Genomic DNA, 72,089 nt, shown 5'->3' with positions numbered 1-72,089 from the left:
AAAAAAAAAAGCAAAAAGAAGTTCAAGAGGGGACCAAAGCAGAACAATTTTGTTACTCCTGATTAAATAAATAAATAAATATATATATTTATATACACATACATATTATATATAATGTATACTTATAGCTAAAGTTCATGATTTAATATAAAACCCTACTATTTTCTTTGCATATTGAAATAAAAATATTAATGTTAGATAAATTCATGATAAAATCATTTTTAAAGGAATCATTGACTGAACTTGTTAGTCACCAAATAACATCAGAATATTGTTTTAGGAAATCTCTTCTGTCTAGTCATTGAATGGAACTGTAGAAGGCATTTGTGCTTTTTATGAAAGGATGGACTGACTAGATGACCATAACTATCCTTTTCACCTCTAAGATTCTTGGATATTTGTGTCCCATGTTGATAGCCTGGTGCTAAATTTACCATCAAGCCTCCTTAATTATCCCTGTGCCTGAGGTACGTTGACAAGTGGGGTGCTGCTCAGCAGTGAGAAATTTTTATGGCAATGTTAGTTAGCAATTCCAGCATGATATGTTTTCATCAACCTCATCATGGCCCCAGGCTAGGAAATTTTTAAAATTCCATTTACTGGCATAAAATAACTCTTCTTCAGTTTCCATACATCACCATTCCGTAGTCCTCCCACCCATCAGTTTCCAATATTTTTTTCCCTCCAAATTAACAAACATATGGGAAAACAATAAAAAAGAATTCTTGTCATCCCATCATTACAGAATCAGCCATTAAGTTACAGAGGCTTCGCTAGATGTTAATAATGCTCAAGCTATGTCTCAGTATAGGACAGCTCAAATCCTGATAAATTTTTGTTTGTTTGTTTGTTTTGTTTTTGCACTTCTACATTTGCACGTGGAAAGCAGAAATTTAAAACAGACCTCCCAGCAATTTTATCAATATTTTTAGTTCTTGTCTTTCTTCCAATCATACCTTTACATAGGAAAATCAGATATGAAAGTTTGAAGGCATAGCAGTTTGTTTTGATCTAGCTTTTTCAAAGTGTTTGGGAGTGGAGGGGATAAATATTGATAACAAGGAACTCACTGTAGTTAAAAATGAGATTCTATGATCCTAAGTGAGATAGGAAGAAATCTATTTCAAAATACTGACTAAATAAATGACTGTGACATCATATTAACTAACTAACTGATCTCTGCTCCAAAATAGCTTTACTCCTGGGTCTACAACTGGAATCTGCCATAATTTTCTTTTTTATATAGTGGAAACATAATGTTATGGGAGGGCCTGACTTTCTTGCTAAAGGAGCTGAAACTCAAGTGTCATGCTATAAGCTTAAAAAAATAAGAATTAGAAAGATTGCAGAGTCAGCTCCTCCTTTTAGGAAGTTCTTAACACAGAATTCAAAGATGTTGAAGGATTTCAGGAAATACAAAAGCTTAGATGGGAAAACAAATTCATCTTTCTTTTTTTACTCACTTCTACTTGAAATTTAACATTTCCTCAAATAATTAATTTAAAAAAATATTTTGAAAAAGGATCCATAGGTTTTATCTGCCAGTTAAAGGGCTCTGTGAATCCCTAGCTTGTGAGGAAGTGATATCATCTTCGCTGAGTAGAATTGTGTCCTGTTAGATGACAGCAGAAAAAACCGGCTTAGGAGAGGTAGAGTGAGGGAAAGGGAGAGGCAGAGACAGATAAACAGACATACACACGGACAGAGAGAGGCAGACAGACAGACAAAAAGAGAGATGGAGAAAGAGGGAGTGAGAGAAGAGACAGATAGAAAGAGAGAGAGACACAGAGAGAGAAATAGAGAGAGATAGAGAGAGAAATGGAGAAAGAGAGAGGAAAGAGAGAAAGAGAAAAAGAGAGAGTGTAATGCTGGAGAAACTGAAGCAAGATGGAGATTAGAGAGTTTTTAATATTTTATTTGAGAAGGAGAGATTGTGCTGGGGGCATGTTGCCCCCAGAGCTGATGTCTCAAAAGCATCCAGCAGTGAATGTGAGTTTCCCATGAAATATATATATATATATATATATATATATATATATATATATATATATATATATATCTTAAGCTATCAGCGGAGAATGCACTTTGTATATCCCATTGATAACATTGAGGCTGGGAAGGGGGGACCCCAATGGTCCCAGACTGTTGTCATAAAGTTAATGTGGAGAACCCCGATACTGTCCTGACTTTGGGGTAAACACTTGAGAAACTCCTTGAAGGAGAGTCTCCTTGAGCCCTTGCCTCTGTGAGAGGTCTGTCTCAGGGAATCAGGATAAAGTGCCTTCACTCTGTTATCTTAGCGGGACTAATTGAGTCCAGAACCACTCCTACTTAGCTGGAGTTGGACATCTAGCTTTCTATCGACCTCTATTGAGCTGAAAATCGGCTGGACTACTCCCAGTAAGCTGTCCCATTCTACTGGAAATTTAGGCCTGGGGGCAGTGACAGTATGAGGGAATCTCTTTCAGTTGAAACTTCTGTCTCAGATTTCCTTATAAGAATGGCAATTTTAAACCCACTTCCTTGCAGAGGGCCAAAAGCAGGACATGCCGTGCCAAGGAACCTCTCTCTCCTTGGCATAGCTGCCTGGGGGATACTCTGCCCGCTGAGAAGACATTCTCTTTTCAGCATTAACCCCTCATTATCTCTCTCACCTATTCTCTAACAGGACCACACCCCTCTTTACCTCTCTGTTAAGAACTTTATCTCTCTCTCTGCCAGGACACCTTTGCTAGACCTTCACTTCTCTGTTGGGACCTTGCCATTAAGGAAGTCAGCTCCTAGCAAAATCTGACTTCCTAATGCCAATAAACTTCTTTTTGCCAGTCTACCTTTTTGGGTTTGGAAATTCATTTACAAAGGATCTGCACCGACCAGAAGGGGTTCCCGCAACTCTCTGCCTTGCTCAGAACCTCATCAAGGTGTCTCAAAAGAATTTGCAAGTTTGAACCCATCTCCTATTCAAGGGGCAAAGATTTATTGAAAATAATGTACCCCATTACTGAGCAGACTGAATTGTAAGGGAATTCAGTAAAGAAAAAGAGCTAAGGAAAATCATTTTATCCAGCTTCTACAATAGATAAACTCAAGACAGGAAGGAATGGTTCTCAAATGATCAGATTATTACTGACAAGATTACCAATCAGCAATTGTTGAGGTGTAGACCACATGTTGAGGTCTACATTTGGGGTACCTAAATGAAATTAGGGTTTAGTTAAGGTCTAGTGGCAGGTTTGGGGTATAGGGAGTCAAACAGAGCTCCCCTGCAACCCCCTTAGATTCAGCAAGGATACGATGTATATGAGGTCTAGTAGCGGAGCAGAATTCCCAATAAATGCATTTATTGGCCCAGAGAGCTAGATTAATAAAAGAGGTTTATTACTGAGTTTAGAAGTAGGAGATAGGTGAAGGTAAAGATAAGGAGGGCACTGGACAGAGGGTCCAGTGGACAGAGGGTCCAGTGGACAGAGGGTCCTCACATTGTTGAGGTCAGGAACTGAATGTTAAGGTGTAGACCACATGTGTTGAGGTCTACATTTGGGGTACCTAAATGAAATTAGGGTTTAGTTAAGGTCTAGTGGCAGGTTTGGGGTACAGGGAGTCAAACAGAGTTCCCCTGCAACCCCCTTAGATTCGGCGCAAGGATACGGCGGTATATGAGGTCTAGTAGCGGAGTGGAATTCCCAATAAAAGCATTTATTGGCCCAGAGAGCTAGATTAATAAAAGAGGTTTATTACTGAGTTTAGAAGTAGGAGATAGGTGAAGGTAGAGATAAGGAGGGCACTGGACAGAGGGTCCTCACATGGCGACCATGTTTGGAATCTCTGCAAAGAGGGGTTCCCAGTGTGGTCCTTTTAAGTCGGAGACTTAGCTCCAGGGGCTTTGGAGTGTAGCCCCAGAGTTGGCTCAGATCCCGGTGGGGCTGGGACAGGTCCGGACCTTCTATTGGAATTCAAAGGGACCAGGATTTGTGAGTCAAAGGGTAATTTACATTAGCTAGGGGGGTTGGGAATCAAAGATTGGAATCTTTCCCACATCACAATGAATTGGAGTGGTCTTATTCACTATTGTTTTAGGAGTTTGATCTGTAGGAGTTTCCTGAGGCTGGAGTTTTCCAGAAATTATCTGGCTAAGGAGTGGTCAGAAGTTGTGAGTTTGCTGAGGCAGATTCCAAATCCAGAAAACCCAGGACCACTGACCCATTAGAACAGAAGCCCCTCAAGGTTAGGGAACCACCAAATCACATATATATATATAAAGAGTATATCTTCAAGGTTATTGTAGGTGTTTGTTTCATTGCTACTTTTCTTTACAATCTATGATTAAATGCTTTTGCTTTCAATTGATCTCATCTTCTGACTGATAAGCAAAAATGCATACTATGATAGGGACTCATGAACCTTGGTTTTGAATGATTAAAAATCAACAAAGTACCTTGAAAGTAGGGTTAAATTTTCTGTAGGGACAATTGCATTAGGAGCAGAAATAAGAACAGGATAGGACTGTTATATAGACTTGAACTTATATTTAGGATAAATTATATGTATATTTTTAAATTGATTGGCCAATTACTCAAGATTTATTTTAATATTAACCAAATGTTAAGCTTAGTGTTTCCAGATCAATTCCTAGTAACTTTGTTATAGAAAAACACGGAAGGATGGAGATAATCAAATCCTGGGATTTTGGTCTTAGACATCTTCAGTCACATTGGCTAATCTTCAGTTAATAGTTTAGATTTATTCTCCCTGTAAGTAGGTGTTGATTTTCCTAGCTTGATTTTTTTCCCCTCAAACTGAAGCCTTACCTGAAAAATACCCATGGTCAGCAATGGAAAAATTTCAGTCACAAAGTGCATCAGCCTTCTGTAGCAGGTAAAGAACATGCAGTTACCTGAACTTCCCCCAAAAGAGTTTAAAAAAAAAAAAAGACAAAGAGAAGGTGCTTAAGTTAAAGCTGCCTTGGGGCACTACCAAGTTCCGGGTTGGTGGGTTTTACAAGACTACTTACTATGCTATTCAATTAAAAAAGAGCAGTTTCCATAGCAACACCCACATCTAATGGCTCTTCTGCTACCTCTGAGATACAAAACACCTTCTTACTGAGAGGCATTGACCAATACAGCATGTCATGGGGAGTTTTATGCTTTATGTAGAGGTTTAAAGAGGGAAAATGAATTCCAATAATCTACCATATTTATAGCCCTAGGTTGTAATATTCATTTGTAACAAATTATTTTTACTCATTTTCATTCTCTTTTATTTCTTAAAGAGCCATTGCATTTTGTTAAACTTGGTTGGGTTGGGGGGAGGGGTGGAAGAAGAAATGCTTTTCAATTGGGAATCACATTGATTCACATTTGTAAATAAGGCCTTCTGAAAGTCTGTGTTGATAAACTTTCTCTATTCTGTTGCTGATGGCTACCAGCTTCTCTTTTAAATCAACATCTGCAGCAGAGAGCCAGTCTAGGCACTCATTTACCCTAGGCAAAGTTTGAAAATTGTGCCTGTAAATTTGAAATTTGTATTTACCTACCCTCCACTTTAGTATTGTTGTCTACTTGTAGTTTTTGCTATCACTCATTTGATTTTATTTATCCCAAATCATTGCTGTCTTAAAAAGGAGAATTTTTTGGCCTTAATATATGTATATTAGCAAATATTAATATTAAAAGGTATCCTAATTGCTTCCTCTGAGTCTTATACCCCAAACAGTTGCCTAAATTGCCTATCCCTAACCCTAACTTGTAGCAAATAGAGGACTTGGGATTTTTAAGAATTTATCTTTGATTATCATAGCATAATTTTGAATTCTTAATTGAAAAGCACCTGAATTACTTGTCTTAAAATAATATTTTAAAAATTAGATTAATTATATTATGATCAAATAAAAAAGGATATAGCCTATACAAACCACATAAATAACAAAAGATGAATCCAATTCTCTCCTGCATGCCAGGGAAGCGTGCAATGAATGATTACCCAGAAGAGAAGTGTGTGCTTTGGGTTCTCCCTCATATTCAGCCAAATAGCTGAAGAGGACTTAGCTCCAGACATATTTCTCATTGAATTCATCATTTTAAAACTATATTGCTCTCTACATTTTCCTGCCAAATGACTTAGACTAATGAATGCTTGGAAAAGCATTTATTTAGTTCTTATTGGATGAAAGGTACAATTAATTTTAAGTTGCTCTTAAAGTATTCATAATGTAATGCTGGAGGAACTGAGGCAAGATAGAGATTAGAGAGTTTTTAATATTTTATTTGGATTTCTGAGATGGAGAGATTGTGCTGCGGGCATATTGCCCCCAGGGCTAATGTCCAAAGCATCCAGCAGTGAAGGTGAGCTCTCAAGGACATATTTATAGCCCTTAGCTCAGGTAGCTAAACAAAGGCAGGGGGGAGTCCAAACTCTGGTGAGCAGGAATCTCCAGGCAGGGACCATTAACTCACTTCTGACAGGTTGGGGGTGGGTGGACTATAAATTCTTACAAACTGGGAGTTAAGGGGATATCCAGCTTAGAGCCAGGAAGTCTGGACTTAGAGGTATAAGCAATGCCAATTAGGTATCTGAAATAGGACATATGTAGTCTTATCTTCTGGAATGTCAGATCTCCACAGCTCTAATTATCTCATTTCTAATGGGCAGAAAAGGGGGGTTGTAACCAAGGAAACTGAGGAAGAACAATTCAGGGAAATTGAGGCAGAATAATTTAGGGAAACTGAGGCAGAACAATTAGGGAAACTGAGTCATGACAATAAAAGGGAACTGTGGCACAACAATAAGAAGGTGTGCGAGTGTGTCTTCTGTATGATAAGAGAGAGTTCACCCAGTCTGGGAGCTCAAGGAATGGGTATACAATGAGACAATGCTCTTGTAATTCTCTTTCAGGAAATGTGGCTGATCTCTACTGGTCTTTTTTTTTTCCTCTTTCAGTGGATATTTATTTTTTTTTTTTAATAGCTTTTTGTTTACAAGATAGATGGGCAATTTTTCAGCATGGACCCTTGCAAAACCTTCTGTTCCAACTTTTCCCTTCCTTCCCCACACCACCTCCCCCAGATGGCAGGTAGACCAATACATGTTAAATATGTTCAAGTATATGTTAAATATAATATATGTATATATATTTATATAGTTATTTTGCTGCACAAGAAAAATCAGATTTAGAAATAAGGTAGGTAAAAAATAACTTCAGAAGGAAAACAAAAATGCAAGCAGACAAAAACAGAAAGAGTGGAAATGCTATGTTGTGGTCCATACTCATTTCCTATAGTTCTTTCCCTGGTGTAACTTGTTCTCTTCATTACTGAACAATTGGAACTTATTTGGTTCATCTCATTGTTGAAGAAAGCCACACCCATCAGAATTGTTCATCATATGGTATTGTTGTTGAAGCATATAATGATCTCTTGGTCCTGCTCATTTCACTCAGCATCAGTTCATGTAGGTCTCTCTAGGCCTCTCTGAAATCATCCTGCTGTTCATTTCTTACAGAAAATAATATTCCATAATATTCATATACCACAATTTATTCAGCCATTCTCCAATTGATGGGCATCCGCTCAGTTTCCAGTTTTTAGCCACTATGTACCTGAAGATGTCTCTGACTAGTTAATTTGGGGAAAAGGGTCTGGCACCATCCCACATCCTTGCAAATGCATTGTGTTCTACAGATTTCTAAATTATTTCTCCAGGAGTTGGAAGATATAAAAATTATACTATAAATAGTATTTGATTGCTGGACCTCTCCACAAAAGCTGCTACTACTGATGGAGATGGTAATGCCAACAGGCCACTTATAGGCTCTTATAGAGAGACAGATGTTATTTTTATTATTTTTATCCTCCTTAGATAGAGAAGAAAACTGAAGCGTAAAGTTAAGGTGACACTCGCCCAGAGTCACATAACCAGTAAATGTCTGAGGCTAATTTTGAACTCAAGTCTTCTTAACTTCTGGTATGATGTGCTATTCACTGTGCCACCCAACTGCCCAGATGGCATTAACAGTACAAATGTTTTTTATTCCTATGTTTTTGTGAAGAAAAAAAATTGGGAATCTGAGGTATTTAGTTATTTGTCTGAGGCCTGATATTTCAGTCTATATTTCTAACTCTAATGTTTTTTCTATTGTGGATCCTTTCCTGAAAGTTTAAGCATTTTATATGAAAGTAGAACAATATGACTTTAAAATGGTAATTTAATGAAATAAAGAACTTGAAGTAGGATTTCATCTTGAATATTTGAATGCTGGAGGAAACTACAACACTTCAGCAAAGAAAATCAGATTTAATTACAAGATGATGAATTCAATAAAGACTACTGTGGGGTTTTTGAAGGTAGCTTTTGGGTATATTAAAGGGGAAAGAGGAAGAAAAAATTTGTAAGAGAGTTGAGGAGGGAGGTACTATAAATATGAAATTTTACAAAAACTTTCAGAAAAGGTCACTGCATTATTAGTTTTAGTTAACTTGTATTTTGTTGTAAGAGATCTCTCATAAAGTGGGAGTTATATGTAAATAAACATGATGTCAAAACAAAACACATCAATAAAAGTGAAAGTGAAAACACAACCAAAAAAAAAAAAAAATCAGAGCTGAGAAAGAAAGAGGAGGAGGAAGGATTTCTCTCAATACAACTGTGAATGTTAAACCAGAATACAGAAGGAAGAGAGAGAGGAGGAAGAACATTAAAGTGCCTACTATGTGCCATGTATTTTACAAATATTATCTCATTTAATCCTCACCACAGGCTGGGAAGTAGGTATTATTATTTTCCCCATTTGCAATTAAGGAAACTGAGATATGTTAAATGATTTGTCCAGGGTCACACAGCTAGTAAATCTCAGATCAAATTTGAACTCAGATTTTCCTGACTACATACCCAGTGCTTTATCCTCTAAGCTACTTTACAACCTGGAAAGAATTTGGATGGTATGTGACAAAGATAGTGGTGGGAGTTTAAGTGGGAAAGGGATGTTAGAGAAGAAGAGGATTGCAGGTTTTGGAGAGAAAGTTTGGACCATCCCTGATTCAGAACAATTTGGCTTTTAGTTTAAGGTGGTACAGAGCCACTCTCAGATGGGGCAAGATAGAGGGGCATGAATTATGGAGCTTTCCCATTGTGCATGGGATATTTACAAATTGGCATTTGAAACACTGGAAATACTTATATTTGAAAGCTCTCCCAAATTATATTGATCTCTTATTTGGAAAGAGTCATAGAAAGAAGACTATCTTATACTTAATGTTGAAAAATAACCCAGGGCAGTTTTCACAAGCTGTCAATTGTCCAGAAACTGTTTTCTAGTGTCTCTCTTCTTCACATGGAATTAACCACTTCAAAGATGCTGTCTCCAGAAGGGAAAAATTCCTTTCTGTCAATGTTCATCTAAAAAACCTACAGAATGTTTTTTAATGGATCAGAGAATTTCTTTTTTACTTTCCCAATGCACCCACATATCCAGGAAATCTAAACTAGCCATCTCTCAAAATTTCCAAATTAAACAATTAACCCAAGTGGATTTTTAATTTTAGAAAAATATGATATCAACATTAAGCAAAATGTGAATAATTTTCTTTATTTTACATTACTAAAAATTAGCAAAATATGTATATGTTACACTGAGTAGAGCAAGCATGTTAATATATCTAAACAATTTTACCTGAGAAAATGAACAAAAATATAAATTGCTTGTGTTGAATATTTAAACCTCCAAAGTCAGGCTAAAATTATCATTTGCATTAATGTATTCTGAAATATGAATTATTAAGTGATTCACATTGATGTAACAAAAGCTGGTTTGAAGAACCTGCTTTAGCCTGAAGCCGTCAGCATCCTTTCCTTTTCAGTTTACTTCAAACATTGCTAAATATATAAAGGGGATTTTTCTAATTGGAATAATGTATACTTAGCACCTGTATGGGGAAAAAATGTATTTTCATTCCATGTTCTTGTTTTCTTTGGTCCCAACATCAGACAAATATTTGGTTGAGGATCTTTAACATGCCATAATATCTTTCTTTGCATTTTTCTTTTCTCATTTTTTGAATATTAAATACCAAGAAGGCTTGTCACTACTCAACTATGCAGATCTATTTGCCTGTTATTTGGAGATCAAGGACAGATCTTGGCAGGAAAGAATAGAACAGAGCAATGCATGTAGTAAAGGCTCTACTGTCATTAGTCAGCCCAGAAATTCCTATATTGATGGCATATCACCTACAGGATGGATAACAGTCTGAGCTCACCTATCCTCATGAACAAACCCATAGTCATTCTTTCTTTCAAAGTGAAATAAAAAACAATTGGGCTGGGATGGAGTGGGGGAACCTTACCTAGTTTCTTCCCTAACCTCACCCCCCAGCATCAGAAATTTAATTTAAGGTGAAAAAAGAAAACTGAAATGTCATTTTTATCCTCTTTCTTCCTTGGTGATCTTTGTAGGAAAGGTGAGGAAAAAGGATAGCCAGCATTATAGAATTTCTTTGCATTTCATTCAAAACCATTTAAAAAGGGGCCTTTCATTATGTCTCCTATATTTAGCTTCATGTAGTAATGAAAAGGGTCAGTCCTGGAGTTGTTTCTGAGCCCCAGCTATTGAAAAGAGGCAACAGGCTATTGTTTCCTGCCAACTATTTTCAGATAGCATGTCATTCAAAGTCTAGCTTTATGTTGAGGTTGCGAGTCAGAAGCACTGTTATCTGGAATGGGGTTGGTAGAGTCATATCTGCAATTGTATAATCTCCTCTGGCAGCCCTGCCTTAAACACACCGCTTTCATTTGTTTGCAGGTTGCATTCTCATTTCCTATTTTTTTCCAGGCGATTTTCTGTTTTGTTTTTTGTTTTTTGTTTTCTGATTTGTGGCATGTTTCATTTTCCAAAAAGCTACTGGGAAAGGAAGGGAAAAGAGAGAAACCCATGGAAAGGTCTGTTGTGAATTATTTTTTCTAAAACCTAATTTCAGATACATGGTCTTTTATAGCTCTGGGAAAAGTGACACTATAGGAAGTATGGATAATAATCTTTTGGAGGTGTGTATTGCAAATGAGTTATACATAACCCATCAGGGTCTAGAGGATGAAAAAGTGTTTCCCCACTCTACTCCTCCTCAAATATGGGTTTTTGCCTCAAACAAGAAAAATAGGCTAGAAAGACAGGATGGCATTGTTTAATGATAGGACAAGAAACCTGCATAAAGAGCATTCATGAATAAAGTAATATGTGATTGATATAAGCAGTATAATTTTGAAAAGAAATCTTGGAAACTCAAGGAGACAATGATTCCTGAGAATAGAACAAGGTCCTACTCATTTTTGGTGAAGAATTTAGGATTGTACACCACTGGACTGTATGTACTACAATGTAGACCACTGTACAATGTATTCTACATAGGTTCTGAGAGTCTTTAGTCTTTTTTTTTATTTAACATTTTTTTTTTATTGGTGGCTTTTGTTTTTTACATTATAATAATTTCCCCAAATATCCTTTTCCTTCTTATTCTAAGAATGACCCCCTATAATAGATATTTTTAAAGGCTAAAAAATAAAAAAAGTAAATGAGAAAAAAAATCAATACATTTGATTACTACATTGTAAAAAAATCAAAAAATGCATGCAATGTAGCACACATGTGAGCTCTCATCTTTTAAATGAGGTATGGTAGAGATGTCTTTTCTTTTCTCTTCTTTCTTGCTTTGCTTGTTCTTTTTAAATTTTGCAACATTCACTTCTGATTTTTTTTTATAGTTCTTATTACTATTTGCATTTTTTAGTCATTGCATATATTATTTTCTTTGCTTTGCTTATTTCATCCTGAAATATTCATCACATTTATTATTTCCTACTAAATAGCACAATTCCATAACACTCATGTACCACAATTTGTTCAGCCATTTATCAATCAATGTGAATTTGTTTCAAATTTTTTGCTATCACAAAATGCTATATATGGAAATTTTCTCATTATCAGTGTTTTCTTTGGGGTACAAGCTGAGTAATGGAATCTCTGGGTCAATGGGTAAAGTCGTTTTGATCACTTTATTTGTTTTTCAGAGCTACACCAACACTAGTGTGCCCATCTTCCTAAAATTCATTCAATATACACTGCCTTTGTCACCTTTGCCAATTTGCAGTGTGTGAGATAAAAATCTTAGATATGTTTTTGATGGTTAGTGATTCAAGCATTATTTCATAAGGTTGTTAATTTGCAATACTTCTTTTCAGAACAGTTTGTTCATATTCTTATCTGTTCACCAATTATCTATTGGGGAATGGCTTTTGCAATGTGAACATATATATTCGTGTGTGTGTAAAACTTCCCTATAAATCTTTTTCTTTCTTATTCCTTCCAGCTTCCAACTGTTTCTGAAACCTGGCTCCCACTTATGACACAGTCTTCCTGGCTATCCTTTCCAATACTGACTGTACTTTCAGTCATTATCATTGACTCATTGATCAAACTGGGACACTGGAATACTCATTGTACCCCATCGTCACTACTTGCTTCTTCCTCTTTCACTCATTCACTAACTAGTACATCTAGTTAAGTAGTACAGAAGATGTAGACCACCAGGCCTGGGATCAGGAAGATATAAGTTCAAATTTGTTCTCAGATACTTCCTACTTGTTTGAACTCTCTATTTGTCTGTTTCTTCATCTATAAAAAATATAATAGCACTCACTTCCCATGGTTATTGTAAAGATCAACTGAAATAATCATTATAAAGCTTTTAGTACTTAGTAAGTACTACCCAAATGTTAGCTAGTATTCTTTTTTTATTCCAGTAAGTTTATTTATTTTTAATATGCATTCCTTTATGAATCGTGTTGGGAGAGAAAAATCAGAATAAAAAAGGAAAAAGCACAGGAGAGATTAAAAAAAACAGAAAAAAAGAAGTGAACATAGCATATGTTGATTTGCATTGAGTCTCCTTAGTTCTTTTTTAGGATGTAGATGGCATTTTCTGTCCAAAGTTTCTTGGGTTGCTTTGAATCACTGAATCACTGAGAAGGATAGAGCCTTTCATCATTGATCATTGCACATTCTTGTGATTATTGTGCACAAGGTATTCCTGGTTCTACTTGTTTCCTTGACTTCAGTTTGTGTAAATCTTTCCAGGTCTTTCTATAATCAACTTGTTTATCACTTTTTATAGACCAATAATATTCCATTATCTTCTTGTACCATAGCTTGTTCAGCCATTCCCCAATTGATGGGCATCCACTCATTTTCCAATTCTTTGCTTCCACAAAAAGGGCTGCCACAAGCATTTTTGCACATGTGGGTCCTTTTCCCTCCTTTATGATTTCCTTGGGATACAGACGCAGTATTAGCACTGCTGGGTCAAAGGGTGTGCTAAAAAACTGTGCATATCCTTTAGATATAGTTCCAGATTGCTCTCCAGAATGGTCAGATCAGCTCACAACTGCACCAACAGTGCATTAGTGTCCCATGTTCCCCTCCAACATTTATAATTATCTTTTCCTGTCATCTTAGCAAATCTGAGAGGTGTGCGGTGGTACCTTAGAATTATTTTAATTTTGATTTCTCTTATCAATAGTGATTTACAGCATTTTTTCATATAATTCTAAATGGCTTTAATTTCATCATCTGAAAATGGTCTATTCATATCCTTTGACCATTTAACAAGTGAGAAATGATTTGTATTCTATATATTTCACACAGTTCTTTATATATTTTAGAATTAAAATAGAAAAACTGGCTGTAAAGATTTTTTCCTAACTTTGCACTTTCATTTTAATCTTGTTCTGATGGTTTTGTTAGTGCAAAAACTTTTTAAATTTAATATAATCAAAGTTGTCCATTATGCCTTTCATAATGTTCACTACTTTTTTTGGTCCCAAATTCCTCCCTTCTCCAAAAATCTGATAGGTAAATTATTTCTTGTTCTCCTAATTTGTTTATAGTATCATCATTTATGCCCAAATCATGTATCCCTTTTGACCTTATTTTGGTAGGATGTGAGATGTAGGTTTATGCTAAGTTTCCAGTTTTTCCAGCAATTTTTGTCAAATAGTGAGTTTTTATTCCAGAAGCTGGAGTTCGGGCATTTATCAAATATCAGATTGCTATAGGCCTTGATTATTTATGTCATATGTATCTAATCTATTCCACTGATCCACCACTCCATTTCTTAGCCTGTACCAAATGGTTTGATTACTGCTGCTTTATAATATAGTTGTAGGTTTGGCATTACTAAGCCACCATCCTTTGTATTTTTTTTTTCATTACTTTTCTAGATCTTTTGTTCTTGCAGATGAATTTTGTTATAATTTTTTCTAATTCCATAAAATAATGTTTTGGCAATTTGGTTGGTACTGAACAAGTAGACTAATTTAAGCAGAATTGTCATTTTTATCATATTAGCTCACCCCAGCCATGAACAATTGATATTTTTCTAATTGTTTAGATTCAATTTTATTTGTGTGAAAAGTGTGGCCCAGTGGATAAAGTACTACCTTTGAAGTCATGAGGACCTGAGTTCAAATCTGGCCTCAGACACTTAACACTTCCTTGCTGTGGGACCCTGGGCAAGTCACTTTATCCCAGTTGCCTCAGCAGGGAAAAAATTGGTTTTGTACAAACAAAACCAGTGCAGACAGGATTAGAAGGGAAGCAATAAACTGGGAAAAAATTTTATATCCAAAAGTTTCCATAAAAGCCTCACTTCTAAAATATAGAGAAGAAACTCAAATTTATAAGAATATAAGCCATTCTCAAACTGATAAATTCATAAAGGATATGAAGAGACAATCTTCAGATGAAGAAAATAAAGCCATTTCCAGTCATATGAAAAAAATACTCTAAATCACTATTGATCAGAGAAATGAAAATTAAGACAACTCTGAGATACCACTACACACTTGTCAGATTGGCTAACAGGACAGGAAAAGATAATGATGAATGTTGGAGGGGATATGGGAAAACTTGGACACTAATACTTTGTTGGTGGAGTTGTGAATTGATCCAACTATTCTGGAGAGTAATTTGGAACTGTGCCCAAAGAGTTACCAAACTGTGCATACCATTTGATCCAGTAATGTCTCTACTGAACTTGTATCCCAAAGAGATCTTAAAGGAAGGATATGTGCAAAAATATTTGTAGCAGCCCTTTTTGTAGTAGCAAGAAACTAGAAACTGAGTGGATGCCCCTCAATTGGAGAATGACTGAATAAGTTATGGTATATGAATGTTTTGGAATATTATTGTTCTATAAGAAATGATCAGCAGGATGATTTCAGAGAAGCTTTGAGAGACTTATATGAACTGATGCTAACTGAAGTGAATAGAACCAGGAGAACATTGTACACAGCAACAGCAAGATTATACAATGAACAATTCTGATGAACATGGCTCTTTTCAACAATGAGATGATTCTGAACAGTTGCACTGGTCTCGTAATGAAGAGAGCCATCTGTACCCAGAGAGAGGACTGTGGGGACTGAGTGTGGATCACAACATAGTATTTTCACTTTTTGTTGTTGTTTGTTGTATTTTGTTTTCTTTCTCACTTTTTCTTTTTTGATTTGAATTTTCTTGTTCAACATGGTAATTGTATAAATATGTATAGAAGAATTGTACATGTTTAACATATATTGAATTACTTTCCATCTGTGGAAGAGGATGGGGGGGAAAAGAGGGGATAAATTTGGAACACAAGTATTTGTAAGGCTGAATGTTGAAAATTATCTATGTATATATTTTGAAAATAAAAAGCTTTAACAAAATAGATTTTTTTCTGCTTTGCTGTTTACTTTTCCCCCTTTCATTCTGTTCTTAATCTCTTACTATCTGACTTCTAAGTTTATCATTCCACCAAAATTGCTCTCTCCAAAGTTATTAATGATGCTTAGTTGCCAAGTTGAGAGGTCTTTTCTAATCCTTTTATTATCTTGATTTTTCTGTAGTTTTCTGATACAGTATATCATTCTTTTCCTCCCCAATTCTCTCCTTTCTCTAGATTTTTGCTCTGTCTCCAAAAATTTTTGGTATCCTCTTCTAGATCCTGCCCTTTGACCATAAATGTTCCATGAGGTTTTGTCTTTGTTTTTCTTTTTTTCTTCCATCCTAGTTGACTTGGTGATTTCATCAGTTCCCATGGAATTTAATTATCATCTCTATGCTGATGATGATTCTGAAATCTATCTATCCTGCTCTAAAGTCTCTGCTAACTTCCAATTTCACATCTCTGCTACTTTTCAGACATCTCTGATTAGATTTCCAGTATATATCTTTAAAATTTTGTCCAAACAGAACTCACTATCTTTCTCCCTAAAACCTTCCATCTTTCCTTATTACTATAGATGGCATCCTCCCAGTTCCTCAGGCTCATAATCTAAGAATCATCCTGGATTCCTTATTATCTCTCACCCCTTCTTCCCACCCCAATTTTGAATTTGTGTCAAAACCTATCAATTTCACTTTTATTAAGATGTTCCCTTCTCTCCTTTGATACTGTCAACACTCTGGTACAGGCCTCACATTTGGAATATTGCAGTAAGCTTCCTGATGGGTCTACTTGCCCAAGTTTCTCCTCATCTAATCCATTCTCCAGTCATATACTAAAATGATTTTCCAAAGATGCAGGTCTGATCCCGTCGCCTCCTTACTCAATTAATTCTAGTGCCTACCTATTGCTTTCAGTAGCAAAAACAAAATACTCTATTTAGCAAAGCCCTTTTAAACTTAGTCCCTTTATTCCTTTTCAGTCTTCTACACTCCACTCCCTAACCAGTACTCTTTAATCTAGTGATACTGAACTCCTGATTGTTCCATGAATAAGACACTATATTTCTTAGATTCTAGCATTTTTTTTCTCCCTATCCCCCATGCCTGGAATGCTCTCCCTACTACTGTCCTCAAAGCCTTTAACTCCCAGGTAAAATTTGGCCTTCTACAGGAAGCATTCTTAATTCTAGTGCCTCTTCTCTACTAATTATTTACTATTTATCTTGGATAAAGCTTGCTTCATATATATTTATTTGCATGTTTTCTCCCACATTCTATTGTAAGGTCCTTGAGAGAATGGACTATATTTTGGCTCTTTGAATCCCTAGCAGTTGGCATAGTACCTGGCACACAATAGACATTTAATATTTTTAAAACATACATACACATATGTATAATATACAAACATAACACATACATACATATATATGCACATATAGCAATGTAGAATATATCTTTATTACATTTATATTATATATGAAATGGGTGCATATATGTATGTATGTATATAAATACAAATATACACACAGGAATGATTTTTGTCCCTTCTATGTACATAGATATACATATAAAAGGCAAATATAATTTCCACGTATATGAGTATATACATATGCAACTTTGGTTCATTTTATATGTGAGTAATTGAGATCCCAAAAGGTCAATAATATTTATTTTCAAATTATCTCTCATAGTTGGGGACAAAAATATAAGAATCAGCTGTTATAAAGCTATGAAGAAAAGCTTAAAGCATACATGTGGTTAAGGAATAACAGTTTCTTGGTTGCTGAAAGTCTTTTTGTCTCATTTGCAGGGTGCTCAAGAAGTTTTCCTTGTAAAAAGCACAGTCTCTTTGTTAAGTTTCTTGTAGAACTAGGAATCCACTCTATTCTTGACTCCCAATGATGTAGACACTCCTGAGAGCTGATCCAGAGATGACAGTTAGAATACCAAAGGGAAGATGAGAGTTGCTCTGGTGCCGGGGAAGGTCTGACATTTTCCACAGCCTCAGAACTTTCAAAGTTTCCTCTGATCAAAGGGAGATGGAGAAGAAGACCAAAAATAAGACATCTCCTCCCTGTATTATTTTTTATTAGGAGAATGCTGGAAAGTCACATAGTAATTTCTGGAATTGACTTCCTTTGTCAATTCACTTGATAATTTAGAGATGATCCTTGGATCATGATCAAGTTTCCTTAGTTTGTCAGGAAAAAAAAGACTTATTTAGAATTTATGTAACATTTATGTGTGTGTGTGTGTGTGTGCGTGTGTGTGTGCTGGGCATTTCTGGCTATCTGGTGAAACCTATAGATCAAAAAAAAAGAAGGTTTTAAAATATATAAAATATAACACATAGAATTATAAAGAAAATCAAATTTTTAAAAAACATTGTTGGGAACAAGATCAGACTAAGTCAAAATATGATACAGCTTTCCAAGTGCATGGGGCCTGATTACCCCTGTGGTACTGGGATGAAAAAGGCGGAGAAGGTGTCTCTCTCTGTACTGTATATTTTCCTTTTCTACACCTGGAAGTGGGTGGCAATATATTGAGCTCCATTTTATCATATTATTGCCTTAGGATTTTTAGTAAAATTAATCTCAGATTTATTCCCTCTCATGACTCATTCTTCCTTTGTCTTTATTGTTTCTATAACCTTTTCAATGTCAAATGACTTATCATTTATTTTCTTTCTTGATCTTGGTCCCTCCTAGGGAAAAATCTATAATTCAATGACCTTCAACTTATATTTGCCTTCATTGTGAGGAATTGGAAGAGTGGGGAATGGTGGTGTGGTTATTAGTGCTACTCTTTTTTTTCTGATATAAAAAAACAAGACATCAACAAAGGCTAATTTTCTTGTGCAAAAGTCATGGGATTGTGTAGCAAGTGGTATCTCTATGTTATCCTAAAAGTTTTTTTTTTCCAATGAACCCATTTACCAATGAACCCCATTCTTTTTATATATAGCACTTCAGACTGAAATGGGTTGTCAGGCTTACAACGATGGGGACCATAGATTCAGAGTTTGAAAAGATTTTGGCAATCATTTAGTTGAACCATTTTATTTTACAAATGAAGTATCTGGAGCTTATAAAGCTAAATGGCTAGCTCAGAGGTCATGGAGCTTATTGTGGAAGAACTAGAATTTGTGCCAAAGTGCTCCAATTCCATATGAGTGCTATTTATTCTATGTGAGCTGATATTAAAGACATTAATCTCACCTTTACAAGTTCTAAGGAAGTCATCCACTTACCATTTGAATTTCTAGTCACAATTAGGAAACTCAACTTCCTCCCATTCTAGTCAATTTAATTTTTAATCATTTTTAATTTTTAGCTAGGCTAATTTTCTCCGTATATTAAACCAAAATCTGCTTCCTTAAAATTTCTAACCATTTGTCTGACCATGTTATTAACAAGAATGCTTTCCTAGTTATGCTATAGCTCTAGGATTAATGGAACACCATCCTCAGAAGAATCAAAATTTAAGGGCACTTTAAGGGCAATGGAACATATGAAGAGCATAAACAATCTGAAAAATGTTGCTATATATGATTTACATATAAGAAGTTCAATAAAGGATGCAAAATCACAAGATCAGAAACAGTCCAATTCCCTGATTTTACATTTTCAGTGTCTGAGGTCCAGAGAAATCAAATTATTTGCCCCAAATCATATAAAAAACAAATATAAAAAGAAAAAAGAGAGACAACATATGGACAGGCCAAGTGTACCCTGGTACCTTCCAAATATTTTTAAAAACCAGAGAAAGTCCTTCAGTATGTTGAATAAATTTTCTAATAGGACAAATCATAGAAAGTGATGAAAGTAAATAAATATAACCTGAATAATTTATTTGATGAAAGCAAAAGTAATATGATGAAAAACAATTTTAAATGATTTTATAACTATCAAAGTAGAGAAAAATGTTTTATCTTTTATTTTCATATTACTAACATTTCTACTATATCTTTTCCCTTCTCATTCCTAAAAAAAACCCATTCCATACACACACACACACACACACACACTCACATATATACACACACATGCACACATATATTTGTGTTGATATATATCATATATATGTGTGTTGCTATGTATATATATATATGATATATATATATAATATATACAGTATATATATATATATATATATATATATACACACATACACCTACTACATATTAATGGAGAGGAAGAAAAGTTTCAAGAAACTAACCAATTTATCAAAAAATTCTTAGACCCAAAATTGTACATTCATTATTATTCACCTTAGCAGAGAAGTGAGGGGACTGTCCTCCTATGTTTTATTTGGGACCAGCTTGGTTCTTATAATTTTGCAGCATTCATTTGATGTTATGTTATCCAGCTGTATAGTTCTATCCATTATTTATATTCTTTTCTTAGTCTTGCTTGCTTTACTTTGCCTCAGTTCATATGTCCTTCCATGCTTCTCTGTATTTTTCAGGCTCTTTATTTCTTGGAGACAGTAATATTCCATTTCATTAATTTAAGATAATTTCATAACCATTCTCAATCAATGGCTTATTTCCTCAGCAATAATTTACTAAGTACTAACTTTGTGTTCGAATTCTACAAGCAGAGACAAATATACACATATAAATATGTAAAATAATGATTTCAAAAGATTTACAATGAAACATACCTTCCACCTATTCTTTGAAAGGTAATAGATTCTAAGTATGCAGAATAAGATATGAATTCTGTCTTAGAAAACACTTTGAATTGTTTTCCTGGACTATATATATATTTGTTACAAGGTGGGGGCTTCTAATAGATGGCAAGCTAGTGTATATTGATGGATTTGGAGGGGGATGAGCATTAATAAATAATTTTTAAAGGTATTGAATAAAAAATGCAGAAAATACTTATGAGAGAAATTGCATTATGACTTGTTAAGTTTAATATAAATATGCATGTTTGCATGTATGTATGTGTGTGTGTTACCATGTATAGAGTACTGCATCTGAAATCAGGAAGACTCTTCTTTATAAGTTTTCAAATATAGCCTCTGACAGTTACTAGCTTTGTAACCCTAACCAAGTCACTGAACCCTAATTACTTCAGTTTCTCATCTTTACAATGAGCAGGAGAAAAAAAAAATGGCAATTTTAACATCTTTGACAAGCAAGTCCCAAAGAAAGTCATGAAGAGTTGTACACAACTAAAACAACTGAACAACAAGAAATATCTGTGTATATATACATATTTTTTTATTCACATACATATTCTTAAAAAAAAACTATACACCAGAATTTCAGTCTGTTATATAATCTTATTTGTTTTTCTTTCTATAATGGAATATTTGTGTTTGTTGATGAGTATATTCACAATAAAAAATTTAAATATTTTTCTCAAAAGAATTGTTGAGATTTTGAAAGTATAGATTGACTGAAATCTGTATTAGTGATGGGAATAAGATTATAATTCCTTTTTAAAGTGTCAAACTTTATCTTCTAGATTACCATTTAAAATGTTTTAATAAAAAATTCAAAATAAATTCATATTTGAAATACTTAAAAAAAAATTCTGGATCTTGTACAGATTTGTACCATGAGCTTTCAGATAAGAATCAGGCACTTTACTTTCAGGCTCATCCAGTACAAACCTGTAAATAATTTTGCTACCCTCACCTTAGTTTTTAAAAAAATGCATTAATTCTGACATTGCATTATATACTGATAGTGACTTTTTAAAGTATAGGGTTGTTGGTCCTCATAATAATATTATCTGATGAATGTTATTGTTTGCTTTTAATCTAGTAGATTAAATAGCTGTGGATATTCTGTAAATTGACTTATTCATGTTGTTAGCTTTTTCATTGCTTCCAAAGTCAGGACACCAGACAAAGTGATTTTTTGACAAATAAAATCCATTAAAAGTTCAGGCCACTGGCCTCTGTCTTTGAAAGAACTAAGAATCAGGACAACTCTCCTCTAGTTTTTGAAGCCTTTTGCTAATGGTGCTGCTAGCTGACTTCCTTTTGATGATGAAAGCATTAGAGCATTAAAGTCATTACACGATGGTTTGGCAGCAACTTTGTTTTTTTGTTTTTTTTTTTCCTTTTTCATCATTACCAGGTGTCAGGGCCTTGTCTGATTGGAAAACTGGTATGGTTTTGTTTCAGGTGTTTCTCTTTATTTTTCACCTTTTATGTTTCTGACTTTGATTTGCACTGCATTTGATTTGTAGTCTTGCATGATAGGACATATGTGTATCAGTCTGAGTGAGGATGTTTGTGGGAAAGTAGATCATTCCCTTTCCAAAAGTACCAATTAGACCCCTGTTTTGGTTTAGTTGTTCTTGGTCCCATGCATAGGCATTCAGGTCTATCATTTCTTATTTAGGAACCTCTTAATCTTCCAGCTTGAGTAGGACTGAATCACTCCTGACCTCTGACTTCATCAATGCCCAAAGCTTGTAGTGAAGTAGGGCAGAGAAATGTATTTATGACACATTTCCTGTCATACTTCATAAAGCTTGTATTCTAGTGGGGGACAATAAAAACACAAACAAATTCAGATTATTCACAAAAAGCATGGGGAAAAGGTGCAAACAAAACTGCTATAAGATCCAAGAAGGAAACTTACCATTTGGTGATTAGAGGAAGTAGCATTTAATTTGGACTTCTCTTCCCCTAGTTATGAGATTCTTAACCCATGAACTTAATTTTTAAAAATGTCATAATTGTATTTCAGTATAATGAGCTTCTTTAGCAAACCTACATATTTTATTTATACTTTTTTTTTTTTTTGCAAGGCAATTGGGTTTAGGTGACTTGCCTAGGTTCACACAACTAGGAAATATCAAGTGTATGGATTTGAACTCAGGTACTCCTGATTCCAAAGATGGTACTCTATGCCACTGTGACACCTAGCTGCCCCTATTTATACATTTTAAAATCTCATTCTGAGAAGGGATCATAGACTTATTCCATACTTCCAAAGGGGTCCACAACACAAAAAGGTTAAGAATCTTCATTTTAGGTCATTAGGTTTAAAATAGATGACATCTATATACTCTCTTACATTTAAAAATATATCATTTTATGTAATTGGGAAAAAATAAAATATTTAAAAAATATTTTATCTGACTGTGAAGAGAAACATGGAAGATGTGAATAGAAATCCTATTCCAATTGCTTAGTGGTGTGACCCTGAATCCTTTGAACTTTTTTAGCCCCAGTTTTCTCATTGCTTAAATGGAAAGAATAATACTTATTTTGATAAGTTGTTGGAGACTCAACTGAGAAAATATATTTAAAGCATGGTGTATTTGCAGAAATACATGAAAAGTTCTATGCAAATGTTAGCTAGCATTATTTTGATTCTCAATTATAAAGTAATCATGTTAAATTAAGTACTACAGACATTATTATAACCATTTTACAAATGTGGAAACTGGATTTGAGACAGGTAAAAGTATCACACCTTATGATCATATAGTTAGTATCTAAAATGGGATTTGGACTGTCATATTCTCCTGACTCCAAGACCAATAATCTATCTACTCTATCATACTATTTTTTTCATCCCTTGAATCATGATTAAAGTTAACCCTAGCAGGGTCTATTGCAAGACCTCACAAAAGCATATTTTTGGAGAAAATTTTATAAAACATCTGCCTTCTCTCACCTTCTTTCCTTCAGCCTTGGGTCCAATCTTTCACCTTCCTCTTCTCTAGGCAATTTGGATTAATGTCAACAAAAGTAACATTAGTTTGATGCTAATAGTAACACAACTATTCAACAAATCAACAAATCAAACATTTACTAATCATATTGATATTTATATTGTTTTTTTTTTTTAATTTACAAAGTGGTCTACATATATTGTCCCTTTTGATCCTTACAACAGTCCTGTGCTGCCAGTACAATTTCCATCCCCATTTTACAGATGAATAAACTGAGACTAAGAACCATTATATCTTGTTCAGGGGCACTCAACTAGTAAATGTCAGAGGTTGAATTTAAAATTCAAGAATTTTTGATTCGAAGTCCAACCCTCAGTCCACTAATTCCTGAGCGCCTGCAATCTCATCACAAATTGTTGGGATTGGAGAGAACAAAAAGAGGAGATTGGGAAAAGTTCTTAGAGGTTTTCTTAAACTTCTTTTCAAAGTCATAGGACTTTCATCAGAACCAAGACCATCTGTTTGCAGTCTTCTTGACAGAAATCTGTCCATGAATTTGGACCTTTCTTTCCACCCAGCTGTTCAATGTAACCAGATGTTCTCGTGCTGCAGCAGTAACCACATCCATCAAACACCCCGGTACTGTATCATTCATACTTCCATAGCTTCATTTTTCCAGCAGAGAGACTATTGAGCTTGTTTATCCACATTTTTTTTCCCCTGATTTTTTTTCATGTTGCTTCAAATTAAATTAAAAGCCAGCCCTGTCACTAATTAACCAAGGGTGGCACATTTGTAAACCTGGATTTGCCTGGTTGCCAGTGGAGAAAATCCTTTTGCACTCTTTGCCAAAATCATTTTTACCAGGCACCAATGGTTCCTTGGCACTGGTCCTCCCATTTTGTCAGACATAATGTAGCTGTGCAAGAGATGACATTCAGAGATACTTGCTACAGTAGCTTTGTTCCTACACTTAAATATGCTGTGAACTAATTAACTCTAGTGGTAAAGTAAGCATTTAATACTGTTTCCTTATTAATAACAGAATACAAATTTCCATTCTTGAGTTACATTTCCTTTAAAATGCAATCTCAATTCTCTTTTGCACTAGAACACAATATCTGGAACAAGAGAGTCAGTAGAAAAACATTGGCTTTGGATTCATAGGAACTGGGTTTGAACCCAACCTTTAATGGTTACTATCTGTGTGATCTTGGGCAAGTCATTTACTTTTTCTCAGGTTTCAGTTGCTTCATATGTAAATTGAGAGAACTGGACTTGATGACTCAGTAAGTCCCTTCCAGCTAAATATTGATTGTCTTAAAGCATCAGCTTCTCTTAATAGACATGTCTTTTGGTCCTGGGGTTTCTCACTTGCTTATACAGTACTATTCCCTCAAAATGTGCATCTTATACATAATGCCACCAGCAACTTTTCAGCAAAAATTGAATAACTAGTGTGTATGTGGGGAAGAGTATATGTGTGTGTGTATGTGTGTGTGTGTGTGTGTGTGTGTGTGTATAGATATATATAGATATAGATATAGAAAAGGGCCTGTAATGTTCTCTTCTCTAAAGTATAATCATTTTCTGGTAGCAGGTTTCTTGGGGGGCTTCTGGAGGCAGCCTTAGTTTCAGTTCAGAGTAATAATCACCTCAAATGCAACCAGGAGTTAAAAATTCAGTCCTTTATTGTCTCCTTCAAAACATATATATATATATATATATATATATATACTTCAAACAAGGAGACCTATGGCCAAAAATAGCATATCTAGCAAAAATATCCACAATATTGAATGGAGAAAAATAAAGTTCCCTACCTACAATAGGGTCACATGAGTTCAGTGAGTGCTTGACCTGAGATGACACTAGCTAGTGGGGACCCAGAGCTTAGACTGTCCCCTCCACCATCAGTCAGCTAAGTCTCCTGTTTCCTCTTTTCCTTGACCTGAAATAACCCTGCCACTAGTGGGAATCTGGGATCCAATGTTCCCAAAGGAAGTAAAGTTAAAGTATAAAGTCCAACATTTTTAAAAAATGTGTTATTTACACATTCCAATTGGAATAATCCATTGATAGACTTTGTTCAAAAAGTACATTTTTATTTGCTAGCAAGCCACACTTGGAAAAATAAGCTGTTTTTAAAAATGAAAATTCTATATGGTGGGCTTTGAAAGGTTCAAATAACTACACTGAGGCAGGAATTCCTTCAGCACCATATCCTTGGGACACCATTTAATTAATTGCCTTGTCCAGCTCTTACCTTCCTAGTCATTAGAGTTATCTAAACCTGATTTGCATAATAGTTTCTTCTATGTCCTGTTCAATGTTTTAGAGTCACCAGCATGTAGTAGCTCTGTGCCATTGTCCCTACACTGTTACATGCAGTTATCTCCTATCAGCGTCATCATTTCGTTACCTTGTACAGAGGTCTTCCATATAAATCTATCTATCCCAAAATGCAGATTTTTCAGCTTGTCAAATAATCTTTATCTGAAGTGTCAGGTGGAATTGACTGTGACTCTATTAGCAGTTCATTCTGGGATTTTTTTTCTTTCCTGAGTCACCATGAAAATTGCTGAGGAGAGAATCATTTGAATCTCATATTTGTCCTTTATTCTCTTTCCATGGTGTGGAATTTCACTCTCACCTCCTGCTGACCAGTCAGCAGCTTAGGCAGCAGTGGAAAATCAGAAAATTTGCTGAAGAAATACCTATTTTACTCGAGAGGCCTCATTCAGGAAAATCCATATCTCTAAAAGAAAAGTTTGAAGAAGAGGTGAAATTCCAAGACAATCTTAACACAGTTTAGCGTGCCTCCATTTGGATCATTTCATCTTTGTTATGTTCTCTCTTACCACTGTCATGTATCTTGATTTATAGATCAATTCAATTGTTTTTGTTAAATTTAAGAAGTTCATTGAAAAACTAGTATGTGAAATGATTGCTCTTTGTTAATGCCTTAGCATAAAGTAGGATATATCTATGATACCTGCTTTTTGGTATATACTTTTTTGGTTGGTCAGTTGTTTTTGTTCACTCTTAGTGACCCATTTGGAATTTTCTTGGCAGATATACAGAGACACACAAGTGATTTGTCATTTCCTTCTTCAGCTCATTTTACAGATGTGGAAACTGAGGCAAATAGGGTGAAATAATTTGCTCACGGTCACACAGCTAGTGTCTGAGGCCAATTATGAACTCAAGAAAATGAGTCTTTCTGACTCCAGATTTGGCATTCTAGTACCACATAACTTCCTACTTATTTTATGGAACTTCTGTGAAGATCCATTTGTATATGGTATAATTCCAGGGGAAAAAAATTTATACTTTGTACCGCCCTATATTTTTTATACCAGTACAATAATTGGTATTTATAAAGTGTTTTACAATTTACAAAACAATAAATTTTATATGTATAATTTCACTTAAGCATCACAAAAAGGTTATGAGGTTATCACAACTTCATCTTTGTTTTGTTGGACATCCCCCCCTCCCATTTTACAGATGTAGAAACTGAGATTCAGAAAGAAAATAGATGAGGGAAGGCATTAACATTTAGCTTCTGAGGGATAAAAAGCATTTTGTGAAAAGTTGCATTTGAATCTTCAAGGAAGCTAGAGAAGACAGAAAGCAGAAGTGAGAAGGAAGTTTGACCTCAGATTCAACACTATTTCAATTATATCACATTCTGTCCCATTCCATTCCATTGTCCAGGGTTTCAGAAGCTAGATCCAGTGTATTCCTTCTATAATGATGTGCTTTACATGAAAGCAATGCCATTTAAAACTAGTCCACAACCTTAGAGCTTCACTTAAAGTTGGAATCTCCCTCTTCTCCCATAATTATTATATTATCATTAGGTGCCAGGCAGGATTTTCACTGTGAGAATTCAAAAAGAAGGAGATATTTGAATCTGGTCCTCATATTCACTTTATTCTACTCTCTATTCTCTCCCCTTCCTTCTCTCCTTCTTAGAGAAGAAACAAAGTCACATGGCAGTCTTCCAACAAGTCAGAAAGTAAGAAAGGAGAAGAATCCAATTTTTTTTGCCTTGAGATAATTGAGGGTATATTTGAAGAAGTTACTATGTAGAGCTGCTTCTACATGGTCAAAATATGCCTAAATGGTTTAGAAAGGAAAGGGGCCTGATATTTGTAAGTAAAAATTGTACAAACTACTAAAATACTACAAATAAGTTATTCTGAGTCAAAATGAATTTCCTCTAAAGAGCCCTTGATCTGAAAGGAGTGAAAGAATAATTTAGATACACACACACACACACACACACATATATATATATATATATATATATATATATATATACATGGACCTCCAAGTTTCACTTATTAAGCTACTCTCTCTTTATGTATATATATATGTATATATTTTGATATATTGATCAAACCAACATGAGTATCTGTGTGTCTATTTGATCAAAATAACTAATATAGACATCAATTTTTTGATCAAATATTGACTTAACAGAAAGTATTTTCAAGGGCAATGTTATATATGTGAGAAACATATTTTGGTCTTTTTTTTTCTTGCAAGTTGAGTCATGAATAGAAGAAGGGAGGATTTAATTTCTTATTTAAAGCACTTCACTGAAGTAAAAATAAGACCTAGGCTAGATAGGGTAGGAAAGTTAGAGTGAAGGTAAGGGACAGTGATACAGTGTATTAGAATGCTAGGACCTAGAATGAGGATGTACTGAATTCAAACCAGTCTCAGACACTAGCTATGTGATCCTAGGCAAGTCACTTAACCTCTGTCTTGTTTCCCCATTTATAAAATGTAGATAATCACAGCATCTACAACCTATAGTTGTTGTGAGTCTTGAATGAGATAGTATAATAAGATAATGTTTGTAAAGTGCTTAATACAGTGTCTGGTACATAATTGGTACTATATAAATGCTAGCTGCTAAACAAAGAGAGAAAATAAATAAATGGATCAGTAGGGGCTTAGCACATTGGAAGAAGTCAAATTCCATGCTTTCACTGCTTCTTGAATGCCATGGTATTTCAGGTTATCATTGCACATATTTCCAGGGTATTCTTACTATTTAAAAAAAGTTCAGAATAAGTTTCCATTTTAACTGTAGCAAGATGGACAGAACTGCAGAAGAAGATTTTGATCTCACTTCTTTAACATCTCTTGATGTTACCTAAGGATAAGAATTGCCTAAGTATGGCATTAGGCGTCCCAGTAGGTAGTAGATCCCCTCCTCATTGGAAGCTTTCAAATGAATGCTGGTTGACCTTGTAAAGGGGCTTCCTTGAACATAGGTTGTACTAGAGAACCTTAGGGCTCAATTCCATCTCTCAGATTCTAAGACTTTGCAATGTTTGTTTGTTTGTTCCAATGCATTCTGCAATCTAGCTGAGATGAGCAATTCATTTCCTCTTGATCATGTCTTGTACTCTCCTATGTCTTGATTTTAAAGCCTAATTCAAATGTACTTTATTATATTGCAGTGCCGTGGAAAGACAAAACTTCAGATTTAATTTGGACTTATTGTTATTGTTGGTACTTCATTTTCAAAGAGGACCAAGGATATCACAGGTGATATCTAGATCTGAGTATGAATTGGATTTAAATGAGGCAGAGTTCTGAAGTCATCAGCCTTTCTGAAGTCATCAAAATCCAAATGCAAGACAAAAGTCAGAATGATTAGAGATGGCCCAGGATGTAGTAGAGGGGTGTTAGAAACAGAAGCCTTCTGATTGCCACAAATTTTAGCACCATAGATTAACTGGATATGACTAGACCCAATGACAGCTTTAGACTATTCAAGTGTATATATACAGAATCATTCCTGTGAACTAAATTTGCAACTTCATTCAAAAGCAAAACCAAAAGACAACTTGTGAATTACATCCCCATCTCCTCCCAGAGTTCTTTAACTCTATCTATGAAGAAAATTATGGGGTAAATGGGATACACTTCAGGTATCTAGCACTTTCAAAATGATTTTGCCTGAGTCATTTAAAATTACAAAAACTTTGAGAAGTTCATTGTATCATAAATTTAAAAGCAGAAGAAAGAGACCTTAGAGCCCATTCCATCCATACCCCTCATTTTACAGATATATACTCCAGCCTGGAACTGTCATCCCATAAACTTTAAGTCATCTGATGGTTTTTATAACTTTCAGGGGCTACACAATTAGTGAATCATCCATTTTTACTTCCATTCTCTGATAAAGAAAGATAAGTTTACATTGCCATGGGGATATAGTGTGCTGTCTTTTAGCCACTCCACTGGATTTATTTCTGGACATTTGGTTAATGATGGCCTGACTCCACTTAGGGTCCCGAGGGAATGTGTCCTAGGGTATTATAACACATTCTGGACTAGACTCAAAGAGGAATCTAGAGACCCTTTTTTTCCAGCCAAAGACCATAATGACTGCAGGGAAAATTTCTGTTGAGGCTCCTCTTTGTCTCCTTGTGTTACAGTGGAGTTATTTTTATCAACAACAACAAGAAAAACCCCAACTATTACCAGAAATACTTCTCAAAATATGTCCAAAATATATTAATCACTTTAATACAAAATTCTAGGAGCATAAGGACAATGTGGTCTAATAGGGAATTGAGAATCAAGAGCTCTGAGGCAGATTTCCTCACGAACTTGTGCAAAACATTTCACCTTTCACTGCCTCGGTTTTTTCACCCATAAAATGAAAAAGTTGAACTCTGGGTAAGTCAATGTCTCCAGGCTTTAGCTTTCTCATCTGCAAAATTCTTCAAGTTTTTTTTGTTTTTGTTTTTGTTTTTTCCAAGTGGAGATGGAAAAGTGGGAATGGGGAAAAAAAAAATAAAAAAACAATTGCTTGTTCATTTAAAAAATTAAATTGAGGGGGTTGGGGTTGGACTAGACAGTTTCTATCTAGAGTCTTTCCAATCCTATATTTGTGATCCTATGAATAGATGACCTCCAAGTTTCCACCCAGTTCTAAAATGTTATATAAGCTCTAAATTCTGCATTCTAATTTTTGCTTTGATATAGATAGATAGATAAGATAAAATTTCATTCCCATATAAATATTTACATTACATATTAAAGCACCATTTTCAAGTCCCTTCTAAATACTTACATGGAGAATTAGATTGATATAGAAATATACTATATCATTCCCTTCTAAATATTTATATTGATATAAATTGATTGATCAATATACCATACATTGATATACTATATCCCGATTCCTTTTAAGTGCTTATATTGAAATGTTTTCATTATTTTTTCTTCTACATATTCACAGATTTTGAAAAGCTAGTGGTATTTGGACCTGAAAATATAAGTTATTGATTATAAGACTCATGGAAAAAAAAAGAAGACATTTTTCTGAGGCCTTATGATGATTAAGAGGTAAAGGAGGGCTTAGTGAATTTACTCCCTGCCCTACTATTCAATTTATTTTAAGTAACATTTTAAAGGTCTATCACAGGTAAAACACTCTCCCAAACCTAGGTCTGCGGAGCTCTGGAAATATTCTCATTAACCCTTTCCCTTAAGGATGAGTCAATGGAAATGTTCCTCAGGTTGTGCTGGCACATAGGGTTTACAATCTATATATTACTATGGTCTTGATATAAAGAGAAAAGGCTCCAACTGTTTTCAAGGTGCGTATGTTCTGGATTAATTCATTCATTTCAGTTCAACAAACATTTTCAAAGCTACCACATTCAACACTTTGGAAATAAAAAAATAAAAAATAAATCTTGCTACCAAATAACTTTGAGAAGAAAGACTTAAGAGTTGGAAGGACACTTTGAGATGATCTAATCACATCCCTTCAATTTACAAAAGGGGATGGGTGAGAACAAGCCAGGTGAATAGCTTTTCCAAAATGAGTTAGTATAGTTGATGTCAGATCCATGCTTTGAAACCAGACCCACAAACTCTACTTTTATCTCCTGTTATACCATACTATATTGCTTCCATACAAATTAATTTCTTTTCTGGACTTCTCTTTTCTCTCTAGTCTCTCACTTGATGGCATTATCTCACAAGGGTTCAATTATCATCTCCAGGCATATAATACCTATCATATATTCAACCCTAGTCCCTCTCTCATTTCATCAGTTTCTCCTTGGACATTTTAAACTGAATATTCCACATAATTCTCAAACTCAACATGATGCAAATATTATTTTTCCCTAGAAAGCCACCCATCTTCTTCTAAGTGTCTCTGTTAATACTGAGGGTATCATCATCCTTTCAGTTACAATATTGGATCATTTTTAACTCCTCTCTCTCACTCTTCCCATCAGTTGTAAATTAGTCATCTATCTCCACAACACTTCCACTTCTTCACTCACACAACCACCACCCGAGTTCAGGCCCTTTATTCTTCCCTACACTAATGCAAGAACCCCCTAATTGATTTCCCTGCCTCAAGTCTTTCCTGACTGCCAATCACAAAGCTGCTAAATTCTTTCCCTATTTAAATATACTTCATTGTTACCTTAAAATCAAATATGAATTCCCCTTTTCAATATTTAAACACTTTCTAACTCTGTTTACTCCTATCTTTCTGATATTCTTACATGTTAATCAAACTCTACATCCAGTCATACTGGCCTATTGCTCTTCATATATGCTTAACCGTCTTCCACTTTTGTGACTCAAAATTGATCCTTTCCCATACATAGAATGCTTTCTATCCTCTCTTCTCCTCTCCTCTGCCTCTCAGAATCTTTAGCTTCCGCAGACTTAACTCAAGTACCTTGTTCTGCAGAAGACTTTTTTTCTTTTATAAACTCATGCATCTATATCCTGTCTCCTCCATTAGTATGCATACTTCTTAAGGGCAGTACATATTTTTGCTTTTTCTTTGTGTACCCACAATGTTGAGCACAACATAGATGCTATATGTTAATTGATTTAAAGATACTTTAAACAAATTAGACTATGATAAGTGCATAAAAGAGGCCCAGATTGTGTACTCTGAGAAAGTTGAGGCACTCATATCTGAACGAGTGTATCAGGAAATGTTTCAAAAAGGATTGCTTAAATTGAGCCTCAAGAAAGGAGAGGATTTAATAAATGGAGATGAAAGGAGAATAAGACATGTATTCCAAGCATAAAGGCTGTTATGAGCAAGGGCATAGAGAAAAAAAAGAAACGAGAATAAAATTGAGGGATAATGCATGTGGCTGGAGATGTTTATGAAAAAGTATTATAGCTTTCTGGATAGGGCTGGTTTGCAGAGGATGGACTTCTGCCTGGAAAACAAGCTGATGACAAGATAGAATCAGCTGTAGACTCTTCAGGAAGTGGAGAAAATTACTTTGTTAGTAAATGAATTCGAATTGGTGGCATGATTCTTCCATTGAGGCTGGTTATAAAAATGCAAATCAAGGATAAATGGGAAACTAATAACCTGCCAATCCTGAGAATCGCTGAGAATTCCAAACCAGTTCTGAGACTGTATTTTGTGGTTAAGGAGAGGTTTTAAAATGCAGATGCTGGCTACCAAGATCCTTAGAAATTGTGCTTTAATTGGCTAAGTACCAGACTGTCTCTTTTTAACAAAAATGTAGTCCTTTCAGTTAAATAGATATCAATTTGTATCTTCCTAGAAACTTTATTGGCTTCTGGATTAGAGAAGAATGATTCTGGAAAAGAAATGATTTGCAAAGAATTTGACATGACAACATCCACTTCTCCCGGTAATTATAACGATAATGCTAACAGCTCTGGTTAAAAGCTTTTTGATTTGCTGAGTTCTTTCTTCACAGAAACCCTTAGTAGAATCTGATAGGCTCAAATCCAAACCTCACATCTTCAAGGCCAGTGCTCTTTCTAGCATCTCACAAAATGAATCCGCACAGACAATAAGATAGGTTTAGAGCTGGAGGGGACTTCAGGGATCATCTTGATCAAGGATAATTTATTTTTTCTGAGTCACAGACTCCTATGGCAATCTGGAGAATCCTATGGACTTCTCAGAATAATGTTTTTAAATATATAAAATAAAATAGATAGGGTTATATAAAGAAAAGAAATTATATGGAAATGCATGTGGAACTTGTTTCAAAAATATTTTATTTTTAATTACAGGAATAAAGCAAACATTTCCAAAACATAGTAAAATAAAACAAATGATTGCACATGAAATTGCAAATCTACTGAGTATTTATTATAATAAAAAAAGACTTATTTGCTTAAAGTTGTTCTTAAAATGATATTGTTGAAACTTTAGTCAGTGCTCTCTTGGATTTGTTCATTTCACTGTTCCTTATTTCATGCAAGTCTTTCCATATTTCTTTTCTGAGATCACTAAGTTCATCATTTCTTAGAGCACAGCAATATTCCATCACAAACATATACCACACTTGTTCAGCCATTCCCTAATTGATGGTCATCCAGATCTTAAATAAATACACTTGCCACCCTTAGTTAAGAACCTCTGAATCATATTTCCAGATGAGAAAACAGACCTAAGAGGTGAAAAGTACTTGCCCAAGTTTATACAGGTAACAAGTGGTACAGCCAAAATTTAACCTTCAATTGTCTGTCTTTAAATCTAGTGCTCAATAGATCCTTGGGAAGCCAATGGACATAAACAAAATGACCAGTGACCAGTTCAAACAAAATATCTTACTTTTGTTCCTAGGTTCTCTTTACTGAGTCCCATTTTTTCAGAAGGTCAATGACAGACAGCATGATGTCCTGGCTTTCCTTTCTTTTATTTTGAGTTTGTGTAGAGTTATTCTTGCTCCTCCCTTCCTTTCTAGCTCTCTCCTGGTGCTTTCAAATCAGTTGGTGACAGATTAATTGGCTTGGCTATTTCTTTTTTTCCCAATTCTTTTTACTTTGAAGGTGAGCTTTATAGGCGATAGTGTCCTGTCTCTAACATGTGTTTGACAAGGTGTATATAAGAAAAGAACAAGAAGAAAAGGAGAATAAAGACCTGCCTAGGGAGAATGCAGAAAAAGCAGCCAAATTGCTCCTAGTAGATGCAGCATCAGAGCAAATTGAAGCTGACACTGTGGTCAAATTGACTGGGGAAAGTATCATTTGGAAATTAAGGACAAACACCTTTAACCTGTCAATGATGGCTGTCTCAAAGCTGTGAGTAAAAGAATCCAGTGCTACATGCGCTTGGGATGTCACTCATGCCCTCCTCCCCTTACTTATCACCTCTCACATGCAACTCAGCTTTGTTTAATTCTTATTGGTGGCTAAATCTTCCCTTACCCTCACCTTAGTGGATTAAGAAAACACAATTTCTCAGGATAATGAATCAAAATCTTATCAGATTCATTTTTAAAAGTCCTGAAACAAGTATTTCTGACTTTGAGAAGGCATACTGCTTTACATCTGCTCCCCTCTTCAGCTGTCTATTCAGTAACATCCTGCAAAGTAGGAAAAGACCAATTCAATTTCCATAGGTTGCAATGACCTTGCAGAAATGTGGAGGATGGGGGAGTAGCTGGGGGGTGAAGGAGACAACAACACTAGGAAGCTAGGTTTGGATCACTGAGTTAAATAAACACAAGATAAAAATCACAGTTTAAGTGAGTGTCATTGAAACAAAGTGACTTGTTTTTATCTCAGGGTTATTTTCAGTTCTGTCCACCATGCCTCTTATCTTTATTCATCCAACAAATGATAGAGAATGCATGGCCATATTTAAAATTCTCTTCTTGCTCCTGAATCTCTCCATCTCTACTTGACATATTGGACATTTGGCAGTCTGGGCTTTTTATTTTTTTATTTTTTTAATGTTTCAAAAAAAATTAAAAATAAAATTAAACCTTTTTAAAACTCTTCAGAGATTATAGCTATAATTTCCAGAGGACTGTGGGTAAGAATCCAAATAACTTACAGATCTAGCTTGAATTTTGCAGATAACAGTGAAAATTAAATGAAATGGTATAGTGTGGATAGAGGATGCAGGGTGAATAGAGGACCTACAGATAGAGATCAGATGCAGACATGATACTAATAGAAATGTCTGTGAGTGGGTGGATAAAGAAAAGTCTATCTGTACATGGCTTTAATTACAAGAATTCTACTGGGACCTGAAGTTAAAGGAAAAAGAAAAGCTGGATCCTTTGCTCAGTTCTGAGAGGACTGTTGCTTTTCTGCCATATAAACACTCCCGAATGCAAAATAAAGAGTGACTTCCAAATAGTGGAATGGGTGTGGGGAAGGAGAGATATGAAGAGTGGTTAGGGAGGGGCAAGCTGGAGGCAATATAGAGATGAGGAAATCACAGCAAAGGGTTAAAAGGACTAAATCAGATACATCCTCCCTACAATGAAGGGTGAAATAAATGGGCATATAACCATCCCACCATGCAAATCTCCTTCAGTGTAAATCATCCAAACTGCTAGTTATCTGTCCTCAGCTCTGTCATTATCCTGAGCTTGTCAAGCACTAATAGGGCCTGTCAGTTTCATACCTAGCTTGGGTGTAGGGAGTCCCCTCTCCTAAGTAGCTCCCATCCGTTTTATGACTAACTAGTTGGGGGAGGGGAAGTGAGAAATGAAAATCTGGTTTCCTAATTGCCAGGTATCAGGAGAATGGGATAGTTAATGAAAGCAAAGAAAGGAAGAGGGAAATAGAGAAAGAAAAGAATAAAAAAAAAACAAAGTTTGACATAGGAAGATTTCTCCCATTTCTTGAACTATTTTCCCCTTGAAGATTACTAGGTCATTTGCAGACTTAAAAGCAGATTCTCACCCCTACCCCCATTATTTATTCCTTTCCTGACTAAGGCATATGATTATTTTCCTCGCACATATAGGTAACAGTCAGTGAAATCAATCCAAGTCTTAAAACCAACTGTTCTCCTAGCCTGTGAAAAGTAAATTGAAATACCAATGATACATATTTTTAATTTCATTCTTATATATATATATATATATATATATATATAGACACACATATATATATATATATAATTTATAGATATAATTTCATTTACACACACACATATATATGTATGGCAATATTTGGACCAATGTCTTCTGGATTCCAAGTACAACATTCCATCAACTATGTTCAATACTTTAACACTTACATATAATATTTATACACATCGGTATCAACCTCTCATTTTATATAAGAGAAAATAGAACAAGGCATTTGCCCAAGTCATAAAAATTGTGTTAAAAATAAAATTTCAAGGGCAGGTTGTCTAATGCCAGAGCCCTATCTCTTTGCACTTTGCTACACTGCTTCCTGAAAACCACCGGTATATTTAGTAGATTCTCTGTTAACTGGTGGAAAGACATGAATGGTCAGCCATCAATGTCTTAGAATCTTCCCTATTCCCATAGATGATTGATAAAACAATTCTGCAATAATTTTGAACTGAAACTTACCAGCCTTCACTACTACTTTCTGTATAAGAATTTCCGAATAAGTGTGACTGTAGTTCTTTGAGGTAGTGTTTCCTAGTAGTTGGAAGTCATACTCAAGATAATAAAAGAGGAAAAAATTAAAAAAAAAGATTTAACTCATTTCAAGTTCAAATCACTAGGTTCAAACAAAACACATTCCAAGTTGAAGGAAGATTTGGCAAATTACTTCTTGAGCTACTTTAATAATAATTGAAAGATCCTGGAGAAGAGGAAACATGTAGAACTGAATAAGGACAAATGTTTTCATTTTCAAAGGTAAGGTAAGATTTAGTCAACTAGCAGGTTGTGATAGAAAGGTAGCAGAGAGGGACAGATTTGTTTAGATAGAGGCAAAGATTATGGAAAAGTTTTACTGCTAGAGAAATTGTCAGATATAATCCCAACTTGTGCCCTTGAGCAGTTGATAGCCTGAGAGTGCTAACCACCAGACTATTTGAGACCAAACAAAAAGAAAAAAAAGAGGGCAAAAAGAAGGGAGGGCATGGTGGAAGTCAAGACTGCTTATTTCACAGTTTTGTAGTCCAGATTGCTCCATGGATTGGGAATCAGATAAGAGAATGTCAGTGTGACAAAGCTTTATGTTGAAATTATTTCTTCTGAAAACAAGATTTCTTTTTTTTCTTTTTCTTTTTCTTAATTTTAATAGCCTTTTATTTACAGGTTATATGTATGGGTAACTTTACAGCATTGACAATTGCCAAACCTCTTGTTCCAATTTTCCCCTTCTTCTCCCTACCCCCTCCCCCAGATGGCAGGATGACCAGTAGATGTTAAATATATTAAAATATAAATTAGATACACAGTAAGTATACATGACCAAACCGTTATTTTGCTGTACAAAAAGAATCGGACTCTGAAATATTGTACAATTAGCCTGTGAAGGAAATAAAAAATGCAGGTGGGCAAAAATATAGAGATTGGGAATTCAATGTAATGGTTTTTAGTCATCACCCAGAGTTCTTTCGCTGGGCATAGCTGGTTCAGTTCATTACTGCTCCATTGGAACTGATTTGGTTCATCTCCTTGCTGAGGATGGCCAGGTCCATCAGAACTGGTCATCATATAGTATTGTTGTTGAAGTATATAATGATCTCCTGGTCCTGCTTGTTTCACTCAGCATCAGTTCATGTAAGTCTCTCCAGGCCTTTCTGAAATCATCCTGTTGGTCATTTCTTACCGAACAATAATATTCCATAACATTCATATACCACAATTTATTCAGCCATTCTTCAATTTTTTTAGTGAAGTATATCATAGACTTGTGACTTCTACTGTGCTGTTTAACATTTCTATCAAAAATTTGGATAAAAACATTTTAATTATTATTATTTTAATAGCCTTTTATTTACAGGTTATATGTATGGGTAACTTTACAGCATTGACAATTGCCAAACCTCTTGTTCCAATTTTTCCCCTCCTTCTCCCCCCCCCACCCCAGATGGCAGGATGACCAGTAGATGTTAAATATATTAAAATATAAATTAGATACACAGTAAGTATTAGATTGGCAGAATAAGGAAATGCTGTAGACAAAATTTACATAAATTTTAGTAAAGCATTGGACAAAGTATCATATTATATTCTGCTGGAAAAAAAGGGAAAGGTATGAACTAGAAATCTGATTATTTAGTACTGAGTAAATAATGAGACTCAGAGAATAGTCAGTAAGTAGTTGAATGTCAATTTGGAAGATTTTTAGTGAAGTATATCATAGACTTGTGACTTCTACTGTGCTGTTTAACATTTCTATCAAAAATTTGGATAAAAACATAGATACCATACTTAAATAATTTTCATATAATAAAAGCTGGGAAAACTAATATTTAGAGAAATGTAAATATAAAGCAAATGCTAATATCTTCATACCTATGAGATTGATAAAGTTGACAAAGAGCAAAAGTGACAAATATTGGAAGGTCTATGAAAACATGATCTGTTGGTGGAATTGTAAATTGCTTTAGCCATTCTGGAAAGCAAAATATATCCCCAGAGTTACTAAACTGCACATAATCTTTAATTTAAAAATATCAGTACTGTGTCTATACTCCAAAGATATCAAAGAAAAAGGAAAAGGATTCATATGTACAAAAATATTTATAGCTGCTATTTTTGTGCGGCAAAGAACCAGAAATTAGGAGGATGCATATCACTTAAGAAGTGACTAAATGAATTATGTTATCTGAATATAATAAAATGCTATTTTGTTGTAAGAAAGAATAAAAGGAACTGTTACAGGAAAACCTGGGGAGAATTGTAGAACTAATACAGTATAAAGTTAGAATAATCAGAGGAATAATTTAAAACAACAGCAGCATTGCACAAATGAATTTTCAAATAATTAAGCAGTCTGATTCATGCAATGACCAACTATAATTCCAGAAGATTAAGAATGAAGCAAATTGCCCATCTTTTGAAACAGAGATGCTGGACTCAGGGTACAGACTGAGACATACAGACATACACATATAGATATAGATATCTATTTCTCTGAATCTATTATCTATATATCTACTTATCTATCTCTATTCTCTTCATGGTCAGGGTGGAAATTTATTTTCCTTGACTTACAACAGGTTTTTTTTTTTAATTTTCTTTTTTATTTTTCAACAGAATGATGGAGAGAAAATTCATTGATGTAATTGAAACAAATTTTAAATACTATCACTTAAGGGGGGGAATTAGGAGGGGTAGAAAACTCATTGGATAACAGAGTCAGAGTATCCAAAAAGGTCTTGACAAGTTAAAATATTCACACTGAATAAAATGGATTTTCATTGAGATAAATGTTGAAGCCATATATTTGATTCAAAAATGTAAATTTTATGAACATAACATAGAAAAACAATTATCAAGCCAATGCCACAATAGGTTTCATTAAGAGAGGTATAGTTTCCATAACTAGGGAAAGAAGGAAGTCAGGAAAAAGGGAAAGAAAACGGGAAGGAAAAAAGGAAAGAGTCAGGAAAGGAAGGGAAAGGGAAGGAAAGAAAGAAAGAAAAGAAAGAGGGAGGAGAGAAGAAAAGGGGGAATAAAAAGAGAGAGAGAGAAGGGAGAAATGGAAGGAAAGAATGTAGGAAAGATGGAGTGAAAAAAGGAAAAAATGAAAGAAGGGGAAAGAATAAAGAAAAGAAGTGGGAAAGAATAAAGAAAAGAAGTGGGAAAGAAGTAAAAAAGCAATAAGAGAGAGGAAAGAAAGGATAGAGGGAAGAAAGAATGTAGGGAAAGAGGTAGGAAAAAAAGAGTTGGCATATATTAATCAATATTATTCTAAACACTGAGGACACAAATAGGAAAATGAGACAATCCCTTTTATGAAAAAGCTCATATTCTAAATGAGGAGATAACACATAAAAGTGTTCAGATAAAGGGAAATGGAAAGGTCTAGTGAACAAAACAAATGGCAATATATAGAAATCTGGAAAGTATAGTGCCAGGTCAGATGATAAGGCTGAGTGGGCCTCCGTATTATTGGAAGAATGCTCATCCTTGCTCATCCAAATGTGTTCAGCTATGTATTACATATGGTGTGGTGGGGAGTGGGCTGTACAATCTGAAATAATATCCTTAAGGAAGGGGATAGTAGGCTAAATGATTAGAATGGATGGGGAATTGTAGATTCCTTCCCAAGGGATTGAGGATTGATTATCAGGGAAGTTATTACAGTCATATTCTGACCTGGTAAAACCAACTATAAAGTGTTATATTAATGCTGAATGTTGAATCAAATAGTGTCAGTGATGAGTGATGACCAATTCAGGGAGAGTTCTTGAGATCATGCAATATGAGAAGGTGTTGAAGGCAGTGAAGGTATGTAGTCTAGAGAAGAGATTTTCACAGAAGGAGGAAGAGAGGGTGATGATAGAAGTTTTCAAATATTTGGGAGACTGTCACAGGTTAGAGTAATTAATCCTTTTCTGCATAACACCAAAGGGAAAATTTGGGAATGATTAGTAGAAATAGTAAAGAAACAGACTGAAACTTCATATAGAAAACATTTCTTAAGAATTAATGCTATCCAAAGTGGAATGGACTTCCTCCAGAGGTAGCATCCCAGTGTCCTTCCACTATAGGAACATTTGTCAAGTGATTGGTTATAGTAGAAGGGATTTTATTTCCGATTTTTCCTGGGAATCCCTGTGATGTCACTGGGTTGGCATTAAGCAGGAAGACAAATTAGGAAAATTATCTACTCATAGGGTCATGGGGATGTGAATAAGAATGCTAACAATGCAGACGCTGGCCTTAAATCCTTTTCTAGACTAATTCTCTCTGTCTGTCTCTGTCTGTCTCTGTCTCTGTCTCTCTATCTCTCTGTCTCTCTCTGTCTTTCTCTCTGTATCTCTGCCTGTCTCTCTCTCTCTCTCTCTCCCCCTCTCCCTCCCCTTTTCCCTCCCCCTTTCCCTCTCCCTCTCTCTCTTCCTCTTCCTCTCTCTCTCTGTCTTTCTGTCTCTCTCTGTCTCTCTGTCTCTGTCTCTGTCTGTCTCTCTCTCTCTCTTTCTCTCTCTTTCTCTCCCCCCTCCTCTCTCTCTCTCTTTCTCTCTCTCTCTCCCTTTCCCTCTCTCTTTCCCTCTCCCTCTCCCTCTCCCTCTCCCTCTTCCTTTCCTTCTCCCTCTCTTTTTTTCTCTCCCCCTCTCTCTCTGTCTCTCTGTCTCTTTCTTTCTTTATCTCAACACGGGCCTTGTAGAGAACCTACTTCAATCTATGAGTAATGACTCAGCCTGGATTAAAATATGTGCTTTGGTTAACAAAGATAACAGATCTTTTTAACCCACATGACCCCATTATTGAGTAACATGCAGAATCTTGTTCTGACCTCATGAACTCTGTAGCTTTCTTCATGGAACTTTCTGGGATGTTTTTGGTTAAGCATAATCTGTTTCATATGACTTTGGAGATGCAACATATTATCCCACACATATTCAAAAGAGCAACTGAGTGGCACAGTGGATAAAGTGATAGACCTGGAGTCAGGAAGACACCTTCCTGAATTCAAATCTGACCTGAGACACTTGCCAGCTGTGTGTCCCTGAACAAGTCACTTAGCCAGTCCATTTGCCTGAGTTTCTTCATCTGTAAAAGCTGGAGAAGGAAATGGTAAACTACTCCAGTACCTTTGTCAGGAAAACCCCAAATGGGATTACAAAGAGAGAGAGATGTGACTGAAAAAGAATTGAACAAGAAGTTCAAAATGAAAATAAGCTATCTCATATAAAAAGAATATAGGTGATAGTGGAAAGAATACTGGGCCTGATTACATATCTTTCCTCTTGGCTAGGTCATGCTCTTTAGGGACTTTATTTTTTGCAAAATGCAATGTGGGAAAGCTTAGAATAGATGTTATTTGAGGCTCCTTACAGTACTAGAACTAATTTTTGGGCTCCATATTTTTCTCTCTCCAATTTAAACAATTCCCCCCTCCCCGCCCCAACATCTTCAGTCTCAGAATTCTCCTGTTTCTCATTTTTTCTCTCTTGGAGATATGGAGTTACTCTTCATGTAGGAATGGCTGGACCAAAGTTGCTTTAGACTAACTGTCTTCAGCATCACGATAATAGTTTCATTATCTATGAGAAAAATGCAATTTCACCACAAACACTCTGCTAATGATTTAGTCTTGGCTTCTGACTGGGAGAGCCCTTCTTTCTTTCCCTCTGCAGCATCTAGGCTGATGTGATGAGGCAGCTGCTGCCTGATTTTTGTCTATATTAGGATAAAATGCTTTTTGGATTACAGATTTCAGGCCCTTTAGAAAAAAAAAATGTTCTCATAAAGTCTTCATTGCACAATTGATTTGTCTGGGTCCTGGGAACCCCAGGCAGTGCACACATGGCCTGAACCGCAAAAGTGATGGCTCTGAGATGGTCAGCAAAAGGCTAAATGGGATGAGCCTTCATTGAGGGACAGATGGTATCTATTTAGCTAAAACTCTTTCACTATGGTTGTTTTAACACCCTGATCATTTTTACTGACTACTTATCCCATTTAGGAAGGATCATGGACCCTCATGCTTCTGGTAAGGACTTGACCAGTTATAACTTCTGTTTTTGCAGGAGTGAAGACAGTTCAGGAAAGTCTAACACAAGAATCATCAGTCTTGAGGGGAGTTTTGGAAATCATTACATAGATTACTTATATTTTATAGCTGAGGAAACTGAGGCCCAGAAAAGTTAAATGACCTATCCAAGAAGATAAGTAACCAGAGGAGACATTTGAATTTTCTTTCTCTAAATCCAGTTCCAGCGAACTTTTCCCATACTATACTATACTAATAAAATAAAGTAAAAAAATCTGGATAACACAGGAAGAAATAAAGCCTTGGATTATATTTTTTCAGCTTATTTCTATGGTCCTATATCTTTTTTTGTTGTTGAAGTCAGAAGTTAGGGGCTAGGTGGATCCTAATCAGGCAAAGATTTTTGACACATGGCAAGATAGCAAGAGGCATAAGCAAAAATGAACAAAGTGAGGAGACAAGGCTAGAGAGGGTAGTTAACTTAGAGTGCTCAACTTAGAGTTCAGAAGACTTGGATTCAAATTCTACTTCAGAAACTTATACTGTTGTTGTTCATCCTTCATTCTTGAAAGAGATGAATGACATCATGAGTATGATGCTTTGACTTGTGCAAGTATTTTGAGCAAGGGATTTAATCTCATTTCTAAAACATGGGGCAAGTTCTTCATCTCTAAAATAGAATTTATATTACCAGAAGTACTTACTCCATCAAGTTGGATTAAGAAACAAATGAAATATATATATATATATATATATATATATATATATATATATATATACACACACACACACACACACACACACATATAATAATACAATTTAATTGGTAGTTAATATTTTATAAAGGCCAAAAAATTAAAAATAGAGAGAACTTTACTTTTCCATTGTCCTCCTGCTCTGTGCTAGAGAACTGCCTCCTAGAAGAGGAAGCTTTGTTAGGATACCCAACTTCATTCCATGCTGTTTATAAGTAAACTGTAAGATCAAGTCAAGAGGCAGCTAATTACTGGCTATGGTATAGTGGATCGAGTACTATGCTTAGAATCAGGAAGGCTTAACAGAATGATTTCAAATCCATTCAAAAACCTTCTAAGACACTTTTTAAGATACTTTTTAACTGTGGACAAAATCATTTTATCTCAGTTTCTTCATATATGAAATGTCCTCATCACCTCACCTCAATGTCCTCATCAAGAAAATCCCAAATGAAGAGTCAGATTTGATTGAACAACAACACAACAAATTTGCTGAAAAAAAATTACATCAGAAGCATTGTAAGTTATAGTCTTCATTGTATTTCTTGATCAAGCAGACCTCTTTTTGCTGCTTTTCCATCTCATTATAAATTTCTTCAGGGACATAGATAAATATCTACTTGAACACAAGCACAGATTAATCTAATAAAATTTCTGGCCTTTTTTTTAGACTACAAAGATATAACTCATTCTTACTTTCTGGACCAAGACAGCTATCAAAATCAAAGTGAGGTCTATTTCATTAAAAAAAAAAGTACAGGTCTATAAATATTCAAAGTGATGGAGGCAAGAGTGTGTTTATGAAGTCATAAAAACTGTCTCTACAGTGGGTTTCTTTTGCTGAGCTGGGTATCTGATGTCAGCAAACTTTATGCCCCCATAATATGATGCCTCTTCTCAGGGCCTCCATCCCCATCTTCTTCACTGCTTTTCCCTCAGGCCCTGGTCAGCCACAGATGTCTCTTACTGTTCACTGAGTAAGGTTGATGGGGCAGGGAATGAGTTTTATTAGAAGCACATGCATTTGTGGTGCTTAAATAAGTGAAGGGAAGAGTCACTTGTTCCATGCTGTGGGGTGATAAGATGCATTAATTTTTATTTTAGACTGTCTCCAAACATGGCTTTTATAGACTAATAAAAAAGCAATTTTTATAAGTTCACAAAAAACAATGAACACAGTGGAGCATAAATATCTTACAACCAGGGCCAGAGGAAAATTATGGGACTGAAAATTGCTGAAAAGTTGCATTATAAGACATGATGCCTAGTTACTATATTCATAAAGAACTTTCCCAAGTAAATTAAGATCAACTAAGTTTTAGATAAGACAATTTGAAGAAATTTTTCTGTAGCTCAGAGTTGCCAAATTTGGAATATTTCATCAATCCATACTTGTCATATTTTTAGGATCTAGAGTTGAAAGGAGCATTAGAGATAATCTGATCCAATCCTTTTATTTCGTAAGATGGAAGATAATACTGGCAGCACAAGAAGAAGTCAATGTTCATGATATAGAATTGAAGAGGTTTTCTTGATTCCCATGCTACACAACTCCGTTTTTAAGTGACCTTCACTGTATCTCATCACAGATGAGAGAACTGAGGTCTGGAAATAATAACTTATACAAGATAAGACAAGTATAACAGTAAATAACAGAATCATGATGCCAAATCAAATATTCTGGATAAAAGTCCCATGTACTTTCCATTGTAACATGTTGTTTTCTTCTTCCATCTTAAAGAACTAAATCAAAACTCAATTCAAGGAATATGCCCTAATTAATTCAGTCCCTACTCTGACCAAGCCCTTTATTTATCATCTCCTTAATACTCACATATTAAAGTACATCCAAGAGGATAGAATAGTAGGAAACAATGAATCAAGGATCTATCCTTCCATTTTTAATTCCTCTAAAGAGATCTAGAAAATGCAACAGAAACAGTCATGATGGGGAAATCCAAGAAAATGTCACAGTGGGTCCAGTCCCAGTTTGCATAAAAAGATAGACAGGGAGGTTTGCCAATTCTGGGGACTAGGCCTAGGGAAGAGTACTTACCACATGGACACATAGTACATGGTGAGCATTATGGAGAGGATGTGACTAGGCATGGAGGGGTCTCAGACCTATACAAGGACACTAAAAAAGAAACCAGGACACTAAAACACTAGCTGACATCTTTATTACCTTCTTCCTAATTCTGAGTCACAGAGCCATGGTGGACTGAGATTTGCAGCAAGGTTCTTCACCCTCAGTAATCTTGGATTGTAGGCAGTATATAAAAGGAAAGAAAAAGTTCAGTAGTAAAACCATAGGGCTATGACTAAGATTCTAGAAAAATGGAATAGGGTGGGGATGTCAATTCTAACCTTCAACACATTGTGAAGCTGCAGAGGAATAACAAGAGCAGCAGTCCCAGATCAAAGGGAAACCTATAATTCGGTCATTTTTTTCAAGAGTTTTGCAGCTAACTGACAGTGGCTGAGTCCAGAAGTAGAATTTCATGGCTCAGCTCAAAGTCAGGAATTTAGATAGCTCAGAGCAAGAGGAAAAGCAATCAGACTTTCTCTACATCTGATCTATTTAAGAGCACTAAAAATTTGAAGGTCTTGAGATTGAGTTATCTCTGAAATTATGAAATAACTTAACACTTCGTACCCCTAGAAAATAGCAATAGAATTAGCCCAGATTTTCCCTATAGAAGTGTACAGAGCCTGGCCCAAAAAATAAAGCTCCAAGGTAGGAAGTAAGCTAGAAGAATGAGCAGGAGAAAAAAAAAAAGGGGGGGGGTAAAATGGAGAGAAAAGAATTTCATCATAAAAAGTTGCTTTGATGACAGAGATGCTTAAGTATTAAAAATATTTTTCAGTGGAATGATGATGCTAAATGAAAAATTAGATTGTAAAAGAAATGAGAACTATGGAAGAAAGAACTAGAAAAGGGAATTAAAAGCTTGATAGAAGAAATATAAAACTTTGTCCAAATAGTAAACTCCTAAAAAATTAGAATAGACCAAATCAAAGTCAATGACTTCATGACACACGAGAAATATTACAACAAATTCAAAAGACCAAAAAAAGGAAAAAAATATAAAGTATGTCATAGCAAAAACAATTGATTCCAAGGTGATAGGTGAGTGAAAAAAAGAGAGAGTAATAGGAGAAAAGTCAGTGGGACGTAGGAAAATATTGAATGTAAAGGATGAATGAGGATTTGAGGATGATACCTAATTTGCAAAGCTGGGTGAAAGGAAAGATGATAGTATTCTTTTTTTTAATTATAGCTTTTTGTTTTTATTTATTTATTTCTTGCCATGTATCAAAACTTTTTGCCTGATTTATTTTTATTTATTTTATTTAATTTTTATTTTCCCTCAGGGCCTGAGGGAAAGGCAGTAAAGAAGATAGGGATGGAGGCCCTGAGAAGAGGCATCATATTATGAGGGCATATTTATTTATGAAAATCCATTCACATTTCCACCAACAATGTATCAGTGTCCCAGTTTTCCTACATCCCCTCCAACATTCATCATTATCTTTTCCTGTCATCTTTCCCATTCTGAGAGGTGTATAGTGGTGATAGTAGAATTCATGATATTAATTGAAAAGTTAAGATGAAAAAATGGGAAAATATCCATATGCATGGATAATTTTTCATCATTGACCTTTGCAAAACCTTGTGATCCAAATTTTTCCCTCTCCTATTTGGCAAGTAATCCAATATATGTTAAACATGTTAAAATAGATATGCTAAATCCAATATATGAATACCTATTTATACAATTATTGTGCTGCTAAAGAAAAACCAGATCAAAAAGAAAAAAATGAGAAAGAAAACAAAATGCAAACTAACAACAAAAAAAAGTGAAAATGCTATGTTGTGACCCACACTCAGTTACCACAGTCCTCTCTCTGGGTGTAGATCCATTGCTCTCTTCATTACAAGACCATTGGAACTAGCCTGAATCATCTCATTGTTGAAAAGAGTCACGTCCATCAGAATTGATCTTCATATAATCTTGTTCTTGCCATGTACAATGATCTCCTGGTTCTGCTCATTTCACTTAGCATCAGTTCAAGTAGGTCGCTCCAGGCCTTTCTGAAATCATCCTGAATTTCTGAACTGAACTGGACTGAAAATTGCTGAAAAGTTGCATTATAGGATATAATGCCTAGCTGCTATATTCATAAAGAACTTTCCCAAGTAAATTAAGATCAACTAAGTTTTAGATAGTTTCTAAACTATCATTTCTTACCGAACAATAGTATTCCATAACATTCATATACCATAACTTATTCAGCCATTCTCCAACTGATGGGCATCCACTCAGTTTCCAGTTTCTGGCTACTACAAAAAGGGCTGCCACAAACATTTTTGCACATGTGGGGCCCTTTCTCTCCTTTATGATCTCTTTGGGATACAGGCCCAATAGAAACACTGCACAGTTTGATAGCCTTTTGGGCATAGTTCCAGATTGCTCTCTAGAATAGTTGGATCCATTCACATTTCTACCAACAATATATCAGTGTCCCAGTTTTCCTACATCCCCTCCAACATTCGTCATTATCTTTTCCTGTCATCTTAGCCAATATGAGAGGTGTGTAGTGATAGTAGAATTCGTGATATTAATTGAAAAGTTAAAATGAGAAGAAAATATAAGAGCAAAGAAAAAAGATGATCTGTTTCAGACATGTTGAGTTTCAGATGTCTATGGGAAGTTCAGTTCAAGGCAGTTGGAGATAACAAGTATACAAATGAGAAATCAAAAGAGAGGATAGGGATGGATAAATAAATCTGGGAATCATTAGCTGAGGAAAATAATTGAATCCTTGGGAGTTTAAGAAATCATCACGCACTGGCTAGAGGCAGAGCACACTACTTGCTACCTAAAAGAGTTAAAGCAAGATACTGAGCATGAAACTTTCTCTTCTTTTAATTCATGCAATGAATGCCCTATCCCCTAGAGATATTATGAATGGGGAAGACCAAGAGACTGCTTATACCAAAACACCAAATTCTTTTAGCCCTAGTTCATAACATTGCTGGAAGCAGTCAGAGAGTTCACTGATTTCCCAGTAATAAAGGTATAGAAAGTAGATCAGAAGTAGGAATGGAGTATTTGTAGATGTTTTCTGTCAAGGCTTCTTGAACTGTGAGATAAAGTAACTGAATGTGGCAGTCATGAAGTTATGACTTTTATCAGTTAATGTTTAATTTGTACACTTATATGCCCAGAGTCATATAAAAATTTCTCAGGTGAAAAGGGATTGCCTGTGGGAAGAGACTGTTCTATGGAACCCATGATATATACTTCATGAGCATTGACTATATGTCATTTAAATTCTCTTCCACTTGAAATATGTGATGATTTGATCCTATTTATTTTTCTTTCTCTGAAAACCATCTTATTTAAATTATTCTTCATTGCAGTTAAAAAAAATCTTGGGGCTAAATTTTATACCCTATTTATCTGAGCACCAAAAGAAAGTGAATAGCAGTGGCAATGCTATAATGAACCATTTCCATTTTTATTATGTAAGGAGTATAGGTCAAAAGATGTTATAGACTCCATAGCCCCATTCAGTCTCTCCAGGATTACTAAGTGAAACTCAGGAATAACATCTTGCCCATGGCAGGATGGGAACTAAAACTAATTTATGATCCACTATCTAAATGTTTACTATGTCTGTGAAATTTTTCTCGGAATAAAACAAAATTTGTCAAAAAAAGAAAAGAAAAAGGGCGGGGGAAGTAGAAAGAAAGAAAAGAAAGGCTTTTATTTAAAGGTTTTTTTCCTCCTGTATTGTTTGGATGCAGTATCATATGTTATTAGAAGTTCAACCAGGAAAGAAGGGGGTGCTTCAGAGACAGAAAAGGGCAGTAGTAGGAGTCAGTTTGAAGTAGTAAAACATAGCAGATGGCTGAGAGACTCAGTTAAGAGAGGCATTTTCACTGTGACACAACTTTTGGAGCATTAGTTGTCTGAGAGATACCTTCTCTCTCACTAGTACCATGGGAATATGGGAGAGATTGTCTCCCTTTTGCCCAAGGGAAATTTTCCTTCTAATTTACCTTGCTATTCCATTTAATTAAATATCTTTTGTTTTTAATGCATGTGTCATTTAGCCTGGTGAGATTCATTAGAAATGGAGGCACAGAACTGTGATTTTGAATAGATATTAGACCACAGCAGAGTCATAAGCCTGGTTATACTTTTTAGCAACCATGTTGAAGTAGTCTACCTAAAATTCCAATTTTCATTGACTGCATCTTGATTCCTCTTAGAACCAACCTAACTTCTTTTAGTTTCCAGATGTCTATACTCATTTATTCACCCAAATTTTCCTGACTAATTCTTGAAATCAAAGAATGTAATCATTTGGTGTGGTCAGATAGGAAACATCATAGGTTTAATGGGGAACCTTTAAGCAAAAACATTTCCTCCTTACATTTTTAAAAAAGTATATCAATTAGTTATACATGCTAACAACATTTCTGATAACAAAATATTTCCTTTTTAATTTCATGTAATTATAAGAATTTTAGAGTTGGAAGAATCCTCAGAAGCCATTTTCTTTAACTCCTATCCAAATCACATAAATTGAAATCAGTAATTTTGTATGTCATTCTTGTGAAAGTTTTTTCAAAGTATTTCAGAATGTGACATAGCTCTTCCAGTTAAAAAAAACTGATCATGTAGTATAGGAGTTTTTTGTGTCATGGACTCTTTTGGAAATTTGATTGAAGCTATGTTCCTCTTTTCAGAATAAAAATTTTAAGTAAGTGGAGGAAATGCCAGATCCTACGTAGAGATTATTGAAAATAAAGATGTATTTTTCCTATCTAAGTTTTATATTCCCTGAAATCTATCCACTTGGGGAAGTGTCTATATTCCCCACTTAAGAACCATTGATTTAGACATTTTTCATCCTGAAGTCAAGCATCTGGTTATTTACAGTATTAGAGAAACCAAGAGAGCATTTCACTTTTCATTTGGCTATCAAGCATCTACTAAGACCATACTAGAAATCATAATTTTATACTTGTGCATTTCATTTTGTCACTATATCATCATTGGTTGGTTTTTAAAGTCCCTGTCCAAATTTTAAAACAATGAGATCTGGTAATTGCTTTAATATTATGTATAGACATATTTCTTTTTCTGTTAGAAACAGAGGGAAAATATAATAAGAATGTTGTGTTTCCTTAGATTTAAGAATTAAAACTTTGTTTTATAAACTTTCTCTTTCACTTATTCACCAAATATTCACAAACCTACTCTGTGCAGATCATTGTATTATATTTAGGACATGGAGAGATACAAAGGATTTCTAAGACAAAGTCCTTGCTTCCATGAAACTTATAATGTAAGCTTATAATAGCCAGGAAAGGTACCACACATCTGTAACATCAGCTACCTGGAAGGTTAAAGCTGAGGGATCACTTGAGCTCTAGAGTAGAGCTAAGCCAATTGAGTGTTTCCACTAACTTTCCAGGAAACAGATAGCTCTTGAGAGTGGGATGGGGCAGAGGCACAATACTGTTAATAAAAAGCAAATTGATCTGGATCAGAAATTGAGGTCAGTTTCTGTGCCAGGCAATAGTGGCAGTGGGCCTCTGAAGAGAGTGACCGATTCCAGCCTCAATCTCAATGACATCTCAAATAGCAATAGCAATGATAATGACACTCATTGTTACATCCTAAGAGTAGTAGCCAATATATGACATTGGTTTGGAAAGATCATTACTGCTATTACTAAAGTAGTGATAGCTAAAGAAGAATAAAGAAAATCTATAATTGACACCAAACTGCATCAGTCTGTGAGCCACTGATGCTGATAAATATTTCAATGAGTCCAAGACTTAGAATGTTCTACTTGAAACTCATTCATGAAGGTGTAAAATCAGACTGTTCAAAGAGGGAGTATTGTCCTACGGCTATGAGGAAAAATCCATCCTCCCTTCCATAGATAGCAGCAGTAACTAGGAGCTTCTTCCAAAAATGGCAGCAATTCTATAAGGCCTACCCCATTTCCATGTATTAGCCATGCCAGGGAGAATCTCTTATATATACCCATCTTGTTTAGTCCATGTTCCTGTGGTATATACCTGCAGGTTGGACAAGTAGAAGTTTGAGTTCATTTTTTCTTAGAACATATATATTTCCCTTTTCTTCTAATTTATTGATTTCTTTCTCGGTGCTTGAATGAGTCTTCTAATTCCGTCAAGGGAAGTTCATACTATCACTTAAAAAATCTTTCCTAAGGAAAGAAAAGACTTTTTAAAAAGTCTGATTAGTTTTTAAGATCAGGAAAAGGTTGGGTTTTTCTCATCACCTCACAACTCAAAAATGTATGTATTAGTTTAACTGAAATGTTATGAAATACCTATCATTAGGCTAAGCCCAAGTAGTGAAATTCCAGACACATTTTTTACTGTGATATTTGTTCATAGAAACTTGCTCTCATCCTACCAAAGAGATTTCCAACTCATCAATAAAAAATATAAATGCAGTAAAAGTAAAAAAAAATGCTTCCTACATCTTTTTTGGGTAGAAAGGTCTTCATGAATGTTGATCCCTTATATCATTGACAGTTTCAATTACAAATCAAAACCCTTCCCAGACATGAAGTACCTAGAAAGTATCTAGAAAGAAGTTATTCTAGACTGTTATAGAAAAATCAATGAATTTGAAATCAACTATCATGAATTATAGTTTTGTCTTTGCTTCTATGTAATAATCCATGTGATCTTCTCAAGTCACATGACTTGCGTACTCTGCTTCATATATAAAATTAAGGGGATTGATTAAATCAGAGGTATTAAATATGGGACTAGCAGGGCTCATGTGGCCCAACATATTCCCAAAGGATGTCTGAATCATATTAAAATATAGTTCCTATCTGAAATAAAAAATTCATAAAAAACATTCAAATGTATGAAGGCACAGTTGTCTAAGTCAGTATGTGGCCCAAAGGGATCCTTATGTTTAGTGACTGGACTACATGACTTAGGTTCATGATCTTCTTTTAAAAAATATTTTGATAATTGTATTTACTATAGTATAAACATTATATAAATGTAGGGGCAACTAGGTGGTACAATGTATAAAGCAACAGGTCTGGAACCAGGAAGAATAGTTTAAGTTCAAATATGGTCTCAGACATTTACTAATTTCTAATAAACTAATAAAATATTAGATATAAATAAATAATATAAATATAAAATATTAATATATTACTAATAAAATATTAGCAAAGAGATTATAGAACTTCATTCCTAGGATAATACACTATGACTAAGTAGGATTTATACCAGGGAGGCAGGACTGGTTCAGTATTAGGAAAACTTTGAGCATAATTGACTCCATCAATAATGAAACTAATAAAAATCATATGATTATCTCAACAGATGCAGAAAAAACATTTGATAAAGTCCCAACACTCCTTTCTATTAAACATACTAGAGAGTATAGGAATAAATGGACTTTTCCTTAAAATGATCAGTAGCATCTATTTAAAATCATCAATTAGCATCATATGTAATGGGGACAAACTAGAACCATTCCCAATAAGATCAGTGGTGAAACAAGGAAGCTCATTATCACTGTTACTATTCAATATTGTATTAGAAATGTTAGCTTTGACAATAAGAGAAGAAAAAGAGATTAAAGGAAAGAGAAGAAAAAGAGATTAAAGGAATTAGAGTAGGTAATGAGGAAACCAAATTATCACTTTTTTGCAGATGATATGATGGTATACTAAGAGAACTCTAGAAAATCCACTAAAAACTACTAGAAATAATTCACAACTTTATCATAGTTGCAAGATATAAAATAAATATCCACATAATAATGATAATAATAAAATTTTCCACATAAATCATCAGCATTTTTATATTTTGCCAAGAAAATTCAAGTCATACAAAGAGAAATCCCATTTAAAATAACTGTTTTTAATATAAAATCTGTGGGAATCTTCTGCCAAGGTAAAGTCAGGAACTCTATGAACACAACTACAAAACACTTTCCACACAAATAAAATGAAATCTAATCAACTGGAAAAATATAATGTGCTCATGGGTAGGTTAAGTAAATATAATAAAAATGACAGTACTACCTAAATTAATCTATTTATTTAATGCCATAACAATCAAACTCCCAAGAAATTATTTTATAAATCTAGAAACAATAATAACAAAGTTCATCTGGAAGAACAAAATATCACAAATTTCAAGGAAATTAATGGCAAAAAATGCCAATGAATGTAGTCTAATTGTGTCAGACCTAAAACTATATTATAAAGCAGTGGTCATCAAAACCATTTGATACTGACTAAGAAATAGAGTAGCCAATCAGTAGAATAGGTTAGGTTCACAGAACAAAATAATCAATGACTATAGTAATGACAAATCCAAAGACTCCAGCTTTTGGGATAAGATCTCACTATTTGATACAAACTGCTGGGAAATTTGAAAATTAATATAGCAGAAACTAGGCATTGATCCACACCTAATACCAAATACTAAGATAAGGTCAAAATGGATTCATGATTTAGACATAAAGAGTGATATTATATGCAAAGTAGAAGAACACAGGATAATTTACCTCTCAAATCAGTGGAGAAGACCTGGAGGCCATTATTGAACACAAAATAGATAATTTTGATTAAGTTAAAAAGTTTTTGTACAAATAAAATTAATACACACATGATTAGAAGGAAAGCAATAAATTGGGAAAACATTTTTATACTCAAGGGTTCTGATAAAAGCTCATTTCTAAAATATGTAGAGAACTGATTCATATTTATAAGAATTCAAGCCATTCTCCAATTGATAAATGGTCAAAGAATATGAATAGACAATTTTCAGATGAAGAAATTGAAACCCTCTCTAGTCACATGAAAGGTGTTCTAAATCATTGTTGATCAGAGAAATGCAAATTAATAGAACTGAAGTTCCACAAAACACCTCTCATATTGGCAAAGATGACAGAAAAGATAATGATGAATGTAGGAAGGGATGTGGGAAAACTGGGACACTGATGCATTGTTGGTACAGTTGTGAACTGATCCAACCATTCTGGAGAGCAATTTGGAACTATGTCCAAAAGGCTATCAAATTGTGCAGTGTTTCTAATGGTCCCGTATCCTAAAGAGATCATAAAGGAGAGAAAGGGTCTCACATGTGCAAAAATGTTTGTGGCAGCCCTTTTTGTAGTGGTAAGGAACCAGAAACTGAGTGGATGCCCATCAGTTGGAGAATGGCTGAATAAATTGTGATATATGAATGTTATGGAATATTATTGTTCCTTAAGAAACGATCAGTAAAATGATTTTAAATAGGCCTGGAGAAACTTACATGAACTAATGTTGCGTGAAATGAGCAGAACCAGGAGATCTTTGTACATAGCCAAAACAAGATTATTCATTCTGATGAATGTGGCTCTTTTCAACAATGAGATGATGCAGGCCAATTCCAATGAGCTTGTGATGATGAGAGCTATTTATACCCAGAGAGAGGACTGTGGGTATCGAGTGTGAATCTCAACATAGCATTTTCACTTCTTTTGTTGTTCTTTGCTTGAATTTAATTTTCTTTCTCATTTTTCTTTCTTTTTGATTTGATTTTTCTCATGCAGCAAGATAATTGTATAACTATGTATGGCTATATTAGATTTACATATATTTTTTACCATGTTTAATGTATGTTGGATTACTTTTCATCTAGGGGAGGAAGTGGGGGGAGAAGAGAAAACTGGAACACAAGGTTTTACAAGGGTCAATATTGAAAATTATTCTCACATATGTTTTGAAAATAAAAAAGCTTCAATCAAAAAAGAAAAAAAAAAGAATTGCACAGATTTAATCTATATCACATTGCTTACTGTCTTGGAGAGGGGCAAAGTAAGGTAACAAAAAGAAAAAATTGGAATACAAAGTTTTACAAAAGTGAATATTGAAAACTATATTCAAATATATTTGGGAAAAAATTAAATATACCAAACCATTAAAAAAAGAATTCTGAATATCTACTACAAATTCTGATTTCATTTAGTGTATCCTATGACAAGCATAGGCCTAGGAATCCTGATGTTGAAGAACATCTGTAGGACAGGAAGACTTTCCAAATAAAGTTAGAGATTCCCTTATGTTATATGCCAGGTGATGAAGGACTAGATTGTCGGAACAAAATTTTGTGTTTCTAAGTTAAATCTGTCTCTCACAATACAGTAGAAGCAGCATCCTGAGCTGGAAAATGGCTTCTTTTTATTTATTTAATATTTTCCCCCAGTTACACTGAAAACCTTTTCTTACATTTGTTCTTAAGTTTTTTGAGTTTGAGGTTCTCTCTTATCCCTACCCACAACTTTAAATAACATTTAAATTATTCAAAATATTTCCATAAAAGTTAAGTTGTGAAAGACAACATAGATCTCCCACTCTAATGAAAATAAAAACCATCCAGAAAAATTAAGTTAAAAATAAAATAAAGAGATAGAGAGAGCAATAGAGAGAATGCTTCAATCTATATTCAGACTTGATCAGTTCCTTCTCTAGGTATAGATGAGATTTTTCATCATAAATCCTTCAGAGTAGTTGTGGATGATTGTATTGCAGAGAATAACAAAGTCATTTATAGTTGGTCATCCCAAAACATTGCTATTACTTTGTATACAGTATATTTCACTTTGTTCATGGAGGAGCTTCCAGATATTTTTTTGCTGAGAGCATCCTGTTCATCCCTTTACAGAGAACAATAATATTTCATCAGAGAAACTTGTTTTGAATTTTTTTATAATTACTATTGCTAATTGTATTTCCTCTCATTTATTCTCTCTCTCCTTTAACCCTCTCCCTCCTCAAAAGTGTTTTGCTACTGACCACTCTATCCACCAATATGCTCTCTCTTTTATCATCCTCCCCCACTTCCCACATCCCCCTCACCTCCTATTTTCCTGAAGTTTAAGATAGATTTCTATACCTCTATTGAATATATTTGTTATTTCCTATTTGAATCAATTCTGATGAGAGTAAAGTTCACTCACCCACTCTTTCCCCCTCCTCTTCCCTACCACTGTAAAATATTTTTCTTGCCTCTATTTTTATGAAAGATAATTTGCACCATTCTACTTCTCCATTTCCCTTTCTCCTAGTACATTCCTCTCTCACTCCTTAATTACATCATTTTTTAATAAAAAAGATATCCCTTCATACTCAACTCATACCCATGTCCTCTGTCTATATATTCTCCTAACTGCTATAATAATGAGAACATTCTAATGAGTTACAAGTATCATCCTCCCATGTAGGAATATAAACAAATAAATCTTATTCAATTCCTTATAATATCACTTTCCTGATTATCTCTTTATGTTTCTCCAAAGTCTAATTTTTGGAAATCAATTTTTCCATTCAGCTCTGGTCTTTTCATCATGAAAGCTTGTAAATTCTCTGCTTCAATGAATGACCATTTTTTTTCTCCAAAGGATTATATTCGGTTTTGCTGGGTTGGTGAATCTGGGTTGCAATCATAACTCCATTGCTCTCCAGAACATCAGATTCCAACCCCTCTGGTCCCTTAATATGGAAGCTACTAAATCTTGTGTTATCCTGACTGTGGTTCCACTATACTTGAATTGTTTCTTTTTGGATGTTTGCAGTATTTTCTCTTTCACAGGGGAGTTCCAGAATTTGGCTATAATATTCCTGGGAGTTTTTATTTTGGGATTTCTTTCAGGAAGTGATAGGCAGATTCTTTCAATTTCTATTTTATTCTCTGATTCTAGAATATTAGGACAGCTGTTTACTTGATAATTTCTTGAAAGATGATATCTAGGTTCTTTTTTTTTTTTTTTTTTTTTTTGATAATGACTTTCAGGTAAACCAATAATTTTAAAGTTATCTCTCCTGGATCTATTTTCCAAGTCCGTTGTTTTTCCAATGAGATATTTCACATTTTCTTCTATTTTTTTCAATTTTTTTGGTTTTTCTTTATTGTATCTTCATTTGTCATAAAGTCATTAGCCTCTATTTGCTCAATCCTATTTTTAAGGAGTTATTTTCCTTAATTCACTTTTGTACTTCTTTTCCCAATTGATCAATTTTGCTTTTTTAAAGCATTCTTCTCCTCATTAGCTTTTTTATTTCCTTTTTCACCTCTCTCAATTTTTTCTCTAATTTTCTCTCTATCTCTCTTACTTGATTTTCAAAGTCCCTTTGAACTTTTCTATAGCCTGAGCCCAATTCTTATTTTTCTTGGAAGTTTTGGAAGTAGGAGCTTTGACTTTATTAGCATATTCTAAGTATTTGTTTTGATCTTCTTTATCACTATAATAACTTTCAATGGTCAGAAACTTTTTTTTTTGTTTTCTGCTCATTTTCCCAGCCTATTACTCAACTTTGAACTGTTAAAGTAGGGCTTTGTTTCAGGGTAGAGTTTCCAAGGCTCCGTTTCCCAAGATTGCAGGGTTTTGTGCAGCTGTTTTTAGAAATCCTTCTAGGAATTTAACCACAAGTACTCTTTTCTGCACTGGAGCTATTAGGTGTTTTTCTGACCCTCTGTAGCTGTAAGATCTAGTGTGCTAGCAGCCTTCAGTGTCAAGGGCTGCACTGGATTGAACACCAGACTCCCACTCTGTTGCCATAGATATTCTCCACTGATCTTCCGATTCCTCCCTGATATCCCCAGGCCGAGAGGGCCAGAAGCCTCCAATACTGCTGCTGATTCAGAGATCACACCTTACTAAGGGTTTAGGCTGGGGAGTACAACTCTGGTTCCACAGAATTTTTCTGCTAACCTTCCTGGTCCTCTTTGGTACCTTTGGGCTGAAAAGTCTGGAAGCCACCAGTACTGTCACTGATTCAGAGGTTGGGCCTGGGGCAGACTCAGATCAGGGACTACGTCAGCACTCCCATCCTCTTGCCACAGATCTTTTCTGCTGAGCTTCCAAGTTGCCTTAAGCTGGAAAATGTTCCACTCCATCTTTTTGGGTATCCCACTGCTCTCAAATTTGTTTAGAATCATTATTTAAAGGAATTTGGAGCAGGTTGGGGGAGAGGTTGGGCAAGTTGCTGCCTTTACTCTGCCATCTTGGCTCTACCTCAAAGGGAAGATGGCAAATGGCTTCTCTGCAGCTTGATGGATTCTTTTTGATAGGTTGATTGATTGGTTGAAATGGAGGAGGCAATCTAGAGTAGTTCCCACAATTCAAAAAGGAGAAAGTGTGGGTTGATTGTTAGACTGTAGGTCAACAAGCAGAAGTTCTCTTAGAGGGATTTGGCCAGACTTCCAGCAGGTAGAGTGATGGTGGTGGTGGTGTTGCTAGTGGTAGAGGGTGATGAACAAGTTGGTAACTCATCCAGAAAACTGATCACAATAAAGTGAGAGCCCTGTTTCTGGAATCAAAGTGTGAAATTAGAAGGCACTCAACCAAAGTGACATGATGCTGAGTAATTTGAACTGTGCGTCTTTAGTTCCTTAGTCTAGGAGCTGGATTTATAGAATGTGAGGGCAGGTCGAAAAACTCAAAAAATTAATTACTTTTCTTCTAGAGTCTTTTCTTTATCCTACCTATCCTCCACTGAGTTTGACTCTGGAAAGTTTTCTGAAGTTTGTCTTCTACAATATCTCAAGGAAGGCTCTGACAGAGGTGGGGATGGGAAATGCCGGATTTTGAGTCCAATAACTCAATTCAATTATTCAATTATTGGTTATGCCATTTATTATTTACATATCCTCAGACCAATTATTTTACCTATCTAAGAATCAACCTTTTCATCTGTAAAATGAGGTGGATGGTTCATATGATCTTTAAATTTCCTTCTAACATTAAATTTATGATTTTTAAAAAGGAAACCCACATTCCCTATTAAAAATGTTTTCTTTCTTTCTTCTTTTTAAAAATTAAAACAGATTTCTTGGCTACAATTCTGTTGGTCATCTGTGGATTCAATAGAAGCTGCTCTGCATTAAAGTCAATAGATAATATCTGCTATTTATATAGTGATTTACATATAATTTTCTAAGAAAGTAAAATGCAGATAGTATTCCTGTTTTACAACTTAGGAAACTGAGGCTCAGAGAGGTTTAAATAAAGTCCATCAGTCATTCAGCTAAGCAATATTGAGGGCTGAATTTTAATATAGGCCTACAATACTCCTAGTCTATTGCTTTATCTGCTATGCCATATTTTCTTTCACAAGTAATAAGAATTCTCATAAGCAGGAAACAGCTGTTTCCTCTCCTCAATTCCATTGTAGAATAAATAATATTTCAGTTATCATATAAGTTGCCAGAAGATTAGCTGGTTATCTGGTTGAGTAACTGCACCCTAAATAGTGGGCAAATAAAATAAAAGTGTCCTACTTGTAGTCATTTCTTCTCTCATTGCTCATGAAGCAATATTATACCAAATTTAAAAAAAATATTGGGATGGAGCCATTTAACTAAAGGTCAAAGGTTTATTTGTCATATCATCTATATCAGAGATGTTAAACATGGGAACTACACCAGATTAAAATGGATTGGAAATTATTTAACAAAATAAAAATACAATGAAACAATAACAATATTACATTTTAAAAAGAAGCCAATAAGCAGTCTGAGTATTTGTTTGGTTTAATGGTTTCCATTTCTACTAAGTTTGATATCACTTGACTCTATACTCTTCCTAATTTCAAAAATCAGTTTTTGCAAGCAAACATGTGTGTATATATGGATACATGTGAGTATATATGCTATATATATATATATATATATATATATTTGTTATATATATATATATATATATATATTTGTATGTATGTATGTGTGTTTTTGTGAGTGTCATTTTGTGTGAGTAGTCCCTTTAAGTTTTCTAATAATGTTTTGCCCAGTAGCAATTTATCTTTCATGTATGTGTCAGATATTATTGGTTTCCTTTTGCTAAACAGATAAATCAAGTCTAAGAAAGAGAATAGCATCACTTTACCCAGGACTGAGAATGAAGAACTTGTGAGAATAAGAGAGTTGGCTCTTGAATTCTTTTATCCCAGAATCACAGATAGTATGACCTCTTTCTCTCCAAGTTCATTCTCTTAATGGCAATGAAATGTAAATCCTGTAGCCTGTCACTATTTTCTTTTCCCAAGGGCCTGTGGAATTTAATCAAGAAAATTGAAGGACTTGGAGTGATGCTAGATCATAAACCAATGTGCTATAGACACACAGGTGGAAGGACCCTGGCTCTGATCTGCTCTATTCATCCCAGGAAACATTTATTTCTATGTGGGGCACGAAGAGCTCTGTATTTTCAGTTTCACAGGCAAAACCTTGATTTCTTATAAAGCTCCCTTGTTGATCTTTTTTTTTTTTTTTTTTTTGCTGGTAATTGTAACATTCTCCCATTTTATTTCTAAATAAGCTCTCTAACTTTGCAAACTCTCTCCTATTCAATTCTCTTTACCAGAATCGTCAGTGAGATTTAAAGTAAACACAACTTGTATCACACAAGAGATTTCTTTTAATACCGATGCATATTGTCATGTCACTTTGTATAGGTCTGGGCACTGGGAACCTTACATGATTCATTTTTTTTTCATGTGACAAGAAAGGGAATGGAAAACCACCTTTCCATTTCTCCAAAGGAATGCATCCTTTTATCTACTACAAGACAACTTCTTAATATTATATATCATCACATTTCTATAGGCTTCAACATTTTTGAATGCTGGGTTTATATTAATAATGATAGAAAATTCTTATTGACACCAGCTTCTATAACCACTCTCATAGAGACCCTGTATACTTTCATTTTATTGTTAAGAAGAAATAGAATTTGTCATACTCACAGATTCTATTTCCTCTTAAAGATATAGTAACAATATTTATAATTACCAGGCTAGGGGCTTTTGAAGTTAATGTTAGTTATTATGGAAGATTTTACATTTCTTAATGTTCTACAATTTTTGCTAGCAATAACTAAGAATATCAGGATTTGTGAAGTTGCATACACTGAAACAGAGGGCTGTCTGAGACTTACCATAAGCTGTGTGGAGAGATTTTGTGTTGTTTTCCAAAGTGTTCAGCATCCAATGTCATAAGTCAGGAACAAGCAACATAAATCAACAACTCTTCTAGCAGGACTTGCATACATTATTTTTTCTAAGCACAAATAAAAATCATTACTTAATGTGAGCTGCATTTTAATGAGACCTGGTTCCTTTTTTGGCCTTAAGTGATTTCAAATTATTTTCTTTCCAATAGTTTTGTGAGATTTCAAAGATTCTTTGAGAATATTTTGTCTATAGATATTTTTTACCACTTCTCCATTTTTAGGTTCTTGACCCCCCCCCCTCCTAATACACACATAGAGATTTACCCATATGCTTTTCCTCACACTCAAATTCCTTTTCTTCTAAATTTAAGCATATTTGAACTTATATTTGACTCTAGAAAGAGCCTACAGGAATTCATTAAAAATAACCTTTACTGTTTATTAAGCACCTATTATGTACAAGATTTTGTACCACTTGTGATCAAGAATACAAAGGTCTTACAATACAGTTAATGGGGGAATATTGTTTTTCTGCAAGGCATGGGTAATTATCAAATGTAATTTCCAACAATGTTGTGAGAGTCAAATGAGATGATGGATGTAAACACTTTGCAAATCTTAAAGAGATAGATAAATGCTAGTTATTGTTAATATTAAAACATCAATATTTATCATCATTATTATTATATCATTGAATATGTTTGGCCTACAGTTTCTAGGCCTCAAGTATAGGAATGACTTCATTCTCTGAGCTTTCTACTACACTTTTGCTGAGCTCAAGCAACATTTATAGAATAATACAGAATTATTCTAGTAAATATTTAACAGAATGTATTTTTTGGGTATTTTATTGATGTTTTTGAAATCTTATTTATTTATTCTGGATCACTATAAAGAGAAAAATGTGTATGCAAAATTTAAAATTTAATCTGCATCATTAAAACTCTTAAAAGTCTTGACAAGCAATAAAATAATAAATCACACCCTGCTTTGTAACCATTGAAGATGTGTGAGATGAGAATGTTCATATAGAAAACTTAATATGTGTCTCTTGTGAACCAGTTAGACCAGCTTCAGCACACTCCTAAACCTAGCTATCAATTAACAGAATTTTAGATAGTCATTTGAGGCTCAGAGCTCTTAAATAACCTGTTTTTGGCCTTGAGAGATAGATCCAGGTTATATGTGATGTCATGCTGCACCCAAGACTAGCAATCTATTTACTATTCATCATTGATTTTTTTTTTTTTAGTATAACATCATATCATCTGCAGAGAGTGAGTGATAGTTTTACTTCCTCACAGCACATTTTAATTCTTTTTCTTCTTTTATTACTATAGGTAACATTTTTTGATACAACATTAAACAACAGAGGTGATAATGAACAACCTTGCTTAACCAATCTTGTTGGGTGTAATGGGCTGAGGTTTGAGTTGATGCACTGAGGTCCCAAGTACGTGAGGCTAAATAGTAATTGGGCTATATTCTATTAATATACATGATTGGATAAAGAATGGTCCCTGCCCACTCTCTGTGCAAGTCCTGATGTGTTGTATAGGAAATGACGATTTTGGTGGGTGGAGGCAGAGAGAGACAGGAAGAGAAGTTGGGAGAGATTCCCGGTTCCATACTTAGTGCTGGTCGTGTTGCTGATCTAGCTAGCTTCTTGACCAGTGCACATTGCTATGCTGATTATCTTCCACCCTGATCCTTTTCACTGAGAATAAAGATGACGATTTTAACCTGGAATTCCTACCTTGGTGATTTTAAAATACCATCTTTCACATTTGGCCAATGGTGGGGAAACAAGGATAAAGAAGTCTCCGTGACCAGGAATTTGGGGTGATATTGTTATAGACAAAAGGGAACTTATTTTCTAAAACTTAATAGTAATCTTCTTTTGGCAAAATGGACAAATGTTATAAAGACTTCATCCCTGCCCCCTAACCTTTCAACCCCACCCAAGAGGGAGCTTTATAGAAAGCATGCTTGTTTGATAGAAGGACAAGGGGTATTAAATTGGGAACAGGTATAGACTTGTGGGGAAATTAACTATTCCCTTGGCTCGTAGAGGGAGGAGCAGATCTTCTGAGATAATTGGTCCCTTGGTTGGACACTGTTGTCCATGTAATGAAAAAGGTCCTATTCAATTTCCATCGAGGCATTTTATTTAACAATATAACTGAAACTAAGAAACCCTATCCCTAGAAGAAAGAAAAAGCCGGTTGCTCCTGTCCCTTCCTCGGAGTAGCCATGATATTAAGGAGGAAGACAATGAAGAGATTAATGACATATCCCAAGAGCATGGAGACTTAATAAGGGGTGGTGACTTTCCACCCCAGGGAGGCAGCTTCATCCCCACCTCAGGAGCAAGTGATTGATCTCTCATCAACCCACCCCTCTGGGATGGAGGGAGGAGGGACAGTGGGGGGGCAGGACAGCACCACACCAATTATGAGTAGACTGCAAGAGGGTTTAATGAAGGCCAAAGAAAAGGGCGTGGGACATCCGGGAGCTCCAGCCAATATCTTTCCCTGTAATTTCCCAGTTTAATGCCTCTGGTCAACAAAAGTCGGATTCCCCTTTAAAAGAAATCTCAAAGACCTAAAAAGGCTTGACCTTTTATGGGGGTACCATTATGTTAAGATGCTATTACAGAATTTGGCTTTTGAAACTTGACTCCCAAGACTGGAAATCAAGAGGGTATTTAAAACCGGACAAAAACATTGGCTTTCTGAATATAGGGGTTCTGTAGGATAAAGCCCAACAAAATAGTCAAAATGCTGTTCATGCAGACACCATGACCTACTAACAGGTATAGGTCCCATGCAAACGCCACAGCACAGATTAATTATTCAGAGCAGCATATGGCAAATTGTTGCACAAAAGCCGGGACGATTCACAATAAAATGACAAAGGGAGGCCCAAAAATAAAAAGGCCAGATGAACCTTTCTGACTTTGTGGGACGTTTGCAGACCATCACAAGAACTATTGGGAAAACATCAACAGATGTTTTAATAAGGCAACTTTAAAGGAAAATGCTAATGAGTTGTGCAGAAGAATTATATTAGGACTGACAAGGATGCCCTTTTAAGGAGTCATAAGACTCGGCCACAGTGGGACAAATGCCTTTATAGTCAGACTATGAAGCAGACTTCCAGGATCCGAAATGGAAGACAGGGTCCCTTTTGGCAAGGGACTTTGAGAGAACAATGCCAGTGTGGTAAAGTAGGGCATCTGAAAGCCAATGTTGGTATAGAGGCAGAGGAGAAAGCAGGGGTGGGAGAACAAGACCCATACCCCATGTCCAAAATGCAACACAGGCTTCCATTTAGAATGTAGACAGGTTAGGGAAAGGGATGGGGGCCCGCCCCAGGGCCCCAGGAAAAAACACTTGGGGCATGATGGCACCAATGGTGCACCCAGAGAGTGCCTAGACACAATCCCCAATAGACCAATACCAGGAAGCCTATGATGGGAGAAAGGATTAAAAATCAATCAGCCAGGAAGCAACCTGATGGGAGAAAGGGATTACAATTAGGGAGAATGGAGTTGATGCAGCTGAGACAACTGGATACCCCTGAGAGGTGGAAATTGTTCCTTCCAGCCATGGATCCCTTGCCCAGGCACAGTATTGACCATTTTACCTCCAAAGTACGAAAAACAGTGTCCATCCACAAATTTGATGTGGGAAACTGGGGAATGTAGATAATATCCCAGTCACCAAAAGGCAGACAATTGTATTATCACCCAGGAGAAATAGTAGATCAGGTTTACCCTACAGAACCTTTAAGCAGCTTGGGATAGCCCCAGATTCCAATTTGATCAAAAATCCGCAATATATTGGACAGAGCGTAAAACTGACAACCTAGTTTGATCTTATAAATGGCCTTCCTTGAAGGATTGTAGACATTACAGATTGGACAGTCATTAGAGACGCCAATTGGCCCAGTCACTGGCCAAAGATTAAAGCAGACACCTACATGTCTGGTGTAGGAGGATCAATAGCAGCTGAAGTTAGTGCTGCCCCTATGAGATGGACTTCTGAAGGCAAAACAGGAGTTTTTACTCCTTTATAGTAGAAAAAATCCCATCAATCTGTGGGGAAGAGACGTTTTACAGCAATTAGGGTTAAAAATGAGTACTTCGGTTTTTTAATCAGGGGTGTGCCACAAGCAATAAAAACAGACAATGGTACTGCTTATACTTCAAAACATTTTGCACACTTTTCTGCACAGTATAAGATTTTACACACCACTGGCATACCTTTTAATCCTCAAGGACAGGCAATAGTGGAGAGGAGAAACAGAGATATTAAGATGCTCCTCCAAAAACAAAAGAAAGGGGGAGCCACAGGTAACCCTAGAGAACTTCTAAATCTAGCTCTTTATACTATTAACTTCTTGATTTTTGACAAAGATGCACTGGCTCCAGCAGACAGGTTTTATAACCCACTGGAAGGTCAGTGTCCAGTGCGAGCAGCTCCACTATCTTTAGATAATCGCCAGGTGATGTGGAGAGACCCAGAAAGTGGTGAATGGAAAGGACCAGATAGGCTAACTGCTTTGGGGAGAGGGTTTGCTTGTATCTCTACAGGTGGAGAAGGAATCAGATGGGTGCCAACAAGCCATATTCGCCTTGTCCATCACAGAAAGAGGGAGCAGACCCTTGAAACAAAGGAGACGACCCAAGAAATATCGGGTGGTTCTGTTGCTGATTGTGCTCATCATTGAAAGAGCGTGGCAGTTATGGCGTTTGACTCATGGACATCAAAGATTGTTGGACTTCAAAACCCTCAGGAATCATTGGATTCTCTGAGACATGAGATTGTTGTAGGACTTCAAAACCCTCAGGAATCATTGGATTCTCTGAGACATAGGACTCGAAAACCCTCAGGAATCATTGGATTCTCTGAGACATAGGACTTGAAAACTCTCAGGAATCATTGGATTCTCTGAGAAATGATAAGACTGTTACAGGACTTCAAAATCTGCTGGAATCATTGGATTCCCTAACACATAAAAAGACTTTTGCAGGACTTCAAAAACTCAGGGGGATCATTGGATTCCCTGACATGTGAAACAATGGACAATAGATTGGTTTTGGACTATCTCTTGACTGCTGAAGAAGGTGTATGTGTGACTGTTGTTTACATATACCCTCCTTCTAGGACTTCTGGTGATCTTTTCCAACGCCATGTTGATTTATATTTTTTGCTATGCTGCTACTTGCGTGTACAATTCATGTTTGTTACACCACATCGAGCCTGCACTGACTGTGGGGAGAGTCATCCCTAATAGCCTCTGTGTTATTGCTATGTGCTTGTGTAATACCTCCCATGCTGATGTGTTTGTGCATAATAAGACCCTTCAGCCCAGAAACCCGCTAGCAACCCCCACTTCCCTTTAGTGCTTTTCATCTCCCTTCCTGAGATGTCAGGGAGGGCGTGATCATCTCCTTTTTAGTGCTTTCACCGCCTTTCCTGAGAAGTCAGGAGGCTGTGATCACCTCCTTTTCGGTGCTTTCACCTCCTTCCCTGAGAAGTTAGGAGGCTGTGATCACCTCCCTTGAGGGCTCTGACCTCCCTGAGAAGTCAGGGATGGCATGACCACCTGTGTTCTAAAATAAAAGAAAGGGAGATGTAATGGGCTGAGGTTTGAGTTGATGCACTGAGGTCCCAAGTATGTGAGGCTAAATAGTAATTGGGCTATACTCTATTAATATACATGATTGGATAAAGAATGGTCCCTGCCCACTCTCTGTGCAAGTCCTGATGTGTTGTATAGGAAATGACAATTTTGGTGGGTGGAGGCAGAGAGAGACAGGAAGAGAAGCTGGGAGAGATTGGGCCTGGGTTCCATACTCCTAGCTGCTGGTCGTGTGGCTGCTGATCTAGCTAGCTTCTTGACTCAGCTGCACACATTGCTATCGCCGATTATCTTCCACCTCTGATCCTTCTTCACTGAGAATAAAGACTGACGATTTTCCCCTAACCTGAATTCCTGACTCTGGCTGATTTTAAAATATGCGGTCTTCACAGTTGGGGAGGCTTCTGGCTTATCCCCATTATAGATAATGCTTGCTGATAGTTTAAGATAGATACTGCTTATCATTTTAAAGAATGCTCTCTTTATGCCTATGCTCTCTAGTGTTCTGTAATATAAATGGTTGCTGTATTTTTTTTTCCTGCCATCTATTGAGATAATCATATGATTTATGTTGGGTTTGTTTGTTTTTTTATAGAAATGGCCAATTATGCTGATATCTAATATTGAACCAACCCTGTATTCTTGATATAAATTTCACCTAGTCATATTGTATGATTCTTGTTACATAATACTGTAATTTCTTTGCTAGTATTTTATTTAAAATTTTGTATCAATATTCATTAGGGAAATTAGTCTATAGTTTTCTTTTTTATGTTTTGGAGATTTCTGTTTTAGGTATCATCACAAGAGTTGTGTCATAAAAGGAATTTGGTAGAACTCCTTCATATAGTTTTCCAAATACTTTATACAATATTGGGATTAATTGTTTTTTAAATGTTTGTTTGAATTCACTTGTGAATTCATCTGATCTTGGGGATTTTTTCTTAGGAATTTCACTAGTAGCTTGTTTCATTTCTTTTTCTAAGATTGGGTTATGTAAGTAATTTATTTCTTCTTCTGTTAATCAGGATAATTTATATTTTTGTAGATATTCATAATTTTCTTTTAGTTTGTCAAATTAATTGGCATATAATTGGGCAAAATAGCTCTGAACCGTTATTTCAATTTCCTCTTTATTGGTGGTGAATTCACCTTTTTCATTTTTGATATTAGTAATTTGTTTTTCTTAATTCTTTTTTACAATCTAAATGATTTATAGGTTATCTATTTTATTTTTTTTAATCAGCTGCTTGTTATTTATTAGTTCATTTTCATATTGTCAATTTCACTCATCTCTCCTTTGATTTTCAGGATTTCCAATTTGGTGTTTAATTCAAGATTAAATTTTTTCAGATTGTATTCAATTTCTTAACTTATTTCTCATTTAGCTTTTGGTTATATTTGTCTAATTCTGAGAAGAGAAAGTTGAGGTCCCACACATGTATAGTTTTATTATACATATCCTCCTATAATCCTGAATTCAAAAATTCAGATGTTATCATCATTTATGGTGTACGTATATGTGATATGACTTCATTATATGGGACACTTTTCAGCAAAATGTAGTTTTCTTCTTTATCCCTTTTAAGGGATTTTTTGCTTTTGCTCTATTGGAAATCATGATTGCTATCCCTGCTTTATTTGTTTCAGCTAAAGCATAATAAATTCTGTCCCAGACTCTTACCTTTAACTTGCCGGTATCATTCTATATCAAATATGTTTCTTGTAAGCCACATATTGGAGGATTCAGATTTTTAATCCATTCTCTTCAAATGGATTACATACTTTTCCATTTTATTGATGAGTTCATCCAAGTTATATTAATAGTTATGATAACTTATTATATTTCCCTCCATGCTATTTTTCTTTTGTTTTTCCCCAATTTCTCTTACCCCCAATTTTTCCTCCTCAAATATTTTACTTCTGATCAATACATTCCCCTGTGTAGTCTACCTTTTATCACTCTCCCTCCACCTTTCTGTTGTCCCTATTCCTCTTTACTCCCTTATAAGTTAAGATCAATTTCTACACCCAGCTGAGTGTATATGCCATTTCCTTTTTGAGACAATTTGATGAGAGCAAAGTTTAAACTTTGCCCACCATTGCACTCTCTTTCTTCCCATCCATTATAATAGCTCTTTTATGTCTTTTATGTGTAACAATTTACCTTATTCAACCTCCCATTTTTTCAAGTGCGATTTTCTTTTCCATCCCCTTATTTTTTTGAGGGGTATCATTCCTTCAAAGTCACCTTATATGCACTCCCTCTGTCTATATATATATATATATATATATATATATATATATATGATTATATATAGTTTTGCTGAGTAGGTAATTCTTGTTTATACTCTTAACTTTTTTTTGCCTTCCAGTATATCAACAAGTTTTCTAGTCCATTAATGTAGAAGCTACCTAAGACTGAGTAGTCCTGGCCATAGCTCCATCATATTTGAATTTTTTTTTCTTTTTAGCTACCTGCAGTATTTTTCTGTCATTTGTGAGCTCTAGAATTTGGTTATGATGTTCCTGGCAGTGTTTATTTCACCAACTTTTTCAGTTGGTGAACAGTAGGTTCCTTCAATTTCTGTTTTGCCCTCTGATTCTAATATATGAAGGCAGTTTTCCTTGATAATTTTTTGAAATATGTTGTCTAGGCTGTTTTTTAAATCTTGGCTTTCAGTAGTCCAAAAATTCTTCTATTTTTCTCTCCTGGATCTATTTTCTAGTTGAATTCTTTTTCCAATGAGAAATTTTACTTTTTATTCTACCTTTTTTTTACTTTTAAAATTTAGTTTTATTGCATCTTGATGTCTCATAGTGTCATTAGCTTCTACTTGCTCAATTCTAATATTAAGGAATTCTTTTCTTTGATGAGTTTGTGTACCTCCTTTTCCATTTGACTAATTCTATTTTTTAGAGAGTAATTTTCCTCAGTAAATTTTTGGATATCTCATATTTTTGGCTTTTTTTTATGATTTTCTTACATTGTTCCCATTTCTTTATGCCATTTTTTTTGACAGTTTTAGAAGGGATGAAGAAAATAGGGTAGGATTTGATTATCAGCATTGGAAAAGTCAACAACATTAGTAAATATAGCCCTAAGCTAACTATTTTCACTGGGGATGAGAGGGAGTCAGTGATGAGAAGCAATGTTTCAGTTAGTTAATTTGTGATACTATGTCTAAGTTACCCTTCCCCTGAAACCTTGTTTTCCAGAGCTGTTCAAAATTTGCCAGTTTAAATCTTAGCAAATTGATAGCATACTGCAATAACATGGATCTTTCAGTGTCTCAGAGTTCTCCTTTTGAGAACAGCAAGAAATTATGGAGTGAGAAAACCTACTTCATAGGCAACATAGAGGAATGTCTGTGATAGATAACTATGGAATAATTTGTCTCTTTCCACAGCAGAGTCCTAGGAAGTTGGAAGGTACTAATGGTCCACTAACCTTTCAAAAAAGGGTCTTTGATTCTTCATTGTCTCTCTCTCATTTTTCCCAAGTAAGCTTTCTTAAGGAAGACTCTTTTCTCTATTCTTTCTTGCTAGGATCTTTAAAGCAAATATCTATTTGCTTTATCAATTTGTCATTTATGCAGTTCAATCTAATATGAATGTGAAATGGTAGAAAGGAACTATAATTGCTATCAATTGTATTGATTGTTTGATTTTAATTACATTTTATGGTGTCAGAATCCTTAGTGATCAAGCACCATATCATCTACATATAATACTTCTTTGTGGGAAAATGAGGTTATAGGTAATGGGAGCATGGGAAGCAATATAGTAAGTAGAAAGAAGAGACCCATATCTGTGGAATGAATATGAAGGCCAAGAAAGTCATTCTAGTACTCTACCTCCAGAGCAATTGGCATTCTTTGAAATGTAGTCATCTCCATAGATTTTAGTAACTTTTCAAATTACTTTCTTCTTTGTTCCCCAATCACCCTCTTTTTTAGTCTTTACCTTTTAGCTATTATGAGATAAATCAGCAGGATATTACATCTAACTTGTGCTTTAATGCAAGTACTAAGATGCCTACCATCTATGTGCGGTTTTTTTGTCACATTCTTTTTCAATAGTAATAAAATTCTGCAAGTCTTGAGGGAATTTTTTCTTTCTTTTACTCTTATTTAAATAGATCTCTGCTTTTGAAAATTCCTATTGAATTATACTTTTATTCTGAAAGACTCATTAATTTTTCATTATGTCTTTATTATTTCTAATGGTAAAAATACAGATACCTTATTATGGAGGAACCCTATATTACAGCATTAATGTTGGGCAAGTATATTAGGCTTTTGTTCAATGTTTGAGCTATAATATATCCTGAACTATGAAATAATGAGCCATGTTAAAATTGAGTTCTATTATATTTGTTTTTCCTAATTATCTATTACCAGAGTCAACAAAACTATTTCTTTAGATTATAGACAAGGAAGAAATTAGCTATGAAAAATTAACATGTAAAATAATGTTACTAACCAGCATCAACATCAAGTAGAATTAATTTACATTTCAACATTGCACTTCTCAACTCATAAGAAGTAAATGAAAGGAAGATTTCCCATGGTGCTAGATAAAATGAAAACTTTGTTCTTAGTCTATTTGTTTTTGTGGAAAAGACAATAATACTAAATGTCAGTTACTTACTTTTCTAAGCAGAAACCAGTGTGTGTGTGTGTGTGTGTGTGTGTGTGTATGTACCCAAATATGTATATATGTATTTTATCTTATATACTCACATGTATATTAAACATATAAATATATATTTTATGTTGTTCAGTTGTTTCAGTGATGTCTAACTCTTTGTAACTCAATTTGGGATTTTTTTGGT

Source organism: Sarcophilus harrisii, chromosome 1 (genome assembly GCF_902635505.1).
Source record: "Sarcophilus harrisii chromosome 1, mSarHar1.11, whole genome shotgun sequence".
In the NCBI taxonomy this organism is placed as follows: domain Eukaryota; kingdom Metazoa; phylum Chordata; class Mammalia; order Dasyuromorphia; family Dasyuridae; genus Sarcophilus; species Sarcophilus harrisii.
The sequence above is the reverse complement of the archived record's forward strand: the minus strand, read 5'-3'. Positions refer to the sequence as shown.